The sequence below is a fragment of the Hemiscyllium ocellatum genome, chromosome 13 (assembly GCF_020745735.1).
Source record: "Hemiscyllium ocellatum isolate sHemOce1 chromosome 13, sHemOce1.pat.X.cur, whole genome shotgun sequence".
Classification (NCBI taxonomy): Eukaryota; Metazoa; Chordata; class Chondrichthyes; order Orectolobiformes; family Hemiscylliidae; genus Hemiscyllium; species Hemiscyllium ocellatum.
In genome coordinates, this window is record NC_083413.1 from 59,350,778 (window position 1) to 59,412,692 (window position 61,915).

The following is a 61,915-nucleotide window of genomic DNA, read 5'->3' on the forward strand; positions in this document are numbered from 1 at the left end:
TAGTTCATTGAGGAATTTTATCAAGCATTTCCCAATTGATGAGACTGCTCAGATTTCAGATGAGGAGAGGGAGTGCACCACCATAACTGGCTCCTTTTCCAATGCCCCAGCCTCTAAATTTGGATTCCCACCCCCCACACCTTGGTGTTGTCTCCTCACTTAGACATGCATGACATCCATCACTCCTCGTTCCCCACCTACCTATTTCCTTGAGACACAGGCTTCTAGACCTATGTACACTCAGCAATGGACACCACACAAGGTAGTTCTATTAAGACTAGAGCGATCAGCCAGTCAGATTGACAGAAACCTCTCTGAGGTGGGACTTATTGATAAATGATGAAATGCTCTCATTAATTGACCCTCTTTGTGAAGTAATGGTGGGACAGTCGGATCAGCAGGAACACGTTTCCGCCAACTATTCAAATGGTAGAATGGGAAACTCTGCCAACAGAAAAGTCTTGCCCAATGATCCTACTTCATTGTTTACAACATGCTCTAGGTTGCCTTCAGGTTTGATTTATTTGCAATAATTTTTTTCCCTATGTTTATTTCACTGAAGATTCTATCATACATTCATAAGTCTCTTGCAGGATCTTAGTGTGCATACTCTCAACAGCTGTCAGAGTACAATGCCTTTTGTCATTTTCAGTTAGGCAATGCTTGAAATTTCCAATACCTGTTAAAATTCCTAATACATACTTATACCTACATTTATGTATCTACTTTTGAATCATAATGTTGGGATGTTGCTAAACCTAGAGCATCCTAAATCAACTCATCTCACAATGTAGAAATTTTCCAAATAGCTGCTCATGAAGCACTAGCTGTGTGGTTCATTGTTTTTCATTGATATACCCAGCCCTACACTCAGAATAAGCGTAGAGCAAGGGCAATCATGCAGAGAAGGCTGTGGAAGATGTATTATAAACACCATAAATATCATTTAGAAACATATTTTAATCTCCAGTGACAGATTGGAAGGTTCACTTAACCAAGATTTCAAGTTTTAAGTTTTTTTTACCTGTACAAATAAACTAAAACTAACAATGACTAATCACTAAAATAAAAACGAAGAAACCTAAATTGAACGCAGAAAGTGCGAGAGAACCCAACAGATCTGGCAACATCTCTGGAGCCAGACATCGAGTTCATATTTTGAGACCAACATATTGTTAACCTTGTTTATTTCTTTCTCCATAGATACTGCCAGACATGTTGACTTTCTCCAGCACTGTCTGCTTTGATTATATTGACTAAAATTATTTCAGTAGGTAATGTGAATTCTAAACTGCAGAAAGGTTTCCCCATGTGACATTTAAATGATTGAAACATCCTCTGCACAGTTATACTTCACTCAGTCTTTGAAATAACACTTCATCGTCCAAGAAACAGTCCAAGAAACATTCCAAATCTATTCTCAGCAAGTGGTGGCTTGCTTCATTTTTCCTTTTCCAACTGGGTAGCATCTAATCCTCAAACTGGGACTGAGACTTCATTCTAAGGGTTACTCTGGAAACCCCTCCTCTGGACAAAGCTAGGTGAATCTTCCAGTCTCATTTAAATCCTCAAGAATTTGATCTGTGCAATTTGAACACAAGTTCCCACTTAACATTCTGTGCGATGAGCAATAGATACTGGCTGTCTCCGTTTCTTTTAGAACTATTAAACAACGTCAAAATAGTGCTATAAGTTCTTTTGGCATTTAAAGAACCTTAAGCCATTAAATTAAAGCAGAACAACATATTAAGATTATCTGCATGAATTTCCACTATGTCCTTTCATCAACTGTTTACTGCATTCTCCAAGGATTAAGAGTTGATTCTTGTTACCACTTATCCATTTTCAAGGCATTAAATTTTCTTAGTTTCTGTTAAATAAAAACTTTACAAACTCGCCGGTTGATGAATGATTCTGTATGATCATAGAATAAAATGATTAACTACTAGAGATTAAATACTGGACAGCAACATCATTATTAGCAAATTGACACAGGATGGAAACAGTCCAACCAGGAAAGGGGTTATACTGGACCTGATTTTGGGAAGTGAGCCTTGCCAGGTGAATGACGGTTCAGTGAGAGAGCATTTCGGGAGTAGTGACCATAATACTGAAAGTTTTAAAATCCTTATGGATTGGGATGACAGCAGTTCTCAGGTGAAAGTGTTAATTTGGGGAAAGGCAAACTATAACAAATTAGGCATAAACTGGTGATTGGAGGTGGCTGTTTGATGGTAAATCCACATCTGACATGTGAGAGTAATTCAAATGGCAGTTGTTAAGAGTTCAGGAGTGGCACATTCCTGCAAAAATGAAGGATTGGAATGTTATGTCACCTTTGGATGACTAGGGATGTTATGACCTTGGTTAAAAAGAGAAAGGAAGCAAACGTAAAGTCTAGGAGGATGGGCTTTTTCTCCATATAGAGGGCAGCCAGGAGAAGGGTTGGCCCACTCGAGGACAAAAAAGCGAATCTACATGTGGAGCCATAAGAAGCAGGTGATGTTCTCAATAAATACTTTATGTTGGTATTCATCAAAGGGAAGAAATTGGTGGAGGAGGATTTCAGGGAAGAGAGTGTTGAATGTCTAAACCGAGTTGCCATTAAAAAGCAACTTATGTCTTAAAAAAGTAAGCCCCTGAGTCCTCAATATTCTATCCCAAAATATTGAGGGAGGTAAGACAACTAATAGCTGGAGCATTGACATACATCTTTCTATTCTCTTTGGCCATAGGTGAGGTCCCAGAGAGCTGGAAAATAGTCAATGTCCCATTGTTTAGGAAAGGTAGCAGGGATAATCCTGGAAATTACAGGCCTGTGAGCCTCATATTGGTGGTAAGGAAATTATTGGAAAAGATTCTCAGGGACAAGATCCATACACATTTAAAAGCAAACGGACTGATTAGTGACAGACAACATGGTTCTGTGTGGGCAAGTTCATGCCTCACTAACTTGATCAAGTTTTTTGAGGAGATGACAAAGAGGATTGATGATGGAAAAGCAGTTGATATTGTCTACGTGGACTTCAGTAAAGTCTTTGACAAGGTCCCTCATGGTAGACTGGTACAAAAGGTGAAGTCACATGGTATTTGGGATGAGCTGGCAAGGTGAATACAGAACTGGCTTAGTCATATAGGACAGAGGGTAGTGATGGAAGGATGTTTTTGGAATGGAGGCTTCTGACTAGTGGTGTTCCCATAGGCATCAGTGTTGGGACCTCTGCTGTTCGTGATCTACCTAAGTGGTTTGGAGGAAAACGTAGCTGGTCTAACTAATATGTTTGCAGATGATACAAAGCTTGGTGGAATTTCGGAGTGTGAGGAGAAGTGTCAGAGGATACAGCTGGATATAGGTCAGTTGGAGGCATGGGCAGAAACATGGCAGATGGTGTTTAATCTGGACACGCGAGGTGTTGCATTTTGGAAGGTCAAATACAGGTGGAAGTTATACAGTGAATGCAGAACTCTTATGAGTATTGATATACAGAGGGATCTGGATGCGCAGGTCCACAGATCACTGAAGGTGGCAGCACATGTAGATAAGATAGTAAACAAGGCCTAAGCATGTGTGCCTTCACTGGAAGGGGCATTAAGTATAAGGATGGACAAGTTATGCTGCAGCTTTACAGAACTTTAGTTAGGCTACATTTGGAATTTTCTGTATAGTTCTGATCACCACACTGCCAGAAAGATGTGGATGCTTTGGAGAGGGTACAGAAAAGGTTTACCAGGCTGTTATCTGGGCTGGAGGACTTTAGTTATGAGGAAAGGCTGGATAGACTGGGGTTGTTTTCACTGGAAGACAGGAGGTTGAGGGGTTAACACAGAAGTTAATAAGAATGTGTATGCATAGATACAGTGGAAAGTCTGAAGCTTTTTCCCAGGATGGAAGGGACAATTAATAGGGGACACAGGTTCAGGTGTTTGGGGGGCTGGGAGTGGGGGGTGAAGGAGTATAAAAGAGGTGTGAAAGGCAGGTTTTTCGCACAAAGGGTGATGAATGGGTGGAACGTGCTGCCAGAGGAGGTGGTAGAAAGACACAATAGCAGCATTCAAGAAACACCTGTAAAGATACATGAATAGAAAGGGAATTGAGGCATACACATTCTGTAAGTGAAGACTGTTTAATATGGAAGGGCAAAATGAGTCAGCGCAGGCTTGGAGGGCCAAAGGCCCTGTTTCCTGTGCTGTACTGTTTTTTGTTTTTTTGTAAATTGTTTCAAGTCAACAGAACATAGCTCTTCCTTATTAAAAGTGGGAATGAACAAGCAACCATTGTTCCCAGATACTATCGCTATTAGCCAGCAATGCTTTTGCTTTATCAATGAATTGTAAGTACATAAACTATGCTGATGAATACTCCTGTTGAGGGAATGACATCTATTATAAAAGATTTAGGAATGCAGTGAAAATCTGTGAAGTGTTTAATGGTGATTTTCATTTCAATCTATAAATTGCTGTTAATATGTGTTCACTGAAATGAGATGCCCTTATTTTATAAATCTTAATCTGTTATTTGTTCTTGATCAAGATAATAAAGTTGCTGGTAATCCTCAACTTGCAAACATGAAATGCCCTTTGACAGGTATTCAGCACTTGAATGTTGTTAGTGTGTTAAATGTAATAATTTTTGACATGACTAAATAGGTCAAATCGACTCCAATTTGTCTATCAGACCAACAGATCCACGTGAGATGCCATTTCACTTGCCCTTCACTCCTCCCTAGAACATCTTGACACCAAGAAAAGCTACCTGAGAATCCTACTCATTGACTACAGTTCAGCCTTCAACACTATTATTCCCTCGAGACTGATTACTGAACTTAGTGATCTCGGACTAAGCCCCACTCTCTTCTCAATTTCCTGACCCACAGGCCACAATCATTAAAAATTGGGGGCAATATTTCATCCTTTCTAACACTCTATACTGAAGCCCCCCCAGGGGTGCGTATTCAGCCCCCTACTGTACTCACTGGATACCCATGACTGAGTCGCCAAATACTAGACTAATGCCATTTACAAGTTCGCTGATGACACCATCGTAGTTGGTCAAATTTCAGATGGTGACGAAACAGACTACAGATGGGCGGTAGAAGACCTGGAAAAATGATGCACTGAGAACAACCTAGCTCTCAATGCCAGCAAAACCAAGGAACTCATTATTCACTTTGGTGGGATGTTACTCATGCCCCCCTACACATTAACAGCACAGTGGTGGAACGTGTCAAGCTCCTGGGAGTGGTCATCAACAACAAGCTTTCTTGGACTCCTCATGTGGATGCACTGATTACAAAGGTCCAACAAAGTCTCTTCTTCCTCAGGCAGCTGAGGAAATTTGGCATGGTGGCGAATACCCTTGCCAACTTTTATAGGTGTGCCATCAAGAGCATTCTGTCTGGTTACATCACTACCTGGTATGGCAACTGTACCATTCAAGATCGAAGACAGTTACAGAGGGTGGTGAACTCGGTCCGGACAATCATAAAGGCCAACCTCCCATCTACAGGATCCATCTGCCAGGCCTGCTGGCAAGGAAATGCCGTCAGTATTCTCAAAGATCTATCGCACCCTGGCAATGCTTTTCTACAACCTCTACCATCAGGGAAAAAGGTACAGAATCCTGAAAACACACACACACACACACACACACACACACACACACAGTTTCGAAACAATTTCTACCCTACCATTGTTAGAATACTAAATGGACTCTCAAATTCTTAACATTCGCCTGACCTATGTTTTTGTTTTTGCCGCTGCTTACCTATTATTTACTTATCTGTGCTACTTAACTCTGTGACCTGCCTGTATTGCTCATAAGACAAAGCTTTTCACTGTGCCTCGTTACACATGACAATAAATTCAATTCAATTCAATTCAATTCTTTGTAATACACACAGCACTATCACAGTCGCTGGCCATCTCTTCAATTAGTCTGCTTTTTTAAAGAAAATAGATTATTTAAAGACTTGTCTTGAAAATATGCCAGTGTTTATTTACAAATATTAACAGCAGTTGAAAGAGAACACCAACTATTTAGTTACAGTGACGTCAGCCAACACCTGAGTAGGTCAATTGGCATTGATGAAATAACCCATTCCTGGCGCATTAATATCAAAGTGATAAATGAATGTTATAAAACTATTGTTGCTTCCTCCATGTTAATCTACACAAGTTCCAAAGCTACATTTGCAAAAGTAAAAATGGACAAAATGTTCCCATTTGCCTTTAAAATGTTTTGTCAAGTGGGGTACATGGAGCTCATCTGCCATGGCTCGAAGTAATCTTTCTCATGTGATCTTCCACTCTTCACCTCCTCGACCATACAACTAGGCTAATGGGTGCCATTCTCAGGGAGTTTACATGGTTTGAGAGATGGAGGTGCTCACCACTCCTGGGACCTTCTGGCTTTCAGGCCTCCCGCATGCTACTTAAAGCCTAGCTACGCATCAGTTCAATGGGCACAAATCAGAAACTGGCCCTCACATTGTGGCACTCGACTGTTATCACTAAACACATGACTCAGAGAAATGGAAAGCACGCTCCCAGCTCCATGGACAGGTAGCTTGGTGTCAGGTGATGGATAGGAGGACAGTCCTTTTACCAGTCAACTGCTATAAGAAGGCCATGCTGTCAATGTGGATACAGATAATGGCCCACGTCAATGCTGCGTCCCAGGTGGAAAGGAATACCCAGTAGAATTGAAGGCAGGCATAACGATTTTTTGCACTCCACAAGGGTGAGGGCCACAATCTTGTCTCTGCTACCTCACACTTACAGGGCCACCATTCACTCTTAACTCTGTTCTCTTAAAATGCTACCAGTGAGTTATTTAATCAATGCCAACTGACTTCGAAAGGCAACATATACATACCTTACAGAGGCTCATGGACTGCAACTCTATATTGCATACATTGGGACCATTAAACAGCTGTCACCCATCTCATGCAGCTAACCCTTCTTACCCTCTGTGCTTTCTACTCACTCACTGGGAACACCTCACCACCTCTCCTGCTCATGTATTATTGATAATTGTGCTTCCATCCACTTTCATTGTCCCTCCCTTTATCTCATTGCAGCAAAAATTGGCCCATCCTCTCATCTCCAAGGCATCCTGAATAACCTATTTGTCATCACCGCACTACTTGCACTTGACCTCAGGACTGATTGTGGCCTAATTCTTGAACTGCAGGAACAGATCTCCAAACCCTAGTAGCACAGAGTACTTAAGTGTAATGTAATCAGACGAGCCATTGTGGCTATATCTTGTGACTGACTGTGGTGTCCTTTCACACCATTAAATACTACTTTCCATTTGCATGCAGTGTGTTTCCCATTTGAACAGTTGGCGCATGCTGTAAGTATGACATCGACATAGCACGGTGCTGCACAGTAACACATCCAACCCTTTTCTGTATAGATTAACTGTTCAGTACATCCTGCCTGCATCTCGCTCGGTGCTAAAAAAGTACCAGCCACAGAGGTGACAGCCTGTAACTGAGCACTAAAGACCGTGTGTATGAAGAATCCCGTGTAAACCACGGAGGGACTGCAGCCTGACAGTCAATCCTGAAGTCAGTGATTGTGTGCTAAGTAAGCAATAAAAAATGTACGGAGATTGGCAGCCTCCACTAAGTGGTAAAGTAAGTGAATTCTAAGAAAACGAAGTGAGGGCCATGAGTTGTACACTGTGCAGATACAGAAATGCATAAATGCGCCTGCATGCTCAGCAACCGAGCAGTAGCATGCAGGTCAAAGATGTCCATGAGCTCCAAGGTATAGTTTTGAAGGGCTGGAGTGCTACCTGAAGTGTTCCTGAGGCTGGTGGTTTTCTGATGCCAACTTGCATGGATGAATGGTTGAGGAGAATGATGGTCAAAGAGCATACAGGAATGTTGTGATAAAGAAGTAGTTGCACAATGGCCAGGACAAGTATTCAGCTAGGTACAGCTACTAGGCATCTGCTTGATTTAAATATCAAGAATATGTGCTATCTAGTTTGATTTGGTTTGATTTATTATTGTCACGTACTGAGATACAGAAAAAAAATTGTTTTGTGTGCAGTCCAGACAAATTATATCTTACATAAGCATTTCAGGCTAATAGAACAGAATGCTGAATATAGTATTACAGCTAAAGAGAAGGTGCAGAGAATTATTTTATTCATTCATGGGATGTATGCATCTCTAGCCAGCATTTATTACCTGTCCCTAGTTGTCCTTGAGAATGTGGATGAACTGTTTTCTCAAACTGCTGCAATTGATGCAGTTACGCCAACAATGCTGTTAGGGAGAGAGGTCCAGGATTTTGAAGGAATGGTGATATATTTCCGAGTCAGGATGCTGTGTGGCTCGGAGGGGAACTTGTCGGTGGTGGTGTTCTCTCATATCTGCTGCCCTTGTCCTTCTAGATGGTTTTGGTCATGGGTTTGGAAGGTCCTGTCTATGTAACCTTGGTGAATTTCTCCAGTGTATCTTGCAAATAACATACATGGCTGCTACCAAGTGTCAGTAGTGGACGGAGTGAATGCATTGAAAAAAGTTAGTCACTACTCATTGGCAACCTTCTCAATTCACCATTTATGGCCTGAGAGGAAAGTCAAGAAATTTATTCTTGATCTCCAGAGTCAATTTTTTTCACTCTGTCCAAAATTTCCCAAATTTCTTGCCATTACTCATGCCACACTAGGGAGGGGAATACTCTGCAACATATTTCTATTAAGGCTGAATACCAGAGTCTGATAGTGTGTCAATACTGAGTAGTTTAAGTAGTCTGACAATGGATCACATCCCCAAAATACTGATGTTTTTAAATTTCAATTTCAAAAGCTGTTTTTTTTAAGAAAGGACCGCTCCAGACAAAGAAAGAGTACAGATATAAATTCAGTCACCTTCTGACAAAGTCCTGTGTGGAATAGGTAGACTGTTAGGGAAAGTTTAAACTGAAAGAGAAGGGATATTGATGGAGCTGACTGCCTTCCTCCTCTCAGCAGAAAGCCTCCTTTTGCCAGAAATTTTACTTTGCAAAAATATACAAAATAAAAGTTAAAAATCAACTGCCACCTTGATCTGCATGTGCGAGTGAGGAAGGAAATCTGACAGTGTTACCTGATTTGGCCCACACATGACTCCAGATCTCGAGTGTTTGACTCCAAACTGTCCTCTGAAATGACAGAATAAGCCTTTCAATTCAAGGTCAATTAGGGAAGAGCAATATTGCTGGCCTTTATATCTCAGGAAAGGACAAAGAAAAATATATTCAAAGAAAGGATTAGTTGAAGAGTGTGGAAGAAAATGTTTTTGATTTTGATTTTTTTTTTGAAATCCTAAGGACTGATTTGTTGTGCCTAACAAAACACCTGGAAGGTATAAGTTGGCCTTATACAACTACAAAAATGAACAGTTGTTGGTGAATTCCATTCGGCAGTTGGTGACTGTTTCACAATTAGCAAGTTATCATTGACTTTAACAAATATCATTGACATTAAATTAAAAAGTGTAAATGTATATGCAGGATATACACAGCATGTTCTTAAAGCAATAAATATAAATGAGGGTTTTATGAAAATATAGTGTACACAAGCCAGTTTTAGCAGGGTTTTCAATTTTGTTTGTTTTCCTTTATTACCCAGGTACAGCCCATTGTGCGGATATGTATCCAGAAAAACAAACTGATATACCGCAACTCACTAAAGCAAGAGAAGAAATTTTTCAACGACTCAGTAACTGGATTAAAGGATGAAGTCTTTCATCTATATGTGAATGAAACTTTATAAAAAGAATCAGAACTTCAGGAATTAGCTCTATTTTTTTCTTCCAACAACTTGATGTCAAGAACAAATCCTAGTTACATTTTTCCCTCCAAACTTTGTTAATGCAATGCCTTTCTGTATAAACTGTATTATTACTGGTAATGATATTAAAATGCTTTTCACAATATATCTTCTAACCATATTGATTTATGGTTTAGTCAGAAGAATAAGTGTTAACCTATACTTGCAGAATTCTACAAGTAAAGAAACTCAACATTTCAAACTGTAAGCGTGTGCTTGTACTATTGTACATTTTTCACAATTGAAAATATTGGGTTTCAGGAATTCATATTAACCCAGTTAGGATGGTTTCATCAAAGCTCCAGATGGGAGAGATGCTAAAATTATATATAGTCCTGGAGATCATTTGACTTCCTGCCTAATAAGATGAAATCTTTTTTGTGTAGATAAGGTGAAATGTAATGTGGCTTAATACTCCCAGTGATTAGTCCTTAAGTACAGGAAAAAAATTAGTGTTTATGCTTAAGAATCCATTGGGTACTGGCATTTGGAACGAAAAAAAGAGAAATATTAGGACTAATACCGAATAGATGCTTTCACTGCAACTGAAAAAGTCATCTTCCAATTCTAATTCTGGAGTAATTTGCGGAACTGGCTCCTGGGTCGAGGAATCAACTGCTTCAACATAGCCAAGAAGATTGACAAATAAAATCATTTTTACAATTTCCTCTGAGAGATGCTCCACTATAAATAATTATTGAAGTTAACCATTAAAAAAAATTCAGCAACTGTGACTTAAGTATGTACATTCATATGAGAGTAATGATTCTGGCATCTTCTGGACATCACTATTTAAGCAACTATACCAGGGATTTTCTTTTGCAATCCATATAAAATATCATCTCAAGGTAAGATGCAATTTTTGACTATGGAAGTACTCACATATTGTAAATGGTGTTTGCTTTCATATTGTTTAAAAGCTCCTTATGGATCTACTGTAAATCACAGCATATAAGTTGAACTAACATAAAAGGCAACTCACATTTCTGGCAATAAATTTAGATTTTGCATGTGCGTTATGAATTAATGCTATGTTTCAGCCATGACATGTTATGCTTGCATTCATCATACTTATACAAAATTCAAAATAATGAATTTGTTTAGATCCTCAGTTTCAACCTATGAGTTGTTGAGATAAAAGCTTGTTTTTCAATGATCAAAGAGAAAAGAATTGAAATTCCAACCTATACAATCTGAACACCATCAAAGCATGGGACTTCCATGTTTCAAGGCTATGCTGCTGAATGTGAGATTAGTTCCAAATAGTACTTTAAGTTTTGGCTTTGGCAGGATTGTTACATTAAAGTATTCTCCTCATGTTGGTTGGAAATTACTTCTGTAGGCCTTATGTGTAAGTGAGCAACAATTATAAAAGGACATACGTTAAAATACGTAAGGTGATTGGAGATACAGAGACAACCAGAATCATGTTAACAATTCCAAAGGGAAAGATCAAGCTGAAACGCCATATATGGCGCCTATGGTATTATTATTATTTGAAACACTCTGTTTTGAAGTGCAGAAATGATGTATTTCTATATGGTATTAAGGAGGGAAGGATATAAGTCCATATTGATATTAATAACATAGACAAAGATAGAACGATGGATTAGATCCTCCAGGCAGGTTTTTGAGAGCTAGGAAAGAAATTAAAAGATAAGAATTCAAAGATAGTAATTGCCATATCTAACAAATTTGAAAAGGCAGGATAATGCAGCTGAAAGTATAGCCAGGGAGGCAGAGTGCAGAAGATAAGGCTTTGGATTTTAAAGGCATTCAGTTGAGATGCTAAGACTGTGGATTTTAAAGTTGAAAATGTGTTGCTGGTTAAAGCACAGCAGGTTAGGCAGCATCCAAGGAATAGGAAATTCGATGTTTCGGGCATAAGCCTGATGAAGGGCTTATACCCGAAACGTCGAATTTCCTATTCCTTGGATGCTGCCCGACCTGCTGTGCTTTAACCAGCAACACATTTTCAACTGTGATCTCCAGCATCTGCAGACCTATGGATTTTAAATACTATTTGAGCTGAGACATGTACAAATTGGGTGAGTTGCACCTCTACAATGTCCAGATCATCAATTTGTTGTAGGGGACAGTTTAAGCTGGCTTCACAGGAAGGTAGAAACTCGAGCATTAAGTTACAAGGAAGGGAAGGAAATAGAAGGCTGAAAATTAGTGATATGGATGGCTGAGGAAATAATGATGAGGAAACAGACAAAGGATCTTTAAGTGGTTAGTGGCATTAATTTCATTTCAAAGTGTCAAGTGGAATGACAGCTGAAGACCTACATCCTGAAAACCCATTCCTGATGAAGGGCTTTTGCCCAAAACGTCGATTTTCCTGCTCCTCGGATGCTGCCTGACCCGTTGTGCTTTTCCAGCACCACTCTAATCTAGACTCTGATCTTCAGCATCTGCAGTCCTCACTTTCACCAAGCTGAAGACCTACAGTCAGTGACAATAGAAGCAGAAATGTGGTGGACCCCAGACCAAAGTTGGGTGGGGGCTGATTGTGGGGCAGAGTTACCAGAAGAGAGGGCTGTTCTCATTGCCGCCCTCTTCTCCCCAGTGCCAGGTTCTACAATGTGGGGACAGAGTGCCTGATAATGAGTGACCCCTCGCAAACCTGGCAGGCATGGGAAAATTGCACTGTTCCTGTTTGATCACTGAGGTATCTCAAAACTGTAGTAAACTTAGGGATAACTGGTGTCAATTTGTATATTAATGGGTCTAATTGAAATTTGTCTCCTGTTGACTGGAGATCTGTCAGACCCTTCGGCCTCTGACTTAAATAGGGATGGTTTTCTCACTGATGCCAGGGCAATCCATGATATAATAAGACCAATTACATTGTGAAGTGATTTGCATATATCCAAATATAAACACCTACCTGGTCACTGAGGTCAATGTCTAGCTGAGTGATGGAAATTATTTGTTATTCCTTTGATTCATCATTTGGTGCTATTTTTTGTGGCACTCCAGATGGAAAATCTCATCCTGGTTACAAGCCAATATTAAAATAATATGAAACGCTCCTGTGTTAACCACATGACCGAGTGGAGGCCTGACATTTTCTCCATACAACAGATAGTCGGCATTATGAGAGAAGGAGGCATACAAACAGAATATGAAGATAGAGATGGAAAGGCAGACAGGGTCAATGGCAACAGTGTAAACAGCATTGTGAAACAAAAGTATAAAAAGCAAATCCAGAATTAAAAAGAAAATCCAGGCAAAACTAGTCAGAAAGACAAAATAAAGAGCCAAACAGAACAAAGGGAAGGGACCAGTTATTGGATCTGCCAAGTTGTTAGAGGCAATATTGTAAAGATTCCTCCACTGAAATGAAAAAATATTGATTTTGGTAGCAGTTCCAAGTCTTTATCACCAGGGCCTCTTGTTTCTGCTGTAACTGACTGCACAAAAATATTCCAACTCTGCTTCAATTTTGTTTTGCCTGTTAGGTTGCACCCTTCTGTTGGCAGCCCATTGCAAAATACCTCACAGCAGTGCCATGGTAGTTATGTGGCTCCCAATTATTTTTTCTGCCTCTACCAAGCTCAATCCCTATACTCCTGTCATTCACTGTTTGCTAAGTCTTTGTTACTGGAGTTTCCATAATGACAGTGCTGTTTTCACCCCGATCTGTATGCAGAGGTTTCTCTATAATTCCTACAAACATTGTGCAAGACCACTGTTAATTTCTTTCAGGTTACTGCAGTTGACCACATTGGCTGTGTTTAAAATGACAATAAAAGTACATGTTTAAATCCATCAAAGCTGATTCACAGCAAGGCCCTGTGTGCCGAGGATTTAAAAATCAACATCACAAATATAAATATTTTTAAATGGCTAAAAGATTTTAGGAGACATTTGGAAGTAAATTCAAAACTTGTTACCATAACATATATTTTAACTACTACTTACTTCTTATCTGCATTGAAAATAATCTGCCAGTCATTACTATAGATTACAGAATCACAGAATTGTTATGGCATAGGACATTCAGTCCATCATGTCTACACGTGCTCTCAGTATTTTATCTTTATGCCAATCTCCTACCTTTTTCCCATAATCTGCATTGTTCTTATTTACATAATCATCCAATCACCTCTTGGGTCCTTCAATGAATGTCCATGATGCCTCAAATCCCCCACTATCAACATCTTGGGGGTTACCATTGACTAGAAGTTCAACTGGACATGCCACATAAACACAGTCGCTACAAAAGCAGGTGAGAGGTTTGGAATCCTGTGGTAAGTAACACACCGGCTGAATCCTCAAAGACTGTCCACCATCTAAAAGTCATTAGTCAGAAGTGTCATGGAATATTTCCCATTTGTCCAGATGAGTGCAGCTCCAACAATACTCAAGAAGCTTCCAGGACAGAGTAGCCTGCTTAATTGGCCCCACATCCACAAACATCCATTGCCTCCAATCAACACTCAGTAGCAGCAGTGTGCACTGCATCAATTCATCAAAGATCATTATTTAGCACCTTCCAAACACACATTCACTTACATCTTGAAGAACAAGGGCAGGAGATACTTGGGAACACCACCAACTGCAAGTTCTCCTCCAAGTCATTCACCATCCTGACTGGAAACATATCATCATTCCTTCACTGTCGCTAGATCAAAATCCTGTAATTCCCTCCTTAAAGGCATTGCGGGTCTAGCCACTGCACATGGATTGCAGCATTTCAAGGAGGCAGCTCACTACCACCTTCTCAAGGGCAACTATGGACAGGTAATAAATGCTGACACCCATTAGTCACAAGTGAATAAAAGAAAAAAAATGAACCTCCTCCACTTTCCAGCAGTGGAACTTGCTGGATGAGAAAGTTCTTTCTCACTTCACATTTGCTCCTGTTGCAAAACACTTTAACACTATGCTGTCTGGTTCTTGAACCTCTGACAAGTGGGAACAGTTTCTCTTTCTGCATCATAGCAATTCTGTGATTCTACACTATTAAGATCCATCAAGGTTTTGAAAAAGTCAATCAGATTTCCTTTCTCCATTCCAAGGAATACAGTCCCAACTTCTCCATTACTTAGTCATAACTAAAGTGTCTCATCGCTGGAACCATTCTTGTAAGCCTCTTCTGCACTTGCTGTATGGCAGTCACATCCTTCCCAAAGTCTGGTACCCAGAAGTTGACTAAATACTGCAGCTGAAGTCTACATTGAATATAAATTCATCATTGCTCTTGTACCCTATTCACCTATTTAGGAAACATAGAATATTGTGTGGCATTAGTAATAGCTCTCACCATCTATCCTGTCACCATTAATGATTAATGTGCATATATAATCGTGTCACACTGGTCCTGCACATTCTTTATTTCACACTATTTTCCCATGTTCTTTGTACCAAAGTATCATCTTTACCACATTGAATCTTCCACCTATCTGGCCTCTCCACTAACTTTTTCATTGAAAGCATGGTGCATGTATGGAATGAGCTGCCCGAGGAAGTCGGGTAGTCTGGTAAAATGACAACTTTCTAAAAGGCATCTGGTTGGGTATCTGAATAGGAGGGGTCTAGAGGGATATGGGCCTAGTGCTGGCAAATGGGACTAGATTAATTTAGAATATCTGGTCAGCATAGACAAGTTGGATTGAAGGGTCTGTTTCCAAACTGTACATCTTTATGACTCTATAACTAGTCAATGCATTTATGAAATGCTATATTGTTCTCCTGTTGGTATTTAATTCTTCCAAGTTTTTTTGTTTCCCACAAATTTTGAATTTGTTATCTTCACACCTATATTCCCTTTATTTCTTTTTTTGGCTGCATAAGCCTCCAAGGTCTGTGCATGGCAGTCAATTCCAGAACCAGAAGTTAATGTTGTGATCAGTGTGCCAATGCCATTTGACATATGAGAAACACTAGAGTGGCTCTGAGCAGACACAGCCATGCAGCTTAAAGTGAACGTTGCTGCGTTCCAAGATCTAGATCATTCATATATATCAGGAAAGGCAAGGGTTTCAATACCAACCCATCGCTAATTCCGCTGCAAATCTTCTTTCAGCCTGTAAAATACCCATTAACCATTACTCACTATTTTCGATCTCTCAACCATGCATATTGCTACTGTCTTCGTTACTCCATGACAAGTCTTGTTTCTGACAGTGGATAGACAGCCTTTTGTAAGTTGGAGTACACCACATCAACAGTCTCCCCCTTACTACCCGTCTCTACTACCACTTCAAAAAAAAACTCTGGCTAGTTATTTAGTAACAATTTTCTGTTAACAAATGTATGCTGACTCCTCTGAATAGATCCACATTTTCCATTTGTCTATTCACTGTACCCCAGGTAATTGTTTGTAGCAGTCTCTCCATCACTGTAGTTAAACTGACAGGTCAGTAATTTCTGGGCTGATCTTTACAAGCTTTTTTGAGCAAAGGTATAATGTTTGCAATTTTCCAATCATCCAGCACCACCCTCCAACTGCAGAGAAGATTGAAAGAATATTGTCAGTGCCTTTGCAATTTCCCCTCTCACTTTGTTCAATGTCTTAGATGCATCTCCCCCTGTCCTGGTGCCTTATCAAATTAGGGACTGACAGTAAATCCAATATCAATTTTAAACTTTTCTAGTGACCGACTTGCCTTCTCTGTTACCATGGCTTAGGCAGCATCTGCGTCGTAGGTAAACAGAGACAAAGGTTTATTTAACACCTCAATCATGTCTCCTGCCTTTTTGTGTAAACCCCTTTTTTCCGGCTGGTAACCAAACCTACTCCTCCTTTTACCAACTTCTTATACTTGATGTCTTTGTAGAAGATTTTGGGATTTCACTTTATTTTGGTTCCAGTCTTTTTCATAATCCCTCTTTGCTTCACATATTTTCTTTCTCACCTCCTTTCTGAACCTTCTCTATTCAGCTTGGTCCTCAATTGTATTTACTACCTGACACTTATCATAAACACATCTTCTCTTCTTTAATATAGTTTTTATCTCCTTTTTTCATCCAGGGAGCTCTGCATTTGTTTGTCCGACCCATTCCTTTTAAGGGAATGCAACTTGACTATGCCGAAACTACGTCCTCTTTGAAGGGAACTCATTGTTTAGCTGCCATTCTTCAATTCCAGCCTATCCAGCACACCATTGTTCTTGCCCCACTAGAGTCTGCTTTCTGCTGGTTGAAGATTCTTACTCTGACATTGACCAATATGATGTTCTGCTGTCATTCTAAATCTTATGATGTAATGGTCACAGTCCCTTAAATCATCCCCCACAGTCATTTGACCTACTTAGCCCACGTCTTCCCTAGAACCAGGCACTAGTAGTGCGTCCTTTCTTATTGGATTGAACACATACGCGTAGAAAATTCTCTTCAACACTTTCTAGGAATGTTTCTTGGTTACTGCCTTATTCACTATCAATGTTCTGGTCGATATTCAGTAACTTAAATTCCCCCATTATAACTGCTCTATATGTTAACTCCTTTCTATAATTTCCTTGCAGATTTGTTCTTCTCTTTCTTTTCCGGTGGTCCATATTTTACACTGAGCAATCTAATTAGAGTCAAGGAGTCATAGAGATGTACAGCAGGGTAACAGACCCTTCAGTCCAACTCATCCAGGCCAACCAGATATCCCAACCCAATCTAGTCCCACCTGCTAACATCTGGCTCATATCCCTCCAAACCCTTCCTATTCATATACCCATCCAAAATCCAGATGCCTTTTAAATGTTGCAATTGTACTCGCCTCCATCACTTCCTCTGGCAACTCATTTCATACACGTACCACCCTCTGCAAGAAATTGTTGCCCCTTAGGTCTCTTTCATACCTTTCCCCTCTCACCCTAAACCTGTGCCCTTTAGTTGTAGACTCCCCCACCCCAGGGAAAAGACCTTGTCTATTTATCCTATCCATGCCCCTCATGATTTTTAAACCTCTATAACTTCACCTCTCAGCCTCTAATGCTCCAGGGAAAACAGTTCCAGCCTATTCAGCCTCTCCTTATAGCTCAAATCCTCCATACCTTACAATATCCTTGTAACTCTTTTCTGCACCCTATCAAATTTCACAACATCCTTCCAATAGGAAAGAGACCAGAATTGCATGCAATATTCCAACAGTGGCCTAACCAATGACCTGTACAGCCTCCTAACTCCTGTTCTCAATACTCTGACCACCAAAGGAAAGCATACCAAACGCCTTCTTCACTCTGCTATCTACCTATGACTCTACTCTACTTCCAAGGACCTACGGACTTGCATTCCAAGGTTTCTTTGTTCAGCAATACTCCCTAGGCCCTTACCATTATGTGTATAAATCCTGCTACAACTTGCTTTCCCAAAATGCAGTACCTCGCATTTATCTGAATTAAACTCCATCTGCCGCTTCTCAGCCCATTGGCCCATCTGATCAAGATCCCATTGCAATCTGAGGTAATCTTCTTTGTTGTCCACTACACCTCCAATTTTGGTGTCATCTTCAAATTTACTAACTGTACCTCTTATGCTCACATCCAAATCATTTATACAAATGACGAAAAGTAGTTGATCCAGCACCAATCCTTGTGGTACTCCACTGGTCACAAGCCTCCAGTCTGAAAAACAACCCTCCACCACCGCCCTCTGTCTTCTACCTTTGAGCCAGTTCTGTATCCGAATGGCTAATTCTCCCTGTATTCCATGAGATCTAACCTTGCTAACCAGTCTCCCATGGGGAACCTTGTCGAATGCCTTACTGAGGTCCATATAGATCGCGTCCACCGCTCTGGCCTCATCAATCCTCTTTGTTACTACTTCAAAAACTCAATCAAGTTTCTGAGACAATTTCCCACGCACTAAACCATGCTGTCTATCCTTATTCAGTCCTTGCCTATCCAAATACATGTACATCCTGTCCCTCAGGATTCCCTCCAACAACTTGCCCATCACCAGCATCAGGCTCACTTGTCTATAGTTCCCTCGCTTATCCTTACCACTTTTCTTAAATAGTGACACCACGTTAGCCAACCTCCAGTCTTTCAGCATCTCACCTGTGAATATCAATGATACAAATATCTCAGCAAGGAGTCCAGCAATCACTTCCCTAGCTTCCCACAGAGTTCCAGGGTACACCTGATCAGATCCTGCGGATTTATCTACTTTTATGCATTTCAAGACATCTGGCACTTCCTCCTCTGCGATATGGACATTTTTTCAAGATGTTGCCATCTATTTCCCTATGTTCTATATCTTCCATGTCCCTTCCCACAGTAAATACTGATGCAAAATACTAATTCAGTATCTCTCCCATATCCTGTGGCTTCACACAAAGGCTGCCTTGCTGATCCTTGAGGGGGCCTATTCTCTCCCTAGTTGCCCTTTTATTCTTAATGTATTTGTAAAGACCCTTTGGATTCTCCTTAACTCTATTTGCCAAAGCTATCTCTTGTCCCCTTTGTGCCCACCTGATTTTCCTCTTAAGTATACTCCTACTGCCTTTATACTGTTCTAAGGATTCACTCGATGTATCCTGTCAATACCTGACATATACTTCCTTCTTTTTCTTAACCAAACCCTCAATTTCTTTAGTCATCCAGTATTCCCTGTACCTACCAGGCTTTCCTCTCACCCTGACAGGAATACATACTGTTTCTGGACTCTCTTTATCTCATTTCTGAAGGTTTTAATTTTCTAGCTGTCCCTTTACCTGTGAGCATCTGCCCCCAATCAGCTTTTGAAAATTCTTGTCTAAAACCACCAAAATTAGCCTTCCTCCAATTTCGAGCTTCAACTTTTAGATCTGGTCTACCCTTTTTCATCACTATTTTGAAACTAATAGAATTATGGTCACTGGCTCCAAAGTGCTCCCCCACTGGCACCTCAGTCACCTGCCCTGCCTTATTTCCCAAGAATAGGTCAAGTTTTGCCCCTTCTCTAGTACGTACATCCACATACTGAATCAGAAAGTTTTCTTGTACACACTTAACAACTTCCTCTCCATCTAAACCCTTAATGCTATGGCAGTCCCAGTCTAATTTTTGAAAGTTAAAATCCTCTACCATAACCACCCTACTATTCTTACAGATAACTGAGAATTCCTTACAAATTTGTTTCTCAATTTCTCGCTGAATATACAGAGGAACCTCGATTATCCAAATGACACAGGCGGTGAGTACAGTATTTTGTTCAGATAATCGATTGTTCGGATAATCGAATAGGGAGAGAGAGCAGTTAAATGCGTGGCTACAGGGATGGTGCAGGAGGGAGGGATTCCGGTTTCTGGACAACTGGGGTCCTTTCTGGGGAAGGTGGGACCTCTATAAAAAGGATGGGCTACACCTGAACCTGAGGGGCACCAGTATCCTTGGGGGGAGGTTTGCTAGTGCTCTTTGGGAGGGTTTAAACTAACTCCGCGGGGGCATGGGAACCAGGACTGTAGCTTTAGGGTACAGGACCTTGAGTGTAGGGAGGTTAGGAATAATGCAGCGATCTCTAAGGAGGGTGCCTGTAACCAGAAAGGTGGATTGAAGTGTGTATACTTCAATGCCAGAAGTATAAGGAATAAGGTAGGTGAACTTGCAGCGTGGGTTGGTACCTGGGACTTCGATGTTGTGGCCATTACAGAGACGTGGGTAGAACAGGGACAAGAATGGCTGTTGCACGTTCCAGGGTTCAAATGTTTTAGTAGGATCAGACATGGGGGTAAAAAAGGGGGAGGTGTGGCATTACTTGTCAAAGACAGTATCACAGCAGTGGAATGGACGATGGAAGAGGACTTGCCATCTGAGGTAGTTTGGGCTGAGGTTAGAAATAGGAAAGGTGAGGTCACCCTGTTAGGTGTTTTCTACAGGCCTCCTAATAGTCCTAGAGAAGTAGAGGATAATATTGCGAGGATGATTCAGGAAAAGAGTGAAGGTAGCAGGGTGGTTGTTATGGGGGACTTTAACTTCCCAGATATTGACTGGGAGAGCTATAGCTCGAGTTCATTAGATGGGTCGGTGTTTGTACAATGTGTGCAGGAGGGTTTCCTGACACAATATGTCGACAGGCCAACAAAAGGGGAGGCTATATTGGATTTGGTTCTAGGTAATGAACCAGGCCAGGTGTTAGACTTGGAGGTAGGTGAGCACTTCGGGGACAGTGACCACAACTCGGTGACTTTTACTTTAGTGATGGAGAGGGATAATCGTGCGCCGCAGGGCAAGAGCTATAGCTGGGGGCAGGGAAATTATGATGCAGTGAGGCATGACTTAGGATGTGTGGATTGGAAAAACAGGCTTCAAGAGAAGAACACTAATGAGATGTGGGGATTGTTCAAGGAGCAGCTACTGCGTGTCCTCGATAGGTATGTACCAGTCAGGCATGGTGTAAAGGGCCTTGTGAGGCAGCCGTGGTTTAGTAAGGAATTGGAGTCCCTTGTGAAAGGGAAGAAGGCGGCATATGTAAAGATGAGGCGTGAAGGTTCAGTTGGGGCGATTGAGAGTTATAAGGTAGCCAGGAAGGAGCTAAAGAGGGAGCTAAGAGAAGCGAGAAGGGGACATGAAAAGTCTTTAGCTGGTAGGATTAGGGAAAACCCAAAGGCTTTCTATAGGTATGTCAAGAATAAAAGGATGACTAGGGTAGGTATCGGTCCAGTCAAGGATAGTAGTGGGAAGTTGTGTGTGGAGGCGGAGGAGATTGGAGAGACATTAAATCAGTACTTTTCATCAGTATTCACTCAGGAACAGGACACTGTTGCTGATGTGAATATGGAATCACAAATAATTAGAATGGATGCCCTGGAAATATGCAGGGAGGAGGTTTTGGGAATATTGGAAAGGATGAATATAGATAAGTCTCCTGGGCCTGATGGCATTTACCCCAGGATCCTATGGGAAGCTAGGGAGGAGATAGCAGAGCCATTGGCCTGGATTTTTATGTTGTCATTGTCTACGGGAATAGTACCAGAGGACTGGAGGATAGCGAATGTGGTCCCATTGTTCAAGAAAGGGAGTAGGGATAGCCCTAGTAACTATAGGCCAGTGAGTCTGACTTCAGTGGTGGGCAAAGTCTTAGAGAGAATGGTAAGGGATAAGATTTATGAACATCTGGGTAGGAATAACGTGATCAGGGATAGCCAGCATGGTTTTGTGAAGGGCAGGTCGTGCCTCACAAACCTTATTGAGTTCTTTGAGAAGGTGACTAAGGAAGTGGATGAGGGTAAAGCAGTAGATGTTGTGTATATGGATTTTAGTAAGGCGTTCGATAAGGTTCCCCATGGTAGGCTAATGCTAAAACTTCGGAGGTATGGCATTGAGGATACATTAGAGGTTTGGATTAGGAATTGGCTGGCTGGAAGGAGACAGAGGGTAGTAGTTGATGGATTATGTTCATCTTGGAGCGCAGTTACTAGCGGTGTACCACAAGGATCTGTTTTGGGACCATTGCTTTTTGTTATCTTTATAAATGATCTAGAGGAAGGACTTGAAAGCTGGGTAAGCAAGTTTGCGGATGACACAAAAGTCGGTGGAGTTGTGGATAGTGAGGAAGGAAGTGGTAGGTTACAGCGGGATATAGATAAGTTGCAGAGCTGGGCGGAAATGTGGCAAATGGAATTCAATGTAGCTAAGTGCGAAGTCGTTCACTTTGGTAGGAATAACAAGATGATGGATTACTGGGCTAATGGTAGGCTACTTGGTAGTGTGGATGAGCAGAGGGATCTTGGTGTCTATGTACACAGATCTCTGAAAGTTGCCACCCAGGTAAATAGTGCTGTGAGGAAGGCATATGGTGTACTGGGCTTTATTGGCAGAGGAATTGAGTTCCGGAGTCCTGAGGTCATGTTGCAGTTGTATAGGACTCTGGTGAGGCCTCATCTGGAGTATTGTGTGCAGTTTTGGTCGCCATACTATAGGAAGGATGTGGAAGCTTTAGAACGAGTGCAGAGGAGGTTTACCAGGATGTTGCCTGGAATGGTAGGAAAATCTTATGAGGAAAGGCTGAGGCACTTGGGGCTGTTCTCATTGGAGAAGAGAAGGTTTAGGGGAGATCTGATAGAAGTGTATAAGATGATTAGGGGTTTAGATAGGGTAGATACTAAGAACCTTTTACCGCTAATGGAGTCAGGTGTTACTAGGGGACATAGCTTTAAATTAAGGGGTGGTAGGTATAGGACAGATGTTAGGGGTAGATTCTTCACACAGCGGGTTGTGAGTTCATGGAATGCCCTGCCCGTATCAGTGGTGAACTCTCCTTCTTTATGGTCATTTAAGTGGGCATTGGATAGGCATTTGGAAGTTATTGGGCTAGTATAGGTTAGGTAGGATTCGGTCGGCGCAACATCGAGGGCCGAAGGGCCTGTACTGCGCTGTATCCTTCTATGTTCTATGAATACTGGGCAACGCAGTTTAGCCAAGCATCGGGACCTTGGGATCTTGTCTGGCTAATCTGAAATTTGGATAATCAAATGCTGGAAAATCGAGGTACCTCTGCACACACTTTTTATTCCTCAGCTCTAGCCAAATCAATTCTGTTGGTGAACCTTCTAAAACTTTCTTCAGCACTCACTCCTTAACCAAAAACTCTTTCCCTCTCCTTTTCTTTTTCTCTTTTCTTTAAAGAATTTCCTATTCCTTGGATGCTGCCTGACCTGCTGTGCTTTAACCAGCAACACATTTTCAACTGTGATCTCCAGCATCTGCAGACCTCATTTTTTACTCTTTAAAGAGACAGGCTATTCTGGTATTCTTGTATTTAGATTTGTGTATTATTTTCAAAATACAAGATAGTGACAACAAAATAAAAATGCAAACAAAGCACAAAATTAATAAACCACAGATGCAAAGCATAAGTAAAGGAAACTATCCATTCTAGAGATAGGAGGAAATCACAATTCATCAGGACTGTGGGGAAAATGACAAATTGAAGGCACGTGATGCAGAAAAAAAACACACTAACCAAAATATATTGTAAGTCTGGTAGAATTGTTTTAAAAAGTAACTCAAAAGATACTTAAGAAAACAAGATTAGAAAATCCAAAGCAATGTACTCCATTACAATCTCCACTTTGTACATTTGATGAGTTGGGCATGAACAGTTGATGAATTGATGCTGTTCAGTTTTAGAGCCATGCAAGACACAGTTAATGTTGCAGTGGTGGGTGTGAGTATGGGTGGCACTCACTAAAATGTTATTTGTCATTTGTCCCTAATTGAGCAAGACTGAAGCAACCACATTGTTATTCGGTACAAGTCATATATTGGTCAGCTCACAACTATGTTTATCAAAATGTAGTTCAGTTGTTGGGTTTCCCATGACATGGATGCTGTAGTTCACATGTTCAATGAAACAAGAAAAATAGTCCTCCATTTACTGACTTCTCTATTCATGTTGCCTCTGAGTGTCTCTAATTAACAATACCTCCAGATCTATGGGACTCCTCTGTTCAGTGCTGTGAAAGCAGAGCCAGCTTTCAGAAGGACAGCAGTCCAATTGTTCTCAAAATTTCTTTAGGGAATTTGGTGACCCAAGGGATGCTAACTGAAGAATTTGATTATGTTTTGCTGCTAGTTGGCAATCTCACAAAACAGTTGAAGTTCATGACATACATAAGCTCTGCATAGCTGCCAATGAAACTTGAAAATGCAATATTTGAAAACTGTAAGGTGCAAATGTCACATCTCTATCTAAACAGATCTGTTAAAATGAGCAATTGAAGGAATAAGGCCTCATTGGCAGAAAAATAGAGATTGCAAAAGGTTGGTCTTGAGCCAAAAGTATATTAAAATGTATAATCAATATTAAATATTTGGAGTCTGTGTTTGGAATAGACATAAGCATAAGCAAGTTCGAATGAAAAGCAATATATTGAGATTTGTCAATTCTTTCTCCCGTTTTAAGTATCCTGATATCTCAATGCTGACAAAACAGAATCAGTTTATGTTTTTCTTAAAATAAACTGGAGCACACATTAAGAAACAGAACACTTTGGTGAACTGGTTGTTGCCACATTTTGAGAGTGCACATGGCAAACTTACTTTGAAGAACAGTTGGACTGTAAAACTCTTGAAGTTGTTCTCCTGACTGTGACAGTGAATGTATTCACTTTGCTTGCAGATGATTTAAAACTTCAAACCTAGTTTCAAAAACTTGCACTTTTTAAAAAATTTGCATATGTTTCACATCAAGCGGTGATTAAATCATCACAAGTTTGGCCAGCTCGCAAATTCTACTGGGCCACACTGATCTGGAATGAATAATGTGCCATTTTAGAAATAATCATTTTAAAAATGCTACAGTTGTTCTCGTTTGTATGATCAATACAAATGTTTGCAATACTCAAAAGACCCAGTTAACAATTTGTTTTTGAAAACCCTCTGGCTGTTCAGGCTGGAGCACGATCCTTCTATGCCATTACAGTGAGTAACATTCATTTTTGCCAAATTGTGTATCTGGAAGATAATGTTGGACCTACAGATAAGGACATTGCTCAAGGCTGTTAAGCATGAGGTGTATGTTGGTATTTGAATGAATTAACCCATGACCAGAGCCTTAGGATTTATTTTTCTTTCTTCTTTCATGAGATGTGGGCATTATCAGCAGTCAGCATTTGTTGTTCATCCCCAATTGCCATTGAACTGAATGGCTAATTAGGCTATTTCAGAGTCATAGAGTTACACAGCATACAAACAGAATCTTTGGTCCAACTCGTCTGTGCCAACCAGACATCCCAATCTGACCTAGTCTTACTTGCTGATATTTGGCCCATATCCCTCTTATCTGCTCTTATTCATATACCCATCTATATGCTTTTTAAATATTCCTTAGTTAGACCAGAGGGTAGTTAAACATCAAACACATTGCTATGAGTCACATATTGAGTCACATTAAATATTTGGAGGCTGTGTGTGGAATGGACAGAGCATAAACAAGTTCGAACGCGAAAGCAATATATAGAGAGTTGTCAATTTTTTTCCTGTTTTGACTATCCTCAAAGCAGCATCAGGTTATGTTGGGTAAGATGGGTATATGAATAGTAACGGTTTAGAGGGATATGGGCCAAATATCAGCAAATAGGTCAGAGTGGGATGTATAGTAGGCACAGACAAATAGGACCAAAGGGTCTGTTTCCATGCTATGACTCTGAAATAGCCTACTTAGCCGTTCAGTTCAATGGCAATTGGATATTGAGTCACACATTCTATGGACATCAGTGAACCAGATGGTTTTACAATTGATAATGGAGCAGAATCTTACAGGGATCTGGGTGACATGGGCTATAGTGAGATCTATGGCCAATGGGATGAGAAGTCTGGCAAGACCTATCTCAAAATCAGGAGCACCTTGCTCCAGCTTTTATACAGTACCAAGCAACAAGGCTCTAGGCTGTGGCAAGTGACCAGTTATACGGGATTATAGTTAGTTTAATGCCTTATTCATGCAACTTGCTTCATCAGTATAAAATTTCCTATCTTACCAAACAAGTTAGGAGTTGAGAATTCTCAGCATGGAAGTCAGTGCAGGAAGCTGACAACTTCAGCTTGCTGCTTGTTCTGAACGACCTCTATGTTGGACACAAGGCACCAACATCTCAGATCATGATCCATGGACACTGGCCACACACACTCCACCTCCACAGACACTGGCATTCAACATGCACGTTGAAGAACGCTCATAGCGCATGTCCAACCCATCCACAAGATGCTTCTGGTCTTCAATGCTGTGCATCAGACTGCACATCTCATGGACTGGACATGGCTGCATCTTCAGTCTCTTCAATCACTATTACAGCACTCTCTCTTTCCCTGAACGTATCTGGATGTTCACAGCGTTCTTGCCTTACAATGGCCTGACTTGCCATTTTGCTTCCTCACTAGGATGTATTAGGCTCATACTACTGCTGTTTTGTTTTTCTATTTAGTGCAAACTCAAAGCCATGGAAGCTTGTTGTGGTTGTCAGCTTTTTCAAGTCCAGTCAAGGGAGACAGCCTTCAGGAGGTGCAAGTACAGTATGTCAGGGGCAATCTTCAATAGCAGTAAAGCTTTCCTCAGTCAGGATGCTCTCCTCATGGGTGTGAAGAGCAGAACGTTGGGCAGCCCACCACCCAACTTGACACTTTCTGAAAGAAAGGCTAATGTTATGGGAGTTGAATTTGGTGGTGCAGCTGTTACTTTCAATGCAAGTGTCACAAATGTGTGAGGAAGCAGGGCAGAGTTCATAGTGTTGGAGCTTGGAGGAGCGGATAAGAGCAAATAGGGAAGATGCTGCACACAGTAGTGAGAATGGTAGAGCACAGGCCTTGAGGGGCAGTGGATGCAGCAGCAGAGATAAAATGAGTGTTTGATATCAGAAGATGATAAAATGATAGCATTCACAATGGCAGAGCTGAAAATGCCATTGACAGGCAATACATGGAAAACATGACTAAACTTCAGAGAATGCCAATCAGCTACCAACTTCAATGTGATTGATGTTACATAATATGTGATCAAAATGAGATTAGATTAGATTCCTTATAGTATAGAAACAGGCCCTTCGGCCCAACAGGTCCACACCGACCCTCCGAAGAGTAACCCACCCAAATCCATTCTCCTACCCTATATGTACCCCTGCCAAAGCACCTAATACAATGGGCAATTTAGCATAGCCAATTTACCTAATCTGCACATCTTTGGATTGTGAGAAGAAACTGGAGCACCTGGAGGAAACCCATATAGACACAGGGAGAATGCGCAAATTCCACACAGACAGTCAACCGAGGTAGGAATCAAACACAGGTCCCTGATGCTGTGAGGCAGCAGTGCTAACCACTGAGCCACCGTGCCGCCTCACAAAAATTGTAAGAGCATTCGGTATATTAGATCATTCATCAAACATTGAGCTGCTCCTTAAAATCAATATAATGAAGTGAAGCTAATACATTTAATACATTTGGGAAGTTAATTGGAGATTTAGAAATGTAGAAGAAAATGATGCAATTGGATATCCAGCCCACCTTGATCATCAAATTGTCAAATCTCATTGCAATGAAATGATGTGCTCTGTAAATCAATACTGAATTAAATTTGTCCATTATTAGCATCCTACAACATGAGATAGGAACAGCAATAGACAATATGGTCTATCAAGCCTCCTCAGGCATTCAATAAAATCATGGCTGATGCTGGGCTTCAACACCACCTTCCCACTGTTCCCATATTCTTTGATTCTCTGAGAGACCAAATATTTATTTAGCACACCCTTAAATATAACCAGTGATGGAACATCCACAATCCTGTGAGATAAAGAATTTCAAGGATTCACAACCCTTTGAGTGAAGCAATTTCTCCGTCCTTCAGTCCTAAAGTATCGATTGACCCTTATCCTGAACTATGTCCACTTGTTTTAATTCCCTGGCCAGGGAAACAATGTCTCAGTCTCTACTCTGTCAAATGCTTTCAGAGTTTTGTATGTTTCAATGAGGTTTTCTCTTATTTTTCTAACCACCAGAGATTTAATTTAGTCTCTCATCATAGGACAATTAGAGTCATAGAGTCACAAAGATGTATAGCACAGAAACAGACTTTTCAGTCCAATTTGTCCATGCCAACCAGATATTCCAACCCAATCTAGTCCAATCTGCCAGCACCCGACCCATATCCCTCCAAACCCTTCCTATTCATATACCCATCCAGATGCCTTTTAAATGTTGCAATTGTACCAGCCTCAATCATTTCCTCTGGCAGCTCATTCCACACACGTACCACCCGCTCCATAAAAGAAATTGCCCCTTAGGTCTCTTTTTTATTTTTCCCCTCTCACTCTAAACCTATGCCCTCTAGTTCTGGACTCCCCAACCCCAGGGAAAAGACTTTGTTTATTTATCCTATCCATGCCCCTCATAATTTTATAAACCTCTATAAGGTCACCCCTCAGCCTCTGATGCTCCAGAGAAAACAGCCCCAGCCTGTTCAGCCTCTCCCTACAGCTCAAATCCTCTAACCCTGGCAACATCCTTGCACATCTTTTCTGAACCGTTTCAAGTTTCACAACAACTTTCCATTAGGACGGAGACCAGAATTGCACGCAATATTTCCAAAGTGGCCTAACCAATGTCCTGTACAGCCACAACATGACCTCCCAACTCTCATCCCAGGAATCCGTTTCATGAGCTTTCATGAACTGCCCCTCAAAGAAGTGTAACCTCCTTTAAAAACGGACAACTAAACTACATGCAATGCTCTAGATAGGCTCTCACCAATGTCTCGTACAATTGTAGCCCCAACTTCCTCACCTTTGTCTTCCAAACCCCTCTTAATAAAAGCCAACATGTCATGGCACAGGTAAACAATTAAGTTTCACTTATAAATATTTCACATGACATTGAAACTAATTTAGTCAGAAAACTAAATATAGTCGCATACCTTATGGTTGGTACACCTTGATAGTTACACGGGAGATAGGGATTGTTGTTTCATAGTGGAAGAAACAATGTTGTGCTTTTTTGTTTACTCTTTTTTGGATGTTCATACTAGTGTCTAGATGAGAGTGGTGCTGGAAAAGCACAGCAGGTCAGGCAGCATCTGAGGAGCAGGAAAATCGATGTTCAGGCAAAAGTCCTTCATCAGGAATGGCCATTCTACTGATTCTGCCTGACCTGCTGTGCTTTTCCAGCACCACTCTAATCTAGACTCTGGTTTCCAGCATCTGCAGTCCTCACTTTTGCCTTGTTCATATTAGTGTCCAGTGTTGTATCTGTGGGGTATGGCTGAGATTGTGGATTCAGTAGCCTTCCATGCATATTAAAGGAGAGGAATCCCAAATGTAATAAATGAAATATTGTGTGGGTAAACTCAAAGCCTTGGTAGGGTCCTGACAGCCAACACCCTGAGATGGACCAAAATGTGGATAGTACTGACACTGCATTTTAGCGCCCTTATTGGCTGTCTGTTCCCACCACCTCTACCTCTACCTTCCCCTCCACCCCCACTCCCACACCCACAACCCCACTTCAAACACACAGATGTCAGTCCCTTCTCATTTCACTCCTTCCTGCTTCCAGCCAGACTCTCTGCCTCCCTTTGGGACTCTTTCCCCTCACTCTTACCATTTCATAAGCTCCATGCAAGCTGCCATTCTCGTATTCTTCTCTCTTCTGCCTCTACAACTAAACAAGGAAAATTGCCTTCGTACAACTACACAAAACTGATTAGTGCATGTCACTTTCAAACAATCATGACTAGGGAGCACTAAAATCTCATTAACCTTGATACATGAATTCTCATGATTTTCTCTTGAAGGTAGAATGTAATTTAAAAAGGCTTTACATTAATGAATATTCACAGTATGCCAAGATATGTGATGAACATGCCACATTCACGTGTGGCACAAAATGATGCAAATATGCCGCTAAATATGATTAGCCATATTTATTATGGTTAATGCACCCTAGTTTGCATATTATTAGGCTGTGGGAGGAGACCGGAGCACCCAGCAGAAACCCACTCAGCCATAGGGAGAACATGCAAACTCCACACAGACAGTCACCTGAGGCTAGAATTGAACTCCAAAGTCCTCGGCATTGTGAGGCAGTAATGCTGACCACAGAGCCACTATTCTTGCCTCAACAAAATTCAGATTAACATTTGAGATCAGCGGTGACCCTTTCTCAGAGTTAAAATAAATATGGATGCCAATTTTGATATCAATGGGTTTACCTTTTACGCCTGCAACTGGACAAAAGAAAATACCAACGGGAGCTGAGGACTGAATGATGTGACTGTTCTCAGCTCCATTTTCCTCCACCAATAGAATCCATTACAAAACAGGCTGCAAACAAAAGGAAAATATAGGCCTGTGATGCTTTTCCTGTCAGAACATGAGAATTAAAGGAATCATCCATTTGAAACGCACTTGCCTGTAAATCATGAGAACAAACTCTAGCCAGTGGATTTAATTGCACTATTTCGATTACAGAACGGAAGGATGGGTGATTCCATTATGCCTCAAAAACCAGTGAAAACCAAAATTAACATGTTGGCTTATACAAAGTGAACTTTAGAAAAAAAAGAACACTGATGTAATGGTGATTCAGTATTATTAAACCAGACCTTCAAACAGACCGTTTTAGAATGACAGTCATTTCCTCAAAATCACATTAACTAAATTGCATATATTTACTTTATTACTTAGCTCCTCAGTATATTTTACATCAACAGACTGAATGAATGGTTTATGAAAACTGAAAGCCTCTGTGGAACCAAAGAAACCCCTGAAGACCTTGTGCATTGCATTATATATTTCATGTCTCGGACCTTTGGCTGAGTCTGCTGTTTGCTGAAAGGTCAGTAAAGTACATTCATAAAGATCACAATCACCATTTGTATATGTACACTGCAACATGCTAAAGCCATTCAGCCCCTTGAGTCTGTTTTATCATGGCTGATCTGTCCCAAAAACCAATTTAGCAAACTTTTGTTCCAAATCGCTTGTTACTCTATCTAACAAACGTTTGTATACCTTAGTTTTGAAATTTCAGTTGACCCAATGTCCACAACATTATGGAGTGAGCTCAAAATTTCTAGACTGTTTGTGTGAAGAAGGTTTCTGAATGGCTTTTACTGTATCTATCTTCTCATATCATAATTACAAAGCTCAATTAGTATCTTAATCTTCTAAGTTGAAAGGAATATAGGGTGAAATTTTCCCCTTTCTGGACTGGAAGGGCAATTGTGAGAAAGTTGGGAAAATATGGCAAAAATCAGACTTTGATTTTGAGAAAAGAAAATTTAATTCTCTCCTTGCAGTTCAAATGGTGAGTTTTGAATCTTGCTAATGAATTGTAACTTCCTTATTTCCATGCATTTGCATCTCATTCAATGAAGTCTCTATGCGGGTCTCAATTCTCCTCTCTTTCTTCAAGACAGCGTTAATTCCCAATATTTAAGTGAGAGTGGTAAACTGGTGGCAACAGCTTGCTGCCTGTTTCTCATGGCTTTCAACCAACGCTGCCTTCATCGCGAGATCCTACTTACTCCATGGACACCATCCTTCTCCACTCTTTGTCCAAGCTAGTAGGCATCTGAAAACCAATCAGCTTCACCACTTCATCAGGTCCGCTGAAGGCCCAACTCCCACATTGTTTCAGTCTTTCACGACTTCACCATGGAGCTTAGGGACACCTATAGCTTGCATGTTTTTGGCACTTCATTTTGCATGCAGGGACACACATACATCTCATTACATCTACATAGGATGCATCTTATGGATCTTAACTTACTTTCTTAGTACTCACTGACTTTGTGCTTACTTGAAGATTGCATTACTTTTTAACTTGTATGACGAGGTGGCAGCTTCTCCTGGTTTGTAGTACTGAACATCTGTGGAGCTGGACATGTTGCCATATAGCACAATGTGACATTAATGTTGCACTTACAATATGTACTAGCAGCTTACATTGCATGTGTTTCAAATGATTTGCCATATTGAATGTCAAAGTTAGCCAATACTGACTGGGATCAAGGAAAACCACAGTTAGTTAGGCAAACTGCTATGACCAGTCAAGGGGCTCATCCAATTCCAGATTTCCAGTTCAGGGGTTGACAACAGTCAGTAGCAAAGGTCAGGTGCAGCCAGACTGGAAATTACAGCTCCAGCAATTGGGGTGCTGGGAGATATCAGTTCCCTGCAATGAAACAAAGGGCGTGACTACGTATGTTGGCACTGGATGGAAGAACAGTTAGTTGTGATGCAGGATCGAGAGAGATGATAAGGTGTCCTTTATGAGTAGGGAGAATAGAGGGTGGGAAGGGTCTATAGTTTATATATGAACAATGAGATCTTTCAGGACTTGAGTGGACATGATGCATGAAATAGTGAGCATGGGCCAGGCTTTGATGTGATGTGTCTGCAGTGGCAGAGTTAGACCTTGTGAGCGTGAGGTAGCAAAGACATGATGGTAGCTGCTGAGCGCAGAGTATCATTAACCTTCCCTCTACACTGCCGTACGTTGCAATTCACCTGAGCAACTAAGCTTACCTGTGTTGCTAACTCAGTCCAGGCTGAGACTGGTGGCATTGTTTCCTTTACATGTCAGTAGGAAAAAGCACTGCACTCCTTTCCACCAACCCATCCACTGGCATTTGGCAAATAGGGGTACAAACTTTCCTTTCTGGACTATGTCCTTCATTATAATGGATAAACATAAGAATGTGAAGGGCAGGTCCTGTCTTGCAACATCAGAAATGGTATGCAGCTGAGGTTTAAAAAATGGCACCAGCAGTGTAAATAATGCAAAGTCTCAGCAGGGGCAACCACTTTTACTTCTGCTGCCCCACAATTCCAAGAAAAAGACAGCATAGAGGCCAGCTGCACTATTAATGAGGTGAAGGGTAGAAGATTGTGTGAGAAATGGGCAATGACAAACTGGGCACCGTGATTCTCGCTTGAAAAAACATTCTGTCAAAAAAAGGGGAAAATTAAACCCATAAGCTAAGTTTAAGCAACCCATCCTCGTAATTTAGATTTTACACCTGGGAATCATTCTAATAAATCTTAGCTATACTCGTTTCAAGATCAATATATCTTAATGAACTGCAGTGCCTGAAATTGAATCCAATATTGCAAAGGAGTTTGACCATGATTCTAAATGAAGTATTATACAGTCATAGAATTAAAGAATATGGAAACAGATCCTTGGATCCAACTAGTCCGTGCCTAACAGATTATCCTAAACGGATCTAGTCCCATTTGCCAGCATTTGACCCATATCCCTCTAAACGCTTCCTTTTCATGTACCCATCCAGATGCCTTTTAAACATTGTAATTGTACCAGCCTCCACTGGTGGCTCGTTCCTCACATGCACCACCCTCTGAATGAAAAGGTTGTCCCTCAGGTCCCTTTTAAATCTTTCCCCTCTCACCTTATACCTATGCCTCTACTTTTGGACTTTTTTACCCTGAGAAAAGGGCCTTGTCTACTCACTTGATCCATGCCCCTCGTGTTGTTATAACTCTCTGTAAGGTCATCCCGCAGTCTCCAACTCTCCAGCATATTCAGCCTCTCCCTATAGCTCAATCCCACTATTGTCTTTGTAAATCTTTACTGAATCCTTTCAAGTTTAACAAAATCCTTCTTTGTAGCATTTACTTCCCTTTGAATTTCAGGCCCCTTCAGAGAAAGGCCAACAGCACAAGAACCTCAATGCTCCGCCACAATTCCTAGTTTCTCACCCATTTGGAAATAACTCTAATTTGCATTTCTTCATCCAAGGTTGATGAATTCACCTTTCCCCGCCACGCCCCCCAAAAGAATTACATTTGCCTTAGCATTAGTCATTCACTTACTCCATCCATGTTCAATTAAAAACCTTCTACTCCCTTCAGTGTTACTTACTGTGGCTCCCAATGAATAAAAACTTTAATTTAAGTTATTGAACTTATAACGTTGTCCCAGAGTAAGCTACGCTTTCTTTCTGTTCCCCTGCCTCCTATTCAATTGCCAATCGCGCTGCAAAAGTGCCACCCATTCCATGTCGTTAAGAAGAATGAAAATTAATTGCTACAATCTGTATTGAGAGCGAAGAACGTGTACATACAGCACCATCTTTGAGGTCCTAATTTTTTGCCTCTCCATTACTCAGTAACATAATGGCACTTCCATCTTGTGGTTTGGTAAACTGCAATATCGAAATCAAGTTCTGTAGCACAATTCTGCAGATTTTAAGGTAATAGATGCACGGCTAAAACAAGCGACGTTATAAATATAAATTTCCGAACAATTAATTGTTGAATACGAATAATTCCCAGTCTCTGTTCCAAAAAAGGTATGCCTCATCGCGAAAGAACGAGACTTTTTTTCTCTCTCAATCTAAATGGATTCTTTTCCATGAATATTGGGTTGCTTCCATGGTCGGAATTCGTGCCATTTGCAAAATCAGTGGTCGGATGTGACTCTGAGCAACGTTTGCAGCATAGACGTGGGATGTTTTAACGGAAGAGCCAAATCAACTAGAACTGTTTGTATTGGCGATTTTCCATTAACGCTCTTTATGTGGGTCACCACTCAACAGCTGCACATAAGAGTCCTGTGTGTGTATGTGTACGCCTTACGAGATATTTCCTTCCAATGTTGGATGATGAGACCCGTTCCCCTAGCGCATTGACGATTCCCATTCACTGACCTGTCACTCAAAGCAGCTGTGCACAGCCTTGGGCGCTGGACATGGTGGACAGTGTAAAACCCGGATTGGAGTTACACTCGGATTCGGATACTGGCTGAAACCACTATCAGAAGGATTGGGATTTTGAATGAATTCCAGATTTTGTGGAGGCTCCGACCGCTGGCTATTCCTACTTGTAAGGAGGGGACAAGAGGCAAGTATATATTAAAGTCTTATTGCAATGTAATGTTGGCTCGTTCGAGTTAACTGATTTTGAGCGAGGGTAGTCTGTGTGTAAGTAAGTGGGTCTTAACCAAAAAGAATTATAATGTAGACTCGATCTAAGTCTCTCAATAAGCTGATATAGTTTTGAACCGTTGGCTGTTGTTCTGGCTACTTACATGGGGGTGGGGATGATTTATACGTATTACTTTTTCAATTATACTGAGTAGGTAATGCACAGATCTTGTGGAGTTGTTCCTTTTCTTCAGATTTGAAGAAAGAGAATTGCTGTGAGTAGTAATTTTCTTTTTTTTAAAAGAAAGTCCTGGAAAACGTAATTTTGCCCTGTTTGTGGGTTTGAAATAGTGCAGATTATTCATCTGCCTTAAATAGTCTGCAAAACACTTGGTACGTTTAGTACCACTTTTGTAATCCCGGTCGTTTATTTGGGTTTTCTACCGAAGTTAATGTAGTGGTGGACATCTCGTCATTGTAGTTTGAAAATTATAATTACATTATTTGCAAGTGGTAAACCAAGCTAAATTAATGGGTAGTTTTAATAATACGTCAATGTAAAGGGCGATACTTTAAAACTAAAACTAAGACTTTGTAGTTACAAGTAGTGAAAGTTATTACTTTGTGCTATTGGTCTCCAGTGTATAAAATTCTGAAATGCAGCTATTTAAGCTTTAGTCATGCTGCTTTGAAGTCCATTGTGACCTTTCAATAAAGGTATTGTACAATTTTAATTTTAGCTAAGGAAAGTAATTATTCACTTTAAAGAATTCTTGCATACTTGCTGAGTCTGCATTTTTTTTGTAGAAAATGCAGAACTTTGTTCCTTTTCACTGACTTGGAGGAAAATACTTTAATTTTTTAAATGATTTTCTTTCTGTTCAAGAAGCTGCTTACTCGAGCACAGAGAAGCCAGTCAGCCAATTACATTGGTTGGGGGGGGAGAAACAAAGTCATGGTTAGCAGAATTGAAAACCGAAAGATCGACCTGCATTACAACCGAAGCAAGGATTTAGTGGTTTGATGATGGTCAGTGTTGTATAATCAATAGAAACTAGGGATTTCTTCTCTTTACAGGGCAATCAATGTTGGGGGAGGGAGTTGTTTTTCATAAATTTAACTATTTGCATGTTGAGATCCCACCCTAAAAAGGATGGGTTTGGTGGTAGTGGGGGTTGCAAACTCTGGGATTAAAAGAATCCTAGAAATCTGCAAAACCCTGCATGGATGTGCATTTAAACTGTTCTCAAGCAAAATCCTCAACAGACCTCCAACTATGAATAAACTGGAAACTATTCTGAAGATCTGAAATTCAGTAACTGGTAAAGATCTATTCGTCCAGTCATGTGTATGCTTATTTAAACTGCCTTGTCTGCAGAAAGTTAAACTTTTTTAAAAAATTACTTTTTTTTAAAGTAACTTGTAAAAGGCTAATTGGTGAAGAACTAATACTATGTACTATTAGAGCAAGGTGCAAAATTTGGTAGTTGTGATGCAGTCTGAATATATAGAGATACTGGTATTGTAAGGGGGATGAATGTGTTTCAGAATATTTTCTGAAGCAGTATTGTTGTAGACCAATGAAAATGGAGGCACTGCTGAATGAAGCAGGTGAGTTCATCCTGAACAGTTTCATGATGTGGCACTCTGCTCTACACTTTGTCTAAGAATGTTCCCCCAAGGACCAAACAGTGGCTGCACCTGGAGGACCATGAACTTGGTGAAAGATGCCCTTTGGTCCAGCCAAAACTTTATTGGCCCTTCAGAACAAGGAGTTAACTTTATCTGAATGCTGCAGACTGACCAATCCCAAGGACCAGGACTGTGCTGAGGGACACCCAAGTTTGGGATAGCTACTGCTAAGGCATTGTGGAGGAAGACCACTGAGGTCATTCTGCTGAAATGAGAGTCTGTTCAGTTATTGAACCCCTGCTGCCATGCCTCAAATGCATACAAAATAGCCTTGCTGAAATAGGATGCCTTGGTTTTGTTAGATAATCAGTCCAATGATTTTTGTTTCCTTAACATACTACTGTACAGAACCAAACTGCATTTGTCTAAAATTTTTATGTATAAAGTATATCTTTGAAAAGAAGGCAGGCCAAGTAGGAGGCAAGTGTTTATTGTTTGCTTCCTTTCCTTTTCAGCTAATAATTCAAAAAATGATCCTGGGTTTTTTTTTCAAGAATTAATTAGTAGAAAGTTAGCTTTGAAGTAAGAACAGATCTAAACTGGAGTCAAAGGTTGGCAGGAAAAGACTTCAAGCACAGTCAGAGGTTACTACTTTGAAAAAGCAAACAAATCTGGAACTCTCTGAAAGACTAAGGGTTTTCTGTTTGTGACAGATGGTAAGTAGACAATTCAACTGAATAGTGAGTTTAATATAGAAGGTTCAGAAAAGCAAATACAAAAATGGAAAAAAAAACTATAACAATTAATAAATAAACCCCAAAGGCTGGTAAGAGGGGCCCAAACAAAACTCTGCACAAAAGCGGAGGATTTGGTTAAGGCTTTTGATTAACCTTATCTTTTTAAGGATCAGAGCACCTTGGTTGTGATAAATGAGGAGATGGGTCTGACATTGAAAATCTTACAATTGATAAGAGGTGTTATTGGTTGGTTATTGCAAGTTTTTAAAGTTAATAAGTCATTGGATCCAGATGTGATTCATCCAAGAATACTGGAGAAAGCAAGTCTGCAAATTGCAGAGGCACTAGCCCCATTTTTGTCTTACTTAGACCTCTGGGTGGTGCTAGAGGGCTGGAGAATTGCAATACAGTCTCATTCAAAAGCTTGAAACAGCAATATAAGTCTATCTCACTTTACTCTTAGGGGAGGTTGAGTAATATTTAGCAGCAATTAGTGTGCACCATGGAGAAGTACAGGTTAATTATGAAAAACTTCCATTATTTTCTCTATGGAAGTTAATGTTCAACTAGATCAGGAGGATATTATTTTTGAAGAGGTTGAGCTGCACCTAGCTTTCAAAAAGCTATTTAATATTGTGCTGTTCAACAGACTTGACATGGCAATGGTGGAGTGGTAACAGTAGCAGATGGGTAGGCCAGCAGCACAGGATAATATTCTGGAACAAACAAATTGCTAGAGTGACTCAGGTCTGGCAGTATCTGTGAAGAGTAAGGTTTTTGTCCAGTGAGATTAAATTCGATTCCCTACAGTGTGGAAACAGGCCTTTTGGCCCAACCAGTCCACACTGACCCTCCAAGAGTAACCCACCCATTTCCCTCTGATTTATGCACCTAACACTATGGACAAGTGAACTTGGCCAATTCACCTGACCTGCACATCTTTGGAATGTGTGGGAGGAAACGGGAGCACCTGGAGGAAACCTACGCAGACAGAATGTGCAAACGCCACACAGTCACCCAAGGTTGGAATCTAACTGGGGACCCTGGTGCTGTGAGGCTGCAGTGCTAACCATTGACTCACCATGTGAGTTTTGGAATGTCTTGGAACACTGGTTCAGATTCCACTCTGGAATTAAAAATCACCGTGACCTTTTTTCTTAAAGGCTAGTTTACTCATCTCACTCATGACTGTAAATCTGTATCATTCTGGTCACTGTGACTGCAGATCAAGAGTAATGTTAACGGTGTCAGTCTGTTCTTGAAATGCTGAGCAAGCTGCTCTGTTCAAGGATAATGCTGGCCTTGGCAATGATGGCCACATTCTGTGAAAGAAGGTGAAAAGCCTTTGTATGTGAATTTGTGGCTGACAAAACTTAATTGCATTTATAAACGGCTTCAAACGGGGAAGTTAGTGAAATACTTTCAACAGGTGACATGAAGTTGAACGGCAAAACATTGTTTACAATGTTCAGTAAAACATTGAGAGAGAATATAAAGTGGGTGCAGGTGTGTGGGGGAGCTGGGGGGGGGTGGTGGGAAGGAATGCCTACATGTAATAACATAAGCAAGACAGAGGTCATAGGTCTTAAGTGATCAGCAAAAGAAGCAAGGGTGAACTGAAAACTCTAGGGTATGGTATGTACAGCCTGGACATGTGGTGGGGGCAGGCTCTGAGGCATTAAAGGGTGCATTTGTGCTAAAAATACCCAACATTGTGGGTATAAATCAGCAGAATGGCACAGAATAATGCTCAATTACCAAGCTGGTGCAGTAATGATGGGCTGAACCATGCAAGAGGCAGCCATGAAAATCCCTTCTGTGATTCTAAGTACTTTCTAAATGGTATTTGCCAAACGTGCAATGAGCAGCTTTTTTCACTCGCGTGGTTAAGGTTTAGAAGGCAATGTCTGGAGTATGGTAGTGTCAAGCTTCAGTTGATATATGTGAATTAGATTCTTGTTTGACCATGAAAGCATAATGAAGGGTTACAGGAAGACAGGCAAATGACACTAAGTGAATGCTAATTTGTAGAGCTAAGACATGTATATGGGTTGCATGGCTGTCTCCCATGCTGTAAGAATAAAATTAATAACTTTTTTATCTTTGGTTTGTTGAAAGTAACAAATGGTGGAACCTGAAAATTGGTTCTAAGCCTATGACACTTTTGGATTTATTGTTAATTTCTTGTCTTGTTAGGTATGATAGATCTGTTCATTTGGCTGCAATGGTTCTGGGAATTTGCCATGTTTTGAGCCGCTTGTATGCTAGTTGACCTTTCATGTGCAGGTCATTGGGTATTTCTTTTACCTTGTTCCTATGAAATCCATCTGTTCATCTACACATAGCTGAAAAGAATAGTGTGGTAACAGCAACCGTTCAATGTAACACTTTAATTGGTGAATGCATGATTTTTAACTCCTTGCTTGTTTGTGCTGTGTAACAGTTTTGAGACCAGTTGGAAAAAGGAAAGTCCCTCTTTGGAGTTTGTGGTTTGTTTTAAGGAGCGTTCCTTGTAGTATTGAGAACCAAATGTTTTTGTAACCCCCATACAACTGTAGATCAATTGCCCAAATTTAATTTAATCCCAAACTTCCAATTAAGTTCCAAAAAAAAACTAAAATGTGACATTGAAAATGATTTTAAGAACAATGACAGTTACCTGCATCAACCTTGTGAACTTGTTTCACCAATTGATTGGTTTAATTGTGGTGATTTTCCAATTTTAGAAAAATATCTTCAGGATTTGGTGTAGTTTGAACTTCAGAATGGGATATTTGAATTGTAGCTGTTTCACTTGTTATAGTAAAAACATTTTGAATATTCAGATCATTAGGCTTGTATTGTATTCAAATACCTCATTGTATGCAATTAGTGAAATGTTTTTAATAAATATTGAAATAATATCTACTTTCCTGTGTATTTAACACATGGCTAAACTGATCAAATTTGCAATCAAGGTAGTCTTTGAAGAATTAAGTTCACTTTTGCAATATGGCTTGCAGACTAAATTTTTTTTATTTTGCAGATATCTATCAAGACTAATAGTGAATCACAATGGGCAAAGTAGGCATCTTGATCATCCTCGGTGTGCTTATAGAATCTGTTCACTGTCAGTGGAAGCACACTCAAGTATCAGAATTTGGGTCAGACCTGGGGATGAAGATTTTCAATCATGTCGTTAATTCCAATCCAACAGAAAATACAATAATGTCTCCCCATGGAATCACTTCTGTTCTTGGGATGCTACAACTAGGTGCTGGTGCAAGAACAAGACAACAATTGAATATTGCTCTGAAATACAACTCTTATGGTTTGTTAATATTTAACATGTTATAATTTATCAACTGCCTCACTAATTCAGCAATTTGAATGAGACTTTTTACATCTTGGGCCATATTAGCCAAAAAGAAATTGGGTTTGCCCTGGGCTCTTTGGGAGGGGTGGAGAAAAAGCTCTCACTTGATGGCTATTGCTTTTTGATTTGTGATGACCATCGAGGCTTCCAATGCAATGGTCCATTGTGTATGTTAAATGTCTGCTCCAGTTATAAGTGGACATGGTAACTGATTTCAACTTTTGTCATACTGTGCAGGTCAGGTGAATTGGTCATGCTAAATTGCCCATAGTATTAGGTACATTAGTCAGAGGGAATTGGGACTGGGTGGATTATTATTCAGAGGGTCATGTGAACTTGTTGGGCCGAAGGGCCTGTTTCCACACTGTAGAGTATCTAACCTATATACTCTAGTCTTGGTTAGTATTCTCCAATTTAATATTGGTTCTTTCTCTCTCCTTGGTCTGTTTTGCTTATGTCATGCCTACATAACTAGTTATCACTGATTTTTATATTCACTGATTTTTATATTCACTACTTACTACACGGCTAATTCAATCCATTTTAATCACTCATGTAACTCCTAGTTTTTGTTTGTGGACAACTTACAATGTTTCAGGCGCTAGTGATGGTTTTGGTAGAATTTTGTGATCATGCCTGTAGTACGTGGAACCCCAGTACCAAAATGTGATGTCATCTGGAATGACATAGCTTGGTTCAGCAGATGCTGTTGCATTTGCACTCTGACAAGTGAGGAACATGTTTACGTTTCAGTCAGTAACCAAGTGCTTGAAAATGTAACTGACTTTCTAGGCATATTCTCTCGACAGAAGAAACTAACATTTCAATTTTAACTTTGACGTTGCATTTAGTGAATTCACACTGTACAAACATCCCCAATACTAACATCAACTTTACATTTCCATAATCAGCCATTTTACCAAATAATTTTTCACCTAGTAAAATCAATATAAAATGTTTTGATTTTCTCTCAGGCAGGTCCTATTTGTGGTGCTGAATAATGCAGTTCAAGTACAGGGTATTACTCAGTAATTGTTAGCACCTATTGATTATGTAGCAAGATGGATACCATGTACAGTAAATGGTGGGATCACATCAAATATTAGTTAAATTGTAGATATTTCATTGTTATAGTAAAAACACTATTTACAGTAGATACTTGGGCTCCCATTGTACTCAAATATCTCAACTGTATGCAATTAGTGAAGTATGTAGAACTAAAGCATACTGAAGGTACCTTTTTAAAAATATTGATTTTAATTCCTTTTCTAGGTATTTACAAAAAAATCAAAAAGATACATAAGTCTTTAACTGAGAGCAGAAATCAGGACATAGTAACTATTGCCAATGGATTATTTGCACCCAGTGACTTTGCAATGGAACAATCCTTTCTTAGAAAGATTCAAGTTTTGTATCAAGCTGCAGTGAGAAATGTGCATTATGAAAATCCTGTGGAAGCCGCATCCACAATCAACTTGTGGACTAGGAATCAAACTAGAGGTAAATCATCCATCTATAGAGTAGAGAAAACACCAATACTATCTGTTAACATGTCGGATTTTGTGCAGGGGGTGGGAAAGTTTTGGAAATGGTGGGTAATGTGAGAAAACGTGACTAACCTGGATGCTCTTGATTAAGTTAGCAGTGGTGTGTAAATTCATTGAGATTTTAGTGCTGCATTTTAATGAATTTTAATTACTTATTAGTCTGATTTAGTATGAAAATATATTTAGATCTGATTTTAATGTTTACTTAATGTAATTTCATGAATTGCTTTCTAAACATGTTTGCACTCATTCTTTTTTAGTCACTGTGGGACAAAGGTGTCTGTATATAAATATTTTCAGGATTTTTCTTCTAGCTGATAAAATCTCACCTGGTATTTGCACTTTGACATGTTCAATTTCAGTAATCCATGAGATTTAACTGAGAATTTGAAGCCCAATGATTGTGTCCAACTACCTGTTTCGCTGAAGTATTAACATTCAGTCTGTTTTGTAGGTATGATTACAAATCTAATTTCTCCATCAATGCTCAGTGAAACCACCAGGCTAGTGGTGGTCAATGCACTTTTTTTCAAGGGTTTGTGGAAGTCACGGTTTCTCCCAGAAAATACGCGCAACAGGGATTTTTATGCAGCTGATGGAAGTGTATATCAAGTTCCAATGATGTCCCAAAAAGCAACCTTCAGTTTTGGTAAGTGTGTGGTATTAGAAAGGCTATATGTAGACAGATGTTCTCCAGTTGGATGCTGGATTGGTGAACACACTTTGAAATCATCCAATCTACACAAGATGTTCAACAAAATGTCAGCAAGATTTGCTCTTTCATTTCTTCTAAATGTATGTTAACAAACCAAGTTGTGTTTGAACACTTGAGGTTTTCTCTATTTTAGAGGTGGAGGAAGAAAGCTGGAAGTTACTGTATTGTTCCCTATTGTTTGTATCAAAGATCAGTGGTTTTGTGAAATCTGGTTCCTGGCTGAAGTTGAGCCAATGTGTAAAAGCTGTAATATTGCATGTTGTAGAGCAATGACATTATTTCTCAGTTGGATTTCAAGACTTTGTGCTATTGCTGCCACCTGAACATTAAAGGAGTTGGCCTTTTTACTGACCAGCAATAAAGCAGTTTATCTTTGTTAATCTGTGTGACTCACTAACTTTCATTAAGCAAGCTGTTTGTTTGATGGTAGAGAACTTGGGCATTACTGAAAAATGACATTGTTTTAGTACTCCATATAATATGAAATTGATGCCTACTATAGGAGGATGATTTCTTTAGTGGATATTTGGTACAGGCCTTTCAATAAAGGTTATAATTAGCTAAATGGCAGTTAACCAGGAGATGGTAAGGATTGCAGATGCTGGAGAAGGCAAGATTCTATAAACTGGCATTTGAAAAAGCACAGCAGGTTAGGCAGTATCTGAGGAGCAAGAGTCACTGTTTGGGCTTACCCTTTCAAACATCCTGATGAAGAGTTAAGCCTGAACCATCGGAGGAGCCAAGAGTTCATGTTGTTTGACCTGTGTTTTTCTAGCACCACACTTATCGACAGTAAGTTAACTGTCAAGCTGGTTTTAATTAATACTAGGTGGCTCTGAGCAAAGATTTGTCCTGAATGCACCAAAGAATGGCTGTTAACTATTTTGTCTAAATTAGTACAAGTTTCTTTTTGCAAAAAAACTGGATCATGTGTATTAAAATGCATAACCTCCAGTAGGTGTGCCTGAAGCATCTTAAATGGCTTGTCCACAAAATTTAGCCCCATTCTAAATCCAATTGCAGAATCGCATTTTAATGTTTGACACTGCATAATGAGCTTTGCAAGCACCGATTGCTTGGGTACAGTCTAACTCACTGATTTGTGAACGGCTGAATGGGGCACGTTTGAAGTAATTTGCCACTCTTTGGGATGTATGACCTACATAACTAGTATTATATTTGCATTGGCACATTAAGCATTTGTATTGTAGCAGTGCAAGCCTGAAGTTAAATTTGTGATTTGAACAGGTTTGAGGTATGAAAAAGCTCAGATTTAAACACTTGCAGGTTTAATGCTCTGGATCTTTAAATAAAACATAAGTGAGGCAATTTGTTAACTTGCAGGACTTGGGATTGATTTAAAATAAGAGAAATGGCTATTAAAATTGCTCGAGGTTCAGGGATTTAAAGATAATTCTCAAGAAAGTTAAAAGGAAAGAAAAAGGCCATACCTTTTTAGAATTGGCAAAAGTTAAATTTGGGTTTAACAAAAGACCATAGCTGAAATTGTAAGGGAGTTACTCAAACACTTCTATGTCAGAAACAGATAAGTGCCGAAGAGGTAGAAAATCTTGATTTACAATTGAGGAAAATAGAGTTAAAAGATAAACCGAAGAAAGGGAAAACTGCCAAGCTACCAACATATTTAGACTGGCTGCAGAATAGCTCTCTTAAAGGTACCTTTTATCTATCAATGACCTATGAACCATTTTCCTAAGAAAATAGCCTGTCATAACAGTAGGGATGTTAAAACAATACAGCAAGATGAAGGCTATCTGATCAGGTCATTTCTTGCTGTAGTAATGCAAACTCATGAGGCTCAAGCCTGCCATTTTGAGTCCTGAAAAGTGCCCAAGTGAGGGTCAAGCATCTTTTAAAAATGAGCAATAGGTGAAGTTAGCTATTTCGTGCTGCTATTCTGTATTGGTGAGCACAATAATGTTGCTAATAAGTGTACTCCAGTCAAAACTAGCTACCTAACGAGTGATTTATGGTATGAATTTTTGTGGCAGTATGGTGCTGGATATATAGGTCAGGTGGATTGTATTAAATAGAAGTCCCTTTGGCTATATGCAAGATGCCACCCTTGCTAAACTTGTAACACAATGTCTGTCTGATGTTTTAGATGTGATTGAGGATGTTAAGAATTATGCTGATCACCAATTTAAGATTGTCCATCAAGATATAAACTTGTATGTGAATTTGATCCAAGCTTAAATGTTCACTAAATATAATTGTCATTACCAATTGCTACCTTTTTTTTCTGATATGACATTTATAAACTCTTCCATGAACTTCAATGTTATGAAAGGAGTGCCAATCTGTTTTAAACCTAGCTTTAGTAGATCACCAACTGACTGGTGGCTTTAGAATAGTTCATTTGTGTTTAACCCTATATTTTAAAATAGAATTTAATGATTGATTTGAATTTTACTTGAATGGTTTTGATTAATAAAGACTGTATGCATGTAGCTTTGTCAGCCAGGTTTTGCATGTTGGAATTTCTCAGGTACAAGAGACCTGGCATATTCAATGCTTAAGAGACTCTTTTTTTTGTCTGCAGGTATGGCCATCACACCAACTAATGTGAAATATTATATCCTTGAACTGCCATACCATGGAGGCACTATCAGTATGTTTGTTGTTGTTCCTGAGGAGTATAATATCCCACTTTCTACAATAACTCCTCACCTTGATATACAATCTATACATGCCTGGAAGCGAATCATGAGAGAAAAGAAACTTGATATTGCTTTACCCAAGTAAGTATGAAGCATGTAGACTAACAAGTGAATGGTCTCGTTCTAGATTTTAGTGTGTCTGTTCAGAATATAACTTCTAAAATTAAAACAAAATATTTGCACACTAAGATTGGGTATTTGGCTAAAATTATTCATTCTAGCTGTCCCATTCACTTTCTAGAATATGACTTGCTGTAAACAAGCTAGTGTACTAGCAAATGTTTCTGTGCATGTTGTAGGTTCACTGCTGAGGCAGAGATAGACTTGGAGAGACCCCTTTCAGCTCTTGGAATCACTGATATGTTTGATAGAACTAAAGCAAATTTTGGGAAGATTTGCAGTAAGTACTTTTTTCTGTCAACTTTTTTGATGTATTTTATGTACTTTTTTTAAAAACTACCTTTTTTTTAACAAATGTTGCAGGATCTGGTGAACTGTATGTTTCTCAGGTACTACAAAAGGCTAAGATTGAAGTGAATGAAGATGGAACTAAAGCTTCAGCAGCAACAGGCAAGTCTCTCAGCATTTCAATTTTTAAATCCTTAGAGGACTATTTTTCCTTCCTAAAGAAGTATACTTGTCATTCTACAAATATGGCAGAACTGAAAATTGTTCAAATAGTGAGCTTGATGTGATAACGTTTGCTCATCTTTCCCAGGAAAGAACTTAAGTAACAGTTGCGACTGCCAGCATGGCTTGTTGCCTGAACAAACTGAAGAACTTCTGCTTCAGTGTATTTAGCTGTCCATGTGCAAGTTGAAACAAAAATGGACTAATGAAAAGTGAATTTTTTCAATCACCAACTTCCACTGAGTTCAAGTACATGAAAGTACAGTTGGTCAAGGGTTTCAGTTTGTTTTTTTTTACAACTGCTTTTATGAGAACTAAGTGTTTATTTGATGAACTTTACATAGCTGAGTTCGTTCCTCCAAGCTTTAATCCAGCTCCATTTGATGGTTTGTACTAATCAGTTTAATTGATGTAGTGCTCGCCTGAATCCAAGTTTCTAACTCGAGTCGAGGCTAGCACACTGTTGGATACAGTACTGAAGAGTAATCAAACTTTTAAATACAGTGAAATTGAATCACATTTTGGATACTTTTAATTTGCTGAAATAGTCAGCCATTCCTGTTTTAAGAACAATGTAAAAAGGGTTTGTTTTTATTTTCCTGTACTTTCCCTGACCAGTCCTTTGTTTAAGCAGCTCTTTTTTCATTTCAGTTCACAAGTGAGTTTTCATGCAAGTAACTGGCATTTATTGTAAGCAGCATTTATACAGCTCTTCAATCCATAATGGAAGTTTAGTTTGCAGATGAGCTGGAGCCTAGGTGAAAGTATAAATGGAGTTTTGACTCCAAGTAGCTGGTCTATGGCTTATGGATTAGCGTTCAGTTACCAATAACAAAGGTCTTCAGACAGGCAGTTAAATTAATATAACCAGCTGCTTGTTGGCAGAAAAATTCATTGGACCTCCCTGGAGAGGAACCTATTGTTGCACTCCAGTTAAAGAACTTCAAGCCTGAAAAGCAGGTTATCCCTTGCACTTGTTGCAAGCTGTGACTGATTTCTTGCCCTCTTGTTAAGTGGGGATCAGTTGCCCTGTGCCTCCTGTAATCACGTGAAAATATCTGGCAAAAATAGCATCCTGAGCAACTCTGCAAAGCACTGAGCTGTTTTCCCAGTCTCTCCCTCTGCTTGTAACACCTAATGTTTTTCTGTTTCGAGGGGTAGTTTGCAGGAATGGAGTTAATGCTGATTTTAAGTTTTTAATTTTAAAATATGGCAGACCTCATAGCCAAGCTGTCAACCTGTGTCAAAAAAGGTAAATTCTCGGAATTGTGTAAAATAGGGGTGGCTCCGTGACTAGCACTGCTGCCCACACAGCACCAGGGACTCTGGTTCGATTCCAGCCTCGGGTGACTGTCCATGTGGAGTTTGCACATTCTCCCAGTGTCTGTGTGGGTTTCCTCCACAATTCAAAGATGTGCGGGTCAGGTGAATTGGCTATGCTAAATTGCTTGTAGTGTTAGGTGCATCATTTGGGGGGGAAATGGGTCTGGGTGGGTACTCTTCGGAGGATTGGTAGGGACTTGTTATGCCAAAGGACTTTGTTTCTACACAGGGAATCAATCTAAAATTAAGCTTCACTAAATTTAGGCTTTCCGGACATTCCAGGGTTTGATTTCTAGTGTGCTACCCCAATGGGATGGAACAGTAGCAAATTCAATAGAAATGAGAGCCTTGATTTGGTCTAATTCCAAGTTCACCAAACTGGTGAAAGGTTGTCATGTGATTGTGCCAATCCAATTGTGTAGTTAGGGTGTGCTGGTACTTGATCTGAGCTCTGGGAGTTCACCAAACTTGCTGAACTGGTCAGTGCTAGTCACTATGATAAATGAGGTTTTTTTTTAGACAATTGAAAGTTATTTGTGTAACTGTACCATGAGAGATTAGACCATGAATGTGCAGTTGTGTATCCAGCAACCTATGTAGTCTGTGCATAAAGTTTTTTGGTTGTAAATCTGCATCATTCATAACTGCTGAGAATTTTCCCTTTTTTTTTTTGCTGCTTGCATTTAAGGTGCAGAAGTCAAAATGAGCTAGGCTTAAGTTATCTTTTGAGGTGTGCTTGCTGAAGGACATGCACACATGAGTACTGACATGAGCAGCATCTAATTTGTCACCAATAGACAGCATGTGTCTCATGGGAAATTACATAGCACTTTCCACCTAATAGAAAACTTTCTGTAGAAATAGGTTTCAATTCATGGTCTCAGCAACAGTTTACTTTATGAATTAGTGCATCATATGAGCATCTGACTTCTGGTGGCTTTAAAAGGTAAAATTTTGCATGTCAAATGGCAAATTAGTTGCAAGTTATTTTAACCATTTTTGTATAGATTTTTGAAGCTTTGAATTCAAAAGATGGGAAGAGCAATTTAGAATAAATGCTAGATGGCTGGAGTTGATATGCCTTGTAATACAATGTTTAATTAATACCTAATGCTATGGTTCAGCTCAGATTTTGTCTTTTTATAGCTGCAGTTATGATGGTAAAATCTTTGAGGATTATTCCTTCATTTGTGGTGAACAGACCATTCATCTATATTATATGGCACAATCCTTCAGGTAGGTAACTTTAAGTGATATTATGATTTTGATATTAGCAAAGTCAATGTTTTGTTGTTTACAGCCATTTTAACAATTGGTTGAAAAATTAAGTTGAAGGTTAATGTTTGCAGAGAATTCCAATGGTCCATCATACATGGCTACACACTTAGCTGAATTTAAATGTAGGTTTTGTCCCTTACTTTAAACTTATTCTGATGAAGAAATGATTGGAAAGTCTGTCAACTGTAGTAACCTTAAAATGCCTTTAAGTTCTTTAACGAAGGCAGCCCCAACTTGCACAGCTTCCTTTGCCCTTTACTGGTCTTTTTTTAGTGGTATATTATGAACAGTGGTTTGAGTCTTGAGACTGCTGCAGCTTCCTTCTCTGGACTGTACAGCACTTAAATAAGAGACCTTTCAGAACCTCTTGTCTCACTTTTTTTATAAAAATGTACATGGGATTATATTGTGAAATGCCAAAAATCTGACCCAATTGAGCCAATTTTATTCACTTGTGGGTTTCACTGGTAGGGCCAGCAGTTAAGTTGAGCCATGTTGTCCTTAAAGACTAAGCTGCCTTCCTAAATTACTGCAATCCACTTAATGTAAACTAAATCATGTTCTTGTAGTCACAGTATTCACTTAGATTTCTGTTCAATGGTAATATTCCAAATTGATAATGGGAGATTTGATCATGGTAGTATGATTTGAATGTGAAGGGGCAATGGTTAGATTCTCTTTGGAGTCTGTCTGTCTCCACATATTAACCCAAACCTGGGTATTGTCTGGTTTTACTGCATTTTGGACACCAACTGCTCATTATCTGTGGAGTCAGCAAATAGTATGACTAGCAATGAGCATCCTCACTTCCGACCTTTTTTGTGATGGGAAGGTTGTTGAAGCAGTGGCGGATGTAGAACAGAGACCATGTTCCTGAGGAGCTCCAGTTGAGGATTTCTTGGCGCTGAAATAACTGACCTCCAATACAACCTTGGTTGGTCTGTTTTTTTTTTTGTTTGTTTGCTTAACCTGAGATTTTTCCCTGATTTTTACCATTTGATTCCAGTTTTGTTAGGGCTCCTTGATGCAACATTAGGTCAACTTACGTCAAGGACATCACCCCACTCTGGTGAACAGAACTGAATTCCAATGGGTGAACCAAGACTGTACAGAGATGAGAGCTTGGATTGCTGTGATGGAGCCCAACTGTGTTGAGCAGTTTGTTATTAAAGTATTGCTTTTTACTTGCATCACCTTTTTTAAAACTGGTGATCATGTAAACTGGGACAGTAATTGGCCAGATTGGATTTTCCTTGAATAAGACATACCTGAAAATTTGAGGTTCATGCCTGTGTTTAGCCATACTGGGACAGCTTGGCTAGGGCTCTAGCAAGTTCTGGAACAAGTCAGTAATTGCTGGTATATTTTCAGGGTGTGCAGCCTTTTTCGTATTAGGGTCTCAAGACATTTTGACATTAAGTGTGAAGTGAGCGGAGTAGGCAAAGACAACTCTGGTCCTGGGGGGTCTCAAGGTGGCAAGATGGATCATCCATTTGGCATTTCTGGTTGAAGATCACAAGGCACTTGCAACAATGGTGTTCTGGGCTTCCCCTATCTTGGATATTTTTGGAGCTGCACTCCCTAATGAGTTTTAGTTGTCCACCATATCCACTGGATATGGTAGGACAGCAGAACTTAAATCTGATCCAGTGGTTATGGAATTGCTTAGCTCAATCAATTACTACTTCTGTTTTGGCATGTAAGTAGTCCTAGTTAAAGTTTAACCAATTGACAACTTTTTTTTACAAGTGCCTGCTGATGTTCCTGGCATGTCAACCAGGATTGATTCCTTGGCTTGCTATTTGGAGTGGGATATATGCCAGCCTGAAGGCTCCTTTTTTTTTTTTTTGCTAATGCCCGCCTAATGTTAATGAGTCGATGTGTTGTGCTAAAAGGACATTGTTGCATAACATGCAGTATATTCTGCAGAGGCAGGACTTTGTCTCCCAGAACTCTCCCTGTCACTGCTTATGTCATCTGTAGATGTATATGTAGCAGGCACTTGGACATCAAGTCAAATGAGCAAGTTAATTCTGAGGAGGTCAAGCCTTTGACTCGGGCGCTTTCACTGGATCTGCCCTACTGATGGGACAGAACACGCTGAATAGTGGTGATTGTTGTCTTGGCCACTGTCTCTGTAAAGTATGACCTGAGAGGATGACTCAGGCTGTTCTTGACCAAGTGAAACTGCTCTCCCAAATTTGTAACAGGCTGCCAGGCTTTAGTCGAGGCTTTACAGTGTCAACAAGTTGAGTTTTTGCCCTGTTGGTTCTAATGTCTGAATTGATCCCAGAAGATCTGTTTGGCTTTTATTTTAAGGATTTGATGCAATTGAATAGCTTGAGGGTAAGAGTCGACCATACTACTGTGTAGGCCAGACTACAAGAATGTAAGAATTTGCTCATCTTACCACTTTTTATACAGTTATCCATTTGTTCCATGCTGTTGTCACAGGTTAACCAATGGAAATAAATATCTCACGAGGATTGCCTGTGGTTCTCATTTCATGGAGAAAGGAGTACAACTTGCCCTTTTACAAATTCCTGTTCTCAGCTCTATGCCAGTCACTCTTACTATTCCATGCAATGCCTGATATAAGCAGCATTCAAGGATTTTAAGAGGAGATAGTTTCTTTTGAACTTTGGTTTATGATCAAATAATAGAGTAAACTATACAGCTATATGTGCAGAGAACTACCTGCATTTACTAGTCCAGAAAGGTAACCTTGCCTCTTGACCTAATTGTATGGAATAATGTGATGCCCTCAAGAGGATGCGTGAGAGTAGTTAAATATGCTTCAAAGGACCACTGAAAGGAGTAAGTGTATATGCATGCTTGTAATGAGACTGAGCCATTCAAATGTATGCTGTTGCTAATATGCAAAATGCTGTTAAGTTGTTTTTGTGATTTGCCACAACTTTTTCCAATAATTGTTTATTGTTTTGAGTCCTAGTGTGGCTATTTAAAAGCTAACCAGACATATTAATTTGATTACTGTCAACAATTTTACCTTCCTTTCCCCCTGGCCCCCCAAGTTCCTCCCTTTTGGCTTCTACATCAATAATTCAAACATTTGTTTTATTGCCTTTCTATATCAAACTGTAAATCATATTGCCCTTAAATGCATGTTTTTAGCATGCACTTGGAATTTAATTTTTTGCCTTTCTACACTGGTGCATAAATTCTCCCACCCCAAGCCATTTTTTTTGGATCTTGCTTCATTTAGCACTAAATCAGCACAGTTGATTTATGTCAATCTGAACTTGGAAAATCTCTGGCTACTTTACAATGCTCCACCAGGCAACCCTGAGCCTGGGGAGTGGGTGGTAATTGTAAAATTCTGCTGCTTCTGGTCCCACAGAATGAAAAGAGGTAACTTTTGTAAAGTGGGCAACAGCAGCAGACCCTCAAGTGGATTGGTTTAGGCAGCTCCAGGTAAGGAACCAATAGGTGAGGGATCATCCTCAACATGATGAAATTCTACAAGAGGTATTTAAACAGAAGATATGGATTCTTGGTCACTTTTAAAATGATTTTAGATTCTATTGCTAAAAACAAATTTAGCACTAAGATGTACAGACTTGCATCCCAGATGTTGGTACTAGTTTGTGGGAATATTTAAGGTTTTTAAAGCAATTGTTAAATACAGTGCAATGCTTAATCAAGTATTTATGGTGTGGATTAACTGAAGTGATAACTTGGTATGAATTACAAAATAACTGCTTTTCTTTTTCTGACTTGCTTATACAGGGACAGTCCTCTTTATTGGACAAGTTTCAAGACCTTAAGCCAATTTCAATAGGACACGTTTCAAATGGTTTTCTACTATAAATGCAGGAAATGTCAAATTGCTGCCTTCCAAGTGGCTTGGTGAAATGCAGTGCTAATATTTACAACACTGACTTTAAGAAAGGAACAATGGCGTATACTCTTTGCTGTGCATTGAATGTTTAATTGTAGTTTTTATCTTTTAAAGTTGTCTGTATTCAGTGTCCTCTTATACAAATGCAGTATTGCACCTGAGGAACACTAAGCATATGAGGGACTTTTTTTTTTGACCAAGTATTATTGGTAGAAAAACAATTGTGAAATGTTACATGAAAATGTTGAATTTTATTTGTTTGGGATATGATCAAATTGCCTGAGTGAGAAACTAAATCTTAAAGATCAGACTTTTTTTTTCAAAGAAATCTGAAGTGTTTTTCCACAATTTTGGATGTACTTCTGTTGTGTAGAACAAGCACCTTTTGATTTATGTTGGAAAATTACCCACCATCCCCATTCATGGAGATTCTAAAGTTATTTCAATTGTATGATGTGGGGGAATGTTTAGCAAACCATGTAGAGTTGTACGGTAATTCATACTCTTCTCCAGGCTGAACTTTAACCAGTTTGGTAAATACTTTAGGGTATAAAGTCTAGAATTTGACAACTATGATGTGTAAGTTGCTTCCCATCTGTCTTTTCAATAGTAAAATTTCTAATTCCTGGAAGCAAGTCAAATTATCTGACTAAATGCTGGAGTAATAGTATATTAATTCCAACACAAGGAGTTAAATGTGGGTTGCTGAATATTTGTAGCCAGGCCTTGCTATTTTAAAGATGTTATGCAATTTGATTGTAAAGAATGAGTTTATGCTAAAATAGTTGTTCATGACCAATAACTTCCCTTTTAACTGCTAATACAATTGCCCTACCTGGATGTTGCTGCCTCACCGCTCATTTGTGGAAGTGCATAAACATACTTTGTATTCTCCTACATGTATGGTATGAAGATATTTTAAATGCTCTTGACTTTTCATTATAAATGGGAGCTCTGGTTTAAGATGTAGGTTTTTGTGCTGACCTAATTTTGAATAGAACACTTGACGTTTCCATTCATTTCATTTTAAAAGTTTTTAATAAAATGAATTTTAGTATCGTATCCATTTAACTGTCATTTGTCAATCAAATTCTTTTAAGAAACGCGCTTTGAAATTATTAATACAGATTTTAGTGAGTTTTCTTGAGGTTGCAAAATTAACGTATAGCTAGAGTTCAGTATCCAATGAATAGTTTACAAATTTCAACCTCCTTCTCTGGGCACTGCTCCAGAAGTCTGGAGTACAAAATCTATACAGGATAAAGATTACATTTATTTAAATTTTCATAACTTTTTTTCCAGGGTTGCATATTTAAACTATTGTTTAAAATAACCTGACAAAGATCTATGTAATATTGTAGATGTTAATGGTGCATATGATTACATGTTAACTGTCTTAATGCCAACTCCCATCTTCTGGCAGTTGATCAATGTGTTGGAAATGATTTGGCAGTGTTTTGAAGGGCATGACTTGAGAACCTGTTTAAAATGGCTTTTAGATCTCCATTGTGTAAAGTTTCTCATTCCTTAACTTTAGATCAATATTTGGCAGTTGTTTGAGTATGGTTTTTAAAATTCAAAAGCCTCCCTGCCTTGAAACTAAGCAGAAGTTGTGGGTTCTAAACTTCACAACCCCTGAATCCATGTGGGGATGATTTTATAGACACTAACATTGCATAATGTCATTGCATAATGTGTGAATCATGCAACAGTTGCCTGCTCAGTTGGTTGGACAGCTTGTTTGTGATGTGGTGTGTTGCCAACAGCATGGAATCCATTACCACATGCAGTGACCTTGAAGGACTGTTCTTTCCAGCCTTTCACCTTTTCCCTGAGGCATGGTGCCCCTTTAATTAAGCCACCACCAGTCATCTCCAGGAGCAGTCCCGTGGTCTGTTGTGGGACAATGGCAATTTTACTTTTATCACTGGATATTAAAAATTAACTTTGGCTGGATGTGTTAGTGGTGGCTAATGCAGTTAGTCACCTGCATTGCTTTTTAAAATGATTTTACAACCAGAAAATGGAAATTGTAAGTCTTTGTCTATGGAAATTATTTCTGATCCATTACCTTTCTCAACAAAACTTGCTGTTCAAGCACAAGTGCTGCATGAGGTAATACACTAACATGATTGCCTTTAAAAATAAAAGCCACCAAAAGAGAATTCAATGGCATCAGTATGCATTGTGGTCTAGTGTAGGTTGTATTAGTCAGTGGTAGATGGTGTAGTTTTGGTGAATGGGAAAGTTGGAATTGCAGTTACTGGAGGTTTTCAATGGCAACCTGGCCAAAATGTCTGTTACAACAACCAGAGGAGGTGGTGACTTTTTGCTTGTAGTGGCAAAGACTGTCCTGGTGATTTAGTGAGGTGGATTTGACAGCAAGCAGTGGACTATCGGATGTTTTGGCAGTTGGGCAAGGCTCCTCACACTTTTAGACAGTGGAAGCATCAGCACAATAAAACAATCCGTGTTCATTTTTGTGGCAGTATGGCTTTCATGGAAACAGATTTTTGACACTGGATTCACCAGGTATGTGGGCAGCCCTAACCCAGTAGTCCCCTTTGTACCATCTATGTAGAAAGCCGGTTTGCTATCATGCCCTTATGACTGCATGATTTGCTGCCATCAGTCTCCATTAAGCTTCAAAGGAATATGATACTTATTCTAGAACCTGGTGCCACTCTCTCTCTCCAGCAAGACAGTGAAGCATTTGTTTTTGTTGAAACTCTGCTTTTTCTCTCTTTCCCTCTTTTCTCTTTCCCCCCACCACCACCCTGCAATAAGCTCAGTTAGGGTCCATAATCCAGCCAGGCAGGAGTCCAATTCATTTTGCGCTAAATGTACTGATAATGTCATTCAGGCACATGGCGGTTACAGCTGCTGCAGTTCTTTCCTTTCTCTTTCACACTCCGTTTAAGCAAAATTTAAACAGCAAATGAAAACAGTCATGTCCAAGTCAACTACTGAGGACATAACTTTTTTTTTGTTGCTGGTTAGCAATCACTATATAATTAGTGGAGGGATGGGACAGGATACAGTAGCTTGACAGCTTCTAGAGGGGCTAGGGAAGAAAGAGTATCAGTAGCAACTGAAAACCGCAGGGATTGGGAAAGGCTTCAAGCAAGGGAGGATCCAGAAACATATCTCCCCTGAACTGGGAGAGCAGATGAAGCACAGAAGGTGTGGAGGAAGGATTGATAGTGGCTGTAAGCCTCCTTGAAGGGATGCTATTCAAAAAAAAAAGCAGTGGTCAGGTCATGCTCACCTATAACAGCATGTGATAATTTTGAAGCCATCTGTGGTTGTATGTGTATACAAGCATAAATCAATATTTAAGTATTCAGATATTCACCTGTTCCCATATCCTCCAGGGATTTGGGCCAAAAGTTGGAAAACCAGCTTAGTCAAATATTTTGACCACCATGGACATGATGGGGCCATAAGGCCACCACACATACTATACACAAATGCATTGTACTATCTAATAGACAGGATGTCTCAAAGACTGCATTGAGAAGTAAGTGTTTGTTCTCTTACAGAAACCAATTCTGAACCATGCAAGAGGATAGTGATGAGCCCTCTGGGTTTGTCTGCTTAGTCACCTTGATGTATGACTGCCAAAATCCAAAGGAGTAGCTGGCCTCAAGCAGTTTATGGTATCCGTCCTCCATTTTATTTAGAACCAGTTACCAGATACTGGAAATAGGAACAAAAGCAAAAGTTGCTGTAAAAACTCTAGCTGCATCTGTGGAGGGGAAAAAAGTTTCTGGTTCAGTGACCTTTCCTCAACTTTCTCTACTGCATTGAGAGTGGTGCTGTCAGTGCTAATCTACAGTGGATTGTAATTTCCTCTATCTTCTGACAGTCAGTCATACTGTACCTCTGCTATTTTTCAGGCTAATAATAGTAAGACTGAAGGCATTTTCTGCTCATTGTACACTGAGCTGCATTGGCTTCTGCATGCCTGCTACAAGGGCACAGTCATCAATTTCCATTTGATAAGCTCTCTGGTATGAATGTAAGCCAGTAGTCGACAAGTTTAGGAGATTCTGTTTGGAAAAGGGAGTCTATATTTTGTCATGGTTTTTTTTTTACAAAATTAAACTGACAAACCAGCATGTGTCAGAACACTCACTACTTTTTGAGACCATTGGATAAAGACATTGTGAAGCCTCTGTTCTGCTTTTGAAATTTCCTGACTTTTGATCCATTTGACGGAGTACTCCACTATAGATATATCCTCCAAGGCTGTCTGCCTCTGAATGCCTGGTGACACCCACAAGAGTAGAATCTAGGTCAAGTTTTGTTCCCTGCATTTTTTTTTTGGGCATGTACTTTGAACTGCTGCCAGAACAAGTCGAAGGAGCAGTAGGCCCAAGATTTTACCTGCAATGGAAAGTGAGCTGATCCCTCGTGAACAGTCAATTTATTTCTTTCTGTAAAGTGAGACAGTTAAGGATTCTAGAGAGACAGTTCCTTTCTTGCGGCAGACCTGCAAGCCTGCTGAGGATCCTATCTCCTTCCTGTTTACAGATCTTGACTGGAATCCCATCTATTCTAGGACTTGTGTGTGCCCTGCATTAAAGGGGTCTCCACAATTCTTGACCATCGATGCAAGAATTAGAGCAAGACTATGCTATCCAAAGATTATGCCTAAACTACACATGGTAGAAAGGTCCATATACAGATCATAAGATTTTGTAAAAGAATATTTATAACTCATAAATGTTTGCAGTTATAGTCTAATTGTTCTTTTTGGCTGGTTTGAAAATGTGCTGCCTGACCTGCTGTGCTTTTCCAGCAACATCAAAAGAGCAGGAGAATCAACGTTTCGGGCATGAGCCCTTCAGGAAGGATGCTGATCTCCAGCATCTGCAGTCCTCACTTTCTCCTTGAAAGTTGGTTTGAAGAGTACTCCAGTACATTCCCCATAAATGTATAATTTGTAGCTCTGTCTTTAGAACATGCAAGCAATATATTGTTGTATGAATACTTTCTCCAAGAGTCAATGTTGTCATATGACCAGAAAATTAATATTGTAATTAACATATTTGGAAATATATTAATTTCATGTTGATACATTCTTAGTTGTTATATGGCAAATTTTTGAGAAAATGTAAAAAAAAAGTTGCAAAGTATTCATACATGCTCTCAACTGCTTTATGGTGCATCGTTAGCATGCACCTATCACCACCAATACCCTTGCACTCGATTCCACATCTAGTCCCCAGCCTTATTTTCCCCACCCCATGGCCCCCTCCCACATCAAACAAGTTACTGATTTCACAACTTAGTGGATGCTAATGTGGTGATATTAGGTTGAAATTAATTGATAATCTATAATTTAAAATTGACATTTGGTGTGAAGGAAGTACTTAAATCTTTTCCAATGTTTTATGCCTTCAGGATGCTTCAAGTATCTTAACAATAATGGATTATTTTTGTTTATATAAATACTGCACTTTTAGTAGTCCTATGATTTTACCATAAGGCCAGATCTAGGACAGTTGTTCAATGTTACTTAACGGTGTATTTTGAGAAAGGGTTTGCTGTTTCATCAGGAGCTTCTTGGCCCAGCAAATCAAACCATACTGACTATACTGCTTTTACTGCCTAATTAGCATGCGTTTTTTTTTGCCTTGCCCATCTACGTTTGACAAAATAGCTAGCAAAATAAACCACCTTCCTATTTCATGGTTGGGGTGGGAGGGGGAGGGGGAAGAGACTATTTGTCAAACCATCTAATCTTGTAAAACAAAGCGATTCTGCTTTTAGCACAGCTAAATTGGTGTACTAAGAATTGAAGAGAATTTAACATTAAAGTTATTTAGATTTGGCAGTAAGTTTGACTTAAGATAGTGTACAGTTGCCCACTGTACACTAACAGTCTCTGATATTATCCTAATTTTTCTTTCATTTGACATGTCATTGTGGGTGGCATGGTGGCTCAGTGGTTAGCACAGTTGCCTCATGGCACCAGGGACCCAGGTTCGATTCCAGCCTCAGGTGTCTGTGTGGAGTTTGCACATCCTCCCCGCCTCTGCATGCGTTTCCTCCGGGTGCTCTGGTTTCCTCCACAATTGAAAGATGTGCAAGTCAGATGAATTGGCTATGCTAAAGTGCCGGTAGTATTAGGTGCATTAGTCAGAGAGAAGTGGGTCTGGGTGGGTTATTCTTCGGCTTTGTTGGGCCAAAGGGCTTGTTTCCATACTCTAGGGAATTGAATCTAATTTATGTTGTGATGCTGATGTTTGGAGTTTTTTGTACCCTGGAAACTTTTTCATCTATTTAGAAATTTTAAAAACCACTTCAGTCAGATACATGAAATATTGCAAATTTATGGATTCAATAAATGGAGATAGGAGTCAGGAGGTCATATTGCAGCTGTGCGGGGCATTAGTTAGGCCATTTTTTTGGAATAATGCATTCAGTTCTGGTCTCCTGGCTAGAGGAAAGATGTGAAACTTGAGGGTGCAAAGATTTACAAAGGTGTTGTCAAGGTGGCAGGGTTTGAGCTCAAGGGACAAGTTGAATAGACTGGTTTTTTTTCCCTGTAGCATCAGAGGCAGAGGGGTGACCTAGAAGTTGATTAAAATCATGAGGGGCATGGACAGGTGAACAGCTGAAGTCTTCCCTAGGGTGGTGGAGTCCAAAACTAGAGGGCATGGGTTTAAGGCCAGAGGGGGAAGAGTTAAAAGGGACTGTGTGTGTGTGTGTGTGTGTGTGTGTGTGTGTGTGTGTGATAAATAAATTTACCATTTTTGTGGCAATCAAGTACTAATGTGTTTGTACATCCTGCATTTAACTACATTAATACAAACTGTTCCTATAACAAGTAAAATAAGGTTTGAACACATGTAAAGCCCAAAAGTCATGAGGATTCCTTTTGCCCACTTTGCCTTCCCATAGGCCTCCTTCCATTAAAGATGACGTTTTCCAGTCTGACTGCTCAGTGCCCATTGCTACCTTTGGATGTCCCATCGTACACTTCCCTACTTGAAACATGCCATCCCACCAACTGCACATAGTGATTATGTACTAAGCAGTTGCATAATTGACAGATTCAACTATACCATGATAACTAGAATGTTTGTGTCTACTTACTAGCAGAATTCTCTTGCATTACTGATCTGTACAAACTGAATGGGTTGGGTGATAATCGGCATTTGCTGGAGAAGATCGACTTAGCCTCTCTGCATTGGTGGCTTCTGAAGTTTCCTGCTTTGTGGAGGACTATCCATGTTGGGAACGGGTAGGTCAACCAGGGGTCTAGGAGTTGTAGGAGTGGCACTTGTTGCTTCAGTTTCTGAATCTTGGTAGCTCTGGCCTGCCCCATTTTCCTAGTGGGCATGGACTTGCCTGCATTGAGTGTACCAATTGAATTCAGAACACACAGGTCCCTGCAAGATTTCATTCACTACCTGCTTCACTCCAGCCTTCACAGGCAACATTTCAAGCTCCACAACACCACTGGGTGAACCCCTTCCCTCCATAAGATCTAACAGACTGCTGGCCTCAAGCAACTCCACTGTGTGAACCAATTTCTGAGGCTGTCCTCCAGCTGTTGGTTCAATAACAGAGCGTATACCCTCCTCTGTCCCACTGCTCAATGACTGTCTGGTGTTCAGTGACCCACATAACCTGTATCTTGCCCTTGCTATTCTGACTTAGAAAGGCCTATGTAGTGATTAGAAAGTCAGTCCTGTCCTGTCATCTTTACCAATAGTCAATGTATTTCTTGGCATTTCTCGCTCTCGTTCTGCTGGACACCATCTTGAATAGCCTTGCATGCTACTCATTATCTATATTGAGCTGGCTATCTCTCTCAGATGGGTGTTGTGAGCCCAAGTAGGTAGCCCATAGGAAGATCTGGACCTTGACCAGAAAAGTATGAAGAGAATAGTCTGTAAATGAGTGTGAGGTGATATTTTAAGCTTAAACAGTTCTGGAAGGTACATGGAGTACTTGCAGTTGTTCTCAGATAACAGATAGTCATGGAGAACGCAGTCAAATATTTCACATTTCCATTATCCTTTCAACGATAGAGAATGAGGTGGTTTTCGGCCAAGCCATAGACTTTGCATAGATTCATGCAGGATCTTTCTCTCCAAGAAAGTGAGCACTGCAGATGCTGGAGATCAGAGTCGAAGACTATGGTGCTGGAAAAGCACAGCCAGTTAGGCAGCGTCTGAGGAGCTGGAGAATTGACGTGTTGAGTATAAGCCCTTCAGGAATGAGGAGGAGGCCCAAGGGGCTTGGGGGGAAGGTAGCTGGTAAATTAAGGTGGGGGAGAGGGTGATAGGTCAGAGTAGAGAGCTAATCATCCACTTTGGTTATATTTGAGACCTTTTGGTCATGGGTGAGAATGGATTGCATGAACTTGGTGAAGACATCTTGAGTAGGAGAATATGCTCAGACTTGTTTCCCCTTGGGGGTCAACATCCTAAAATCCATTGTAAGTACCTCTAGAGGTCTTTTGGTGACCAGGCATCCTATGCTGCAAAGTCCCTCCCCTATTTTAACCAAAGCATACCTTTCACAATTGCGACAGTAATCATCAATATCAGCAGTCATCCTGGGTCAGTAACACTGCTCTCTAGTCAGGGCAGTTGTGTTTTCTGTCACTTGGGGTCCAGTTTGATCATGAACAGTTACCAACACTTAACAATTGAGGCTGTCGAAAAGAAAGACTTACTTCCCCTCTCCTTGTCAAGAATCAGTTGAAAGAGAATTCCAACCCCTCCAACTCCCTGATCCTCTTCCAACACCTCAACAGTTTCAGTCTACACATCTACATCTATAGGTGGATGTTGTCTGAGGTGCTGTTCTAAGATAGATGGTAACAATGAAACCATAGCTGGCTCTAACTATCTTGACCTAAGTTGAATCTCACGTAAGTGCATCAGTGACACTCTGCTGGATCTCAGACTGAACACCGTCATAAGGAATTGGGGGTAAGAATGCTTGCTATTTTCTACGTGGGCATGGCCATGATGTTAGCCACAACCCCCC

At 40.0% G+C, this 61,915-nt stretch overlaps 1 protein-coding gene across 3 annotated transcripts; it reads left to right on the plus strand.

The window, feature by feature from the left end:
* The first annotated feature begins 35,004 nt into the window (after nt 1-35,004).
* On the plus strand, nt 35,005-53,929 carry serpine2 (serpin peptidase inhibitor, clade E (nexin, plasminogen activator inhibitor type 1), member 2). 3 transcript variants are annotated; one of them, XM_060834216.1, is made up of 9 exons: nt 35,005-35,117; nt 40,535-40,819; nt 42,137-42,364; nt 42,866-43,060; nt 45,690-45,888; nt 46,107-46,207; nt 46,291-46,377; nt 48,907-48,996; nt 52,789-53,929. In XM_060834216.1, exons 2-9 carry the CDS (start codon nt 40,564-40,566, stop codon nt 52,824-52,826), a joined length of 1,194 nt encoding a protein of 397 aa, XP_060690199.1. In that variant the 5' UTR covers nt 35,005-35,117; nt 40,535-40,563; the 3' UTR covers nt 52,827-53,929. The 3 variants fall into 3 exon arrangements, with proteins under 3 accessions (XP_060690199.1, XP_060690198.1, XP_060690200.1); XM_060834215.1 differs by lacking the exon at nt 35,005-35,117 and adding an exon at nt 35,165-35,201; XM_060834217.1 differs by lacking the exon at nt 35,005-35,117 and adding an exon at nt 35,167-35,197.
* Nucleotides 53,930-61,915: the final 7,986 nt, after the last annotated feature.

Coding starts and splice junctions, on each gene's coding strand:
- serpine2 (XM_060834216.1), top strand. CDS start 40,564: ATGGGCAAAGTAGGCATCTTGATCATCCTCGGTGTGCTTATAGAATCT. Junction 40,820..42,136: donor TCTGAAATACAACTCTTATG/GTTTGTTAATAT, acceptor TTCCTTTTCTAG/GTATTTACAAAAAAATCAAA. Junction 48,997..52,788: donor TATATGGCACAATCCTTCAG/GTAGGTAACTTT, acceptor TTGCTTATACAG/GGACAGTCCTCTTTATTGGA.